At 32.8% G+C, this 72089-nt stretch overlaps 2 protein-coding genes across 2 annotated transcripts; both read left to right on the forward strand.

Annotated features, from left to right (window-relative positions):
• The first annotated feature begins 561 nt into the window (after positions 1-561).
• Positions 562-50068, forward strand: LOC134248799 (putative inhibitor of apoptosis). Its single transcript, XM_062731179.1, has 6 exons — positions 562-758; positions 883-1055; positions 49011-49098; positions 49200-49340; positions 49496-49609; positions 49788-50068. The coding sequence occupies exons 1-6, from the start codon at positions 593-595 to the stop codon at positions 49976-49978; spliced, it is 873 nt and encodes a 290-aa protein (XP_062587163.1). The 5' UTR covers positions 562-592; the 3' UTR covers positions 49979-50068.
• Positions 50069-69707: 19639 nt separating this feature from the next.
• LOC134248798 (baculoviral IAP repeat-containing protein 7-A-like) lies at positions 69708-71163 on the forward strand. Its single transcript, XM_062731178.1, has 4 exons — positions 69708-69867; positions 70251-70399; positions 70676-70787; positions 71006-71163. The coding sequence occupies exons 1-4, from the start codon at positions 69732-69734 to the stop codon at positions 71161-71163; spliced, it is 555 nt and encodes a 184-aa protein (XP_062587162.1). The 5' UTR covers positions 69708-69731.
• Positions 71164-72089: the final 926 nt, after the last annotated feature.

A 72089-nucleotide genomic window follows, 5' to 3' on the forward strand; every position in this document is an offset into this window, starting at 1 on the left:
CTCACACAACATTACTATTTAAAAAGGATCTCTGAGTTTTCTTTTGATGTGGAAAGTAACAAAGAACGACACGATTTTTAGTCTTCTTTTTGTTCGTAGCTCATAAATTTTAGAAATCTTTCAAATACCTTTTTGTGTTAAATTAAATAATACACATTTATATACCTCTCAAAAAACTTTAAAGGTATATTTTATTTTAATTTTTTTTTCACGTTAAATCTTTTGATATGAAACTTACATATAGATATGGAACATATGCTTGTTTAAAACTGAAGTTAACGATCCATCTCTGAGATACAACTGTAGACTGTTTCTGTTAACAATATTTTTTCTCAGCTTTTATTGGAGCTGGCATAATATCAGATGAGTCTTACACCAAAGAGGTTGTAGTATTGATTATCACATATACACCTGTACTACAATGTATTGGCTATATATAGAAGACTTGAATTTAACATGTATTACCAGTTACTATATATAGAAGAAAGATTTTCCCCGCTCATATTAATCGCTTGCGTGCACTTTAAATATACACTGAAAAAGTGTATATAAATATATTTCGGACCACTGACGCTAATTTTTCTCATCTAAAATGACTGGGAACGTCGTCCGACAGAGTAATATCGGCCTGGTGAAAAGAAGGATCCCTGCTAAACATTCTGAATACAGGGATCTTCAGGCGAGGATCCAAACATTTATATCATGGCCGATAAAAGTTCAGGCTAAAACACTCGCAGAAGCGGGATTCTTTTCAATCCGTAAGCCATTCCTAAAATCCTCTCAACTATGCACAATCAAGAAAAATAATTAAATAGATTTTTCCCAACAGATTATTATTCACGATTTTAACGATATTAAGATTTCTTAATCTACTTTTTTCAGAGGTAGAAGACTCGGTGCGTTGTTTCCAGTGTGGGGTGGGGTTGAGAAACTGGGACCCCGAAGATGACCCCTGGGTGGAGCATGCAAGATGGAAGCCAAGTTGTCCATTTGTAGTCAACAATACCTCCGCTGAATTCATCGCACAAGTTCAAGAGGCTGTACGGAGAGAGGAGGTAATTATTGGAAGTACAAAATATAAGAAATATTAAAATGAAATTCAATATTTAAAGTAAAAACAAACCAAATAGAAAATAGATAGATAAATTTATTAAAACAAAAAATAAGAAGATACATTGTACATAAATAAATTCTAAATAAATAAAAATATTATTAAAAAAATAATAATAATAAATGTTTCGGGTTTTTTTCGTTTTCTCTTGTATTAATTTCTTTTTTTTTAAATATATTTATATATTCGAATTATTGTAATTGGTTAACCTGTTCATGAGAAATTACTTGTACTTATATATTTCTGTTTTTATTCAAACAGAGGATGGAAAAACCTTACAGGGTCCCTCATTTTGGAGGAAATATTTAGATTAGAAGATAAAGGATGTTCAACTAGCAGTGAAAGTTTCAAATCCAAATCCAAGCAACTCTCCAAAGGTTTGTGGATTTTTTTAATATATATTTTAAAAATGTCTGTCAAGAAGAATCCAAAGAGTATTCAATTTTCCCAATAACAATTAATAAGATTACTGTTATTTAATTAATCTTTCATGGTGGAGAAAAACATATATTTAATGTAAATTGTATCTTAGAATGTATTTTTTTAAAATAAATTTCAGACGAAATGAAAAAGGAAAACGAATCTATGCGAGATGCACACACATGTAAGATTTGCTGCGATAAAACGGTTGCAATAGTTTTCCTTCCTTGTGGTCATCTTGTTTGTTGTGCTCAATGTGCTCCAGCCCTAAAGAAGTGTCCAGTATGTCGCCAACAGGTCAAAGGGTCAACAAGGGTCACATTTGGAACTTGAACAAGATCTTGCATGATTAACCTGAATAGCAACTTTGGAAGAAAGGTGAAGTTAAAGTGAACCCTGCGTTCTGGGAAAATGTCACAAAGTTGGATGTTTAATAAGCTGCATTTGATAACCAATCTGGGCATTCACGCATATGTTTTGTAGTACCTATAAAAAATATGCAAACGGTTTTGATTCGTGGTCTTCATGACTTTATAAAGTAATAGGCACGCTTAATTTTTAGGACGGGGTATTCATTTATTTATGTATATAAATTATGATGTGTTATTAAATCTTATATACTCAATTTATGAAACAGAATATTAAAGAAAAGTTCTTTGTAGTTTTATGTGCATTAAATAGAATTTTTCGTGCATTAATTATTTGAATTTTGCTTTTTTTATTTTTTAAATCATAATTTTTGCGATGAAACAAAGTTTTCAATATGTTTATGAATTGGTGTATAAAAAATGGAGATAACCTACTGTATTCAAGGCCAAAAGTTCATAAACAATGCAGTTTAAATAGGAGTAGAGCAAGCACGCACCTCAATAATCAGAAGTAAGATCGGGTACCGTGGAGGAGTGAGCATCTCCTGCAGAAAAATTCGTCAATTCAGTGTTTAAATATTATGCTTATTATTCGGTAATAACCAATATTTGCCCCCCAAATTAAACTTTGATGGAGATATATTTTATTAAGTTCTTAAACAGGGGAGTATATTCTGACTTCAAAGCACTGAATATGTTCATAAGTAATGACGCCATATGTACGTAATGACGTCACAAACATGACGTAAATTTCAGTTTTTTAGGAATTTTACAGAAAAATGTACATATTTTGTCGATATTTTGAGTAAAAGTCACCGAGCGCATGTGTGTTCAGGATCAGTATTTTGATATTTCGTGTAGAATGATAATATCAATGAAATATGTCAATATTGTTCCTGAACAAACCTGCGCTCTATAAATTTTAAAGCTAAAATTGTTGAAATTTTGTCCATTTTGTCCTCTTTCTGAAAAAGGATATAAAATCGGACTAGTTTGTGACGTCATAAAAACAAAAATTGTGAATACACTTTTTTGACACTATAATATTTAAGAAATAAGGTATCATTTTTAAACATCTATCGGGATATAAATACGGGTTGGTCACGAGATTAAATTCCATAAAGCCCAAAGGGTTTTATGATGAATTTAATCTCGTACCAACCCGTATTTATAGCCCGATAGATGTTTTAAAATGATACCTTATTACTTATATTTACATTTGTGACTTATTCATACTTTATATTTGCCTGATTGTGACTTTGAACGTGTGAAATGCGTTATTTTTCAAACCCAACGGCATGTATGCAATCCACTGAACGCGCGTCGATCCTTTATGACGTCACAGAGAAATTACGTCGAACGTTTATCCATACGCACATCTATGACCTCTTGACCCCGTACCTGTATTTATACAGTTATAGATACGCATTGCTTTCAGTAGTGTTATATAAAGAAAAACATTTGCAAATGTAAATATTTTCTGTTAATTTATATTTCTCATATAATTTATTGAATTAAGCATATTTGAGGAAGTTTTCAAAATTTGACTTTTGTGGGGACAAATATATGCAATATACCGCATGTAGTTCTTTGCTGACAAGATCATTGTATCGACCATAGAACCTACGAAATGATATTGCACATTCTATTGCACATTCTAAATTTGTCACTTACATGTATTAACTAGAATTAAAGATTTTGTTCTTCGTGGTCTTGAGAGCAATGAAAAATAGCGACTGATATTCTTAAGCTTTACTTTTCTTATTTTTGATATACAGGATTTTATAGAGTGTTTCTTAAAAATAAGAGTGCTATTTAGTGCTATTTACTTTTAAGATTGACTTTTGAGAAAAAAAAATACTGATAAAATTAAATATTGAAGCAAAAATGAACAACAGAAATAATTCAATAATTATAATACTTCAATTAAAAATCGTTGGTTAATATTACTATTTTATACAAGGTTTATCTGGGTCCTCTCATCAGTTTATCTTACCTCATTTTTTTGACAATGCGATAAAGATTTTTCTTGTCTTTTCTTTCCTATCGTTTCGATTTTTATTACTTAAAAATCTTGCGTCGACCATATGAATATAAGAAAAAAAAAATAAAATCAAATATTTTTGAAGTTATATCTGTAAGTGTTGAAGTACTTTGTATTTGAGCATTAAACTGTTATATCTTACAAGTTAACATAAATAATCGCTTTGTTTTATTCACAGTCATTGTTTTATCAACTCTTTTACACGCATATTCTATTTTCTATAAATGGAGGCAAACATGTTTCGTAGTTAGAATATTATGAAAGACGCTATAGACAACTCTAAGAAAATTATTTCCAAAATCATGCATGATTCCGCAGCTGGCTTCTCCTCAGTTGTAATGTAAAACAATGTTCTTTTATCAGTTGGATGTTTACAACTTTAAACTTACAGCATTTGAATTACTGAAAATGAAGGCAATTGTCATAAATCTATTTTTATTTTGTTCGATAGAAATATAGCAAAACAGAAATACATATCAAAAGCTATTAAGCTTTGAAACACTTGAAATTCTAAACAACAACTTGTTATTCGTCTCTCTCTCTCTCTCTCTCTCTCTCTCTCTCTCTCTCTCTCTCTCTCTCTCTCTCTCTCTCTCTCTCTCTCTCTCTCTCTCTCTCTCTCTCTCTCTCTCTCGTGTATTATTCTTTATTTCACGTATTTAATTCCAACCACTGTGACTTTTTATTACATTATTTATATATATCTATAAAGTAGTTCTATTCTTGAAATTGGGTGCAACAATACCTGTATACATAATCAGTAAGCTAGTCAAAATTACATAATTCACGAAGAACTCTTCAATTATCTTTTGTACTTGAAAACATTTAAAGATTACGTAATTCAGGCAAAGTTTTGCTTTTAAGAAATAATGATGTGCAGCATGCCAGGAACAAGCCTTTAATAACGCTTTATATTTATGATTATGAGTGGATTTTTGTTTACTCAGTTTGACACAACATTGAATTTCGTCAAACTCTATAAAATTACGCAATATAAATATTTGAATATGCTTGAAACTAAAGAACGCAGATATTGAAAAGATGTGTGTTGTTCAGGTTTCTTTGAATTACTTAATCTTTTACAGTAAGGCAAATTTGTGCGAGATAGGTAAAGATAAAAAAAACAGTGAATAAATATCCTGCACAATACTTAAATAGAGAAATTTATTAGCATTTCTTAATATTTAAATGCAAAGAATGTGTTTTGATTCTGAGGAGCTTAATTACTAACGAGATAACTTTAACTTTTCAATTATCATCTTTCCTTCCCTTACTTATGCTGCAATATACTTTCATCGACTGCATGCAAGGTTTATATCTCTCAGTTGATCCAATACGCAATCAACAATTTTAAAAATGATAAATATTATTAAAAAATAAGCTGCAAGAATATTAACAGTGTTGTTTAAAGTCATCATTTCATAATTATATAACTTCCATGGTTGATACAATGACCTTATCAGCAAATACAATTTTATCTTTTACTCAAAAACTGACTGGCATATTTTCATTAGTGTTAAGAGACATTCTCTGTCATGACTTTGAATTTTATACAGGAGCTGTAGAACGCACAGTCTTATCATTTTCTCCAAAATCTACATGATAAATGTCTTTGAAACCCAAAACTAAAATCAAACAAAAAAGTTGCAATGTATTACAATTACCATAGCAACATGTCTTGAAGTTTGTAGAAAGGTCTCTTTTAACATGTTGAGAGCCCCATAATGGACATTTGGGGCAAAGCAAACAAATTATAATCACTGTTTCCAAAAGTTATAGGCCTGGTATATTAAATAAAGGGCAAACACTTTTGGTAAATCAACAATTACATACAAAATTAAAAAAAAATAATTCGAAATTATAACATTATTCAATGAATGTTATATAATCAAAACGTAAAAAGAAAAAAAAAGTATAATGGAAAACTTATTACATAATAGGGAAAAGGGCCTTGAAGCATACACGCAGGACAAATTATAATATTTCATATTGGGTTGAAATGGTCGGCATGGATTTTATACCACAAAAAGCCTTCACATTTTCACTCTGCATCTAGATTAACCTTTTATAAAAAAAAAGCTCTTTTTTTCTCTAAATAACCGATGATCAACTCTTAAAAGTTTTGGAGAAATCATTATTTTTCATGTAAAAAAATCAAAACAAATTTTCTAAAATTGAGCTACGGAAATAAGCTTTTAAAAATATACCCCGGTATACTTAAAATCTGAAAAAAAAATATTTTTATGATTGTTATAAATGAATATCTAACATGAGTTTTAATTTTTAATATCATCCAATCTCTAGCTGGATGCAAGAAGCTGGCATAGAAATACTAATATTGAAATAATGTTTAAAAAACGAATACTTTATCTTTTTAGTAACTATAGGAAAAGTTTTGTACATCAAATTTTACCAATTTATAACAATAAACTTGTGTCACATATGTTTTTGATTAAATGGCAAGTGAATTTCTAAAACAGCTAAAAAAGACTCTTAATCACTGTAACTTTGTTTCCATGGTTACATCGCAAAGAAGCAATTATTCAAAATATTTCTTATGTTGCTGGTGTTGCAAGGTCCTAAGAATGCAAATTATTCAATTTTGAATATTCATTTTATCCTCAAGACAGAGGCATTCTCCAAATTTTACAGTTTTTGTCTGTTTTCATTGTGTTACCATAACAATAATAAAGTCATTTATAGAATGATATTGCTTATACCTTTCTACTTTAGATCAAATATTTTCATTGTTTTTCTAAAGTTGTTGATCGAGTTTGATGATGTTTTACCTATCATTAGTGAAAACTGAGCGTTTTCAGAATATGTCCGCCTTTTAAGTGTATTCCAGATGTGTCTATTGTTATAATTTACTAAGAGGTTTATCTAAAGCAGTTCATTTGCAGCATAAGTGGCAACAAGGACCCATGTTTTTGGTAAGAATGGTTTATTTGCTTTTCCCAGTGTTCATTCAGGTTCAATATTGTAAGTTCCAGTTACCATTAAATTGAAGACAGATTGAGCAAGACTGGACCGGACCCATAGAAATATCTATCAGGAGCCAAGAAGGAGGAATGATTCCATAGCAGGAACAAAGAGTTTACTTACTTCTCCTAGGTAACTGATTCCTTACTTTTGCTTTCCAGGGTTTTGTCCAGTTCGCAATTCGTTTGATTTGTTGACTAAATTTATGAAATTGATCATTTAAATCTTTATATATTTCATTGCCACCCTTACGGGAATCTATGTATTCTGTGCTTTGATCTTATACCAAGAGTCAAAAATCATGTTTTCTTTTTACGATAATTATATCATTAAAACAAAGAATTTATGAGACAAATGAAGAAAGCGCAGTTTTGACAACTTTTAAAAATTGCTAAATCCAAGTGCCGGAAAAACAAGGTAAGCATATACTACTTAGTTATAATCTTTATTTTAAACAATGTCAAAGTCATGCGTCATTTTAGCAAGAAACTTGTAAATAACATGGAATTGGAGCAAGAAAAGTGAAGAACAAATTCTATGCAAATGAAATTCTATGCAAATGAAATTCTATGCAAATGAAAATGAAGGTTTTGCATTTGATTGATTGTCGGGCGTCTAAGTAAACATTTGACTGGAATTCTTGTTCGCAGTTGAATTCACCTTGCCGTTTCTCTTACGCTAAGTGCTAATACCTCATCGTGCATTCTTCAAAATGCGTTATTTTGTCTGCATGTCTCTATTTCTAGCATGCATAAATGTTCATGTTGAGTGCAAGTTTACTTTCATGAAATATTAGCAAGATGGAGAAATGGACGAATCGAACGACATCTCATTGCTCTTAACGATATCACATCTAGTTGCTAAATTCTGTAATTTTTTAGACCTAATTATCCTCAAGTATTGACACAATTTGCATGTGTCATTCTAAAATTCTTCTTTGGTGAATTTAACCTCTCTTTCCATCACAATGTCTCTTAAAAAAATCCCTGAATAACTCGAGGTAAAAAAAAAACCAATGCGCAAAATGACTGACAACGCTTTAACATTTCTAAATGAGAATTGATATTGATTGGTTCCCATGGTTTGGTAGGCACAACAATCTTTGTCTTTGACAACAATCTAGAACGGCAATATTCTTCACAAAAGAAATAAAAGAATAATAGACCTGCATAGTTATATAGACAGAAGAAACTTTCATATGAATAAAGATATAGATTTTGTCCAAAGTAAGCAGTTTTAAGCAAGGTGCACGTGCCAATTTAAAATGACTCAGTAGATAAAAGTGTTTAAAAATAATTAAACCGCAAATTTTGTGGACACTTCAATTGTTTCTTTTACTTAAAAAATGTGTACCGACACTGACGAAATTGTATGGGATATAACATTGACAGTTTTCAGATTTTTATCGGAAAAAATTTGTACCAAAACATTAGCAAAAAATTTTGAATTTGTGATTAGATGTTACATTGGATTTGCATTCGATGCAATTGAATATGGAATACTTACACAAACAGCAAATAATATTAATTACGAAGTATTCCAATGGCTATTCATAGGAGTGGGTATATTTGTGTTTCTTATCACAGTTTTCTGTTGCTGTTCCAACAAGGTGTATCTTCTACTAATTCAGTTTATTTTCAAAGTCCTCTCGGTTTTGATTGCAATATTCATTTTTACAACAAACACGGAGTTCAGCTGGAATGTCATTGAAACTATGTTTAACGAAATTGAAAATGCTGAAGACTTTTTCCGTGCAGCATTAACCTTTGTGGCCTTTGCAGATATTGTGATTGTCGCATTAGGAGTTGGATTTGTGATTTTACATATGGGATGTGACATTGCCTGTAATGAAGGAAGATATATAGATTAGCTTTGTCAAAAAAGCGGAACGACATGCAACACAGCATGTTGTATTCCAACAAACGAGGTACATGATGCCGAGAATCCGCGTCAGGACGTAGAGGAACATATGTGAATAACATGCTAATATCAAATTAAATAAAGCAAAACACCGTGAAAAAGCAAAATTTACTTGTTCTATAGTTAAGATAGTCTATGTATAATTTTTTTTTTTTCAAAATAAAGTTAATTATAGGAGTTTTGTCTTTTATTTGTTTTTAAGGAATGTAAAGTCAAATCCAGAAGTAGAAAACAACTTCAATTGCTCTCCAAAGAGCATTTATTATCTCATACAACTGTAGTATCTGTGCGACTGTCCCGTGGTACGACGTACTGTCGGTATTACGTCAGATGGCGGGATAGTTGCACTCTCTCTTTTCTACACGTGGATGCCGAGGAGAGAGGGCGTATCTGGGACAGCAGTGGAGCGGGAGTCGACCCGGGCCAGAACCCACTGTGTTTGTATTTGTATATATGTTCTATGTTAATAAATATATTGTAAAACATTTCCCCTTGTACGGATACTTTACAACTGAAACCGGAAGCGACTATTTCAGTACACCAATCTGTTCATTTTTATATCCTTCTAAATTCTGAAGATTTATCCCTATAAATTACTTTCAGAAAAATTGTGCTGGTTATAGGCATCCGGGGCATAAGAAAGATTGCTAGTGCAATATTCTCGACATATATTCTTTATTTAAGCTAGTTTCCTTGGATAAAAAAAAATCATTTTCCCCATACATATATAGTGTATGAAAAGTCCAATTTTCGCTACATATTTATATATCCATTAAATAAATCGAGATTCACAAGACTCGAATAAAAGTTTTAACTGAAAACGATGTTTGCCTTTTCAGACAGTTACGAAGATAAGTAAAATATACGGCCTATATAAAACTTTGATCAACCATTGTGGCTACACTCTACCCCCAAGGATCATGATTTGAACAAACTTGAATCTACACCACCTGAGGATGTTTGCCTTTTACATAAATATGACAAATCATGGCTTTGATTTCTTGAGAAGAAATTTTAAAAGATTATCCCCATGCGTCTGGGCCAAGTTTGAATAAAATTGACCGAGTGGTTCTTGAGAAGAAGATGGAAATGCAAAAAGTTTACAACGATGACAACAACGAAGACAGACAACGGACAAATTTTGATAATAAAAGTTAACTTGAGCCTTCGGCTAAAACAATTAGAAAACAAGAAAACATTGATGTAACCATCAATTGTCGCCCGGGAAATATATAAAGTAAACAATGAAAATAAGTCTTGACCACCAAACCGCTTCGATGTGTGTAAAAAGGCATGCGTCTTATTGATGGAGACGATAGTCGCAAATATTTTTAAAAACTTGTAATCGGATAAAAATCAATCAAAAACGATGCCATTTTAAACTTGATCAATTCCTCAAGTAAATGTTGGCTGCATAAGAAATAAATTGACGTTAGACACACGCATCAATTATATTTAAAAATGTATTAATTTTCAATTTTTGAATATAAAACACGAACTGTGCAGAGTATGTTTTTATCCGAGAAGTAAAATTCGATGTTCTAAAAAAAGGGACATGTCGTTGTTTCGATAGTAAATGATAAGTAACTTTATACAATAAATATGAAAAATATATATATTTTTACAGATTCACTTTATGGAAGTAAATATATTATGTATCTCTTAATTTATAAACTGAAAGAACATTCTGATTAACAATCTTTTCAATGTTTAGAAAACCAACTACTCCCACCCCAATCCCCATACACCAACACTTAAACTTATATGTATAGAGCAGCCCGGTCCTCCGGGCTGCAACAAGACGTGTTTGTGAAACACCGATGCCTAGGTATGTCAGATAATGGCAAGGGTTTTCTTCTTTCAAATGCATGATAATCTCAAAGGGTCAAGATCATATGACCAAAAGTGTTGGTACACAAAGGGCGATCTTTTCACAATGAATACCTATGTGATGTATGAAAGCCCTAGCTCAAATTGTTCAAAAGTTATGGCCAAGGTTAAAGTGTGGTATTTGTTTGTTAAAGCAGGCCAAAGTTCAATGTCAAAAGGTCAAATTAGGTGGTACCCAAGGAAAAGTCATGTCATAAGAAATACACCCTTGAAATATGAAAGCCATAGCCCCGCCCACTCAATAGTTATGGGTTAGGTAAAAGTTGACAACAAACAGGCAAACAAAGACAAAGAAATAAACAGACAAATAGACAAGACAAAAACATTATAACCCCCGGATCTTATATGATACGTAGCATGAAAAATGAAATGATCACTTAAGCAGATATTTTCTCTTTACTCTAGGATTAAATAATTCAATAAAGTAGTCCTCCTTTACTACTCTTTCTTAGTTCGGGTCCCGAATTTGTTGTATGTATACTCTTATGCATGCGTTCAGGTTGTTTGTTTGTACCTATCCTTATTTTTCCTATAAAGTATACATCACAGGTTGGACAAGTCATGCAATTGTAGTAGATGTATATTTTAATAAATAATTTAATAAATGATAATGAAATAAAATAAATTATAAATATAAATAAAATAAACTAAATAAATTATTAAATAAGTTATAAATGATAGTTTTCCATTAAAGTTTATTCTTTCCATTCTTTACTAATTTGGGTATTTAGTGATATAGTTATACGCCCCTTTGGATCCACACCTGTACATATACTTTTACATGTCAGACCACACACACATCTATTGGTCAGTTTTTGAAATCCTTAGTTTTCATTGGTGGAATGTTTAGTCTTTGTGGGGCAGTGAGTTTTGTTCAGATTAGACTCTAAAATTATGATTTTGTATAGAAAAGACCTAGTTTACTTTGTTGCTGAGATTTTCTATTTGAAAAGACCTTAGACCTTTTGACAGTTCCAGAAATGTAAGTTTTTACTTGTTTTATGCCATTACATATGTTTTCTATAATATTATGTTAAAAATGTGGAAAACAAGATATTTTACTTTTAAATGTTAACATATTGAGTTATCTGTCTATTTATTCAGATATTGATAAATCTGATGAAGTTTTCACATAGATCAATTTGTATATAAACCTACCCAGATAGCAGGATGTTATTGGACCTTTGTTGGGCCAACAATGCTCCTTATGTTGGGCCACCGTATGCATTCAACATTGGGCCATCGGTAATTTGCTCATCGGCCCTTAATCAAACCAACTTGTTGGCTTATTGTTGGGCCAATGTAACAGTTAATATTGGGCCACTGTTGAGACAATGTATTCTTTCAATATTGGACAAACGTCATTTTTGTACAGTTGGGCCATTGTAAGCAATTAATGTTGGGCCAACGGTAATTTGCTCATCGGCCCTTAATCAAACCAACTTGTTGGCTTATTGTTGGGCCAATGTAACAGTTAATATTGGGCCACTGTTGGGCCAATGTATTTTTTCAATGTTGGGCAAACGTCATTTTTGTACAGTTGGGCCATTGTAAGCAATTAATATTGGGCCAACGGTAATTTGCTCATCGGCCCTTAATCAGACCAACTTGTTGGCTTATTGTTGGACTAACGAACGGATATTATTGAACCATTGTTGGGCCACTTATTTTTTCAATATTAGGCAAACACCGTTTTTGGTCCAATGTTGGTTTGTATCTTATTGGGTCTCCATCAGGACAACTCATTTTTCTTCACTGGTTGGCTATTTGTCCTCAAAATTGAATAACAAACTATATATAATAAGGTTATACTAGTTTTGTAGTACAATTTAATGGTAAAAGCCCTTTAATACTATATAATATTTATGCTAGATTAATAGTTTAATACATATTCACAATATCTCTAGGAATTACCATCAACAAGTATTGCATTGTAAGTTTGCTCTAGCATCACTGAAAATATCATGCTTCTGTGTTCAGTACTTTTTGAGAAAACTGCCGGACAAAGTGACCCTCTAAAAATCACTAAATGGCAGAAAACTCCGAACCGGAAGTGACGTCATCAAAATAAAAAAATATATATCTAGATTTGTTGATGTTCTATCAGACCTGAAAGTTTCGTGAAAATCGATCGACCCGTTCTCGAGAACTCGCGCGCACAAAATCGGTAAGTAAAAAAAACAATAATAAAAATAGTGGAAAAGAAACCTAAGAATAACAGTAAGGTCTTCCGCTGAAGACGGAAGACCTTAATAACATTATAACATACTAATATTTCATTGCTCAGTACATGAAGAAAACATTAATAAGGAACAGAAAGGTTGATGCTCACTTGATGCGAAACATGTAGGGTTACATGATGGTATACTCCCTCTATGATGTAAATTTATGCACAAGTTCAGTAAATTGCAGGTATCAATAAGCACGTCTAAATAATAAACAAACCCATCCTGTTCTCAAAATAATACTAAAATGAATCCCGCAATTTTGTTTACTTACACAAAAAAATGTTTCTGGCATTTGCATCGTGTTTGTTACCAGCAAACAGACACAGAAAAGGAGAGAACTACAGGTATGTCACAGTATATAACAGAAAAAAGTTAGGCACTGCCACGTTCAATATGATCCCTCTCCTAAGTCTCCTCTTTTCTCTCCAGAGTCTCCTCCTTCCCTTGTTTTCTTCTCTGTCCGTTTCTTCCTCCCTTATCCCTGTCCTTGGCATACCTTAGCCATTCTTTGATTGTGTTCTCAATGTCTTTTTAGAATCTCCTGTAGCACTAAAATTGTAGTATTTAGTACTTAATACATTTGTTACTTTTCTCAGTAAAGAGTTAACATACGATTACATTTACAAGTATATCACTATATTTTTAAGCTTTCAATTGAGGAATAACCGTCTTTTTTGTTTCATGGTGTGATTAAGCGATTAGCTTGCGTGATAAAGGCATTTATGCATAAAATTTCTACGCTTGATCATCATCATCACACTCATTCAATGTTGCCCCATATAAATCATTATTCAAAGTAAAATACATGTTTAGAAAATTTGTCGGTACACTGAACACATTTTAAATGAAAGAACCCAATTTATGTTTAGTACTGAATAAACTTTGTTTTAACTTCAACATGTTCAATATTTTTAACATGTTTGATCATGTGCTCAAATTTAAGTGTATATAAGTAAAATGAGTGGTAGACTTCGGAAATTTATAATACTAATTTCAATCAGATTTGTTAATATACAGATTTGTAACAATCAAATGTTTATACACATTGACCCAATGTTGGTCCAATGTATCGGGCCAACATTGGGCCAATGAGCAAAATGACACTGGGCCAACGTCATTTGCCAACATTGGCCCAATGTTTTTCTTGACGTTGGGCCAAGATTGGCCCAATGTCGCATTCAATTGGACAATGTTGTCGCAACGTTGGGCCAATATCTGTAGCAATAACACTCTAAATTGGGCAAACGTTGGCACAACATATCGGGCCAACATTGGGCCGATAAGCAAACTTACATTGGGCCAATGTCATTTGCCAACATTGGCCCAATATAACCGATAACACTGTCCCACTGTTGGCCCAGTGTTAGCATGCTATCTGGGACAGTGTTGACTCAACTGCACCTGGTCTCCGCACTGATTTACACAGATTTGTACACGATATCGTTTAAACTATAAACGTTAATTAAGCTGTGTCGAAGCAAACATATTATAAATACTTACAAAGTGGATGAAGATATGCAAGGCATCAGTCTCATTATGCTCGTGTCAGATTAAAAATGGCGCGGATATTACAAGTAGCCCGGATGTTACCTACCCATGATGCTCAGCCAGATTTATGGTATATTGGGCCATCTTGGGGCCGATGCCAATCTCCCAACAATATTTTCTCTCACGATAATAGTTTTATGATGTAACGCCAACAGTTAGCCCAACATTGGCCCCATTATACATAACCAACTATCAATATTCCATGTTGGACCATTGTTGGCCTAATAAAGGTAACCCAACAGCGATAATACAAACATAATGTAAGATTGGAACAGCGATGTTCTGCTATCTGGGATTCACATCCTGTTCCTGAGAACTTTTAACTAACATGTATTCAGTCTTCTCTTAATTCTCATGAATACCACGCTCATGAAAAAAATCATAATTTTAAGCGTTTTATTACAAATGAATAAGCATGCGCACAATTCAAAAAAATAGAATAAAACACTCTTTGGTGCTGTGATCACTTATGTTCAAAGTTAAAATGTTGAAAATATCATATCTAAACAAAAGCAATCATCCAATGAAAATTCAGAATGTGCATCTAAATTTATACTTGGAACCAAAGTTGTCCAACGTAAAGCTCAGCAGCTTATTATAAAATTGACACCATCATTTAGTTGGCAGTATAATAATTGGACGAACGTTGGCCCAATATAAATATCCCATCTTTGAAACACCTAAACAAAATAACACTCTCGCTAATATCGGGCCAACGTTGGGCCAACATTCTATTACCAACTTGATAAGACATTTTCTTTAAGGGTGTATTACAAACATTGGGCCAACGTTGGGCCAACATACTACTTCCAACTTGATAAGACACTTTCTTTAAGGGTGTATTACAATCATTGGGCCAACGTTGGGCCATCATACTACTACCAACTTGATAAGACACTTTCTGTAAGGGTGTATTACAAACATTGGGCCAACCTTGGGCCAACATAAAAGACGTTAATTGTAATCTAACACTACCAACTTTATTTGACACATTCTTTATGGGTGTACTACAAACATCGGGCCAACGTTGGGCCAACATACAACTACCAATTTGAAAAGACACTTTCTTTAAGGTTGTATTATATACATTGGGCCAACGTTGGGCCAACGTCAGCATCCTTCCTTCCTTGGAAAATAAAGTGAATGGAAATTGCTTACGTTGGACCAACGTTGGGCCAACATAGGAATTCTGTCATGGTCGAGAAGGTTGACATGGTAGCATTGGTCCAACGTTGACCCAACGTAGTTCCCCCAACTCCAACCATACAACCTTTTACCAGTGTTGGCCCAACATAGTCATGCTATCTGGGTAGATATACTTTGAAGTGAAGATTTTGGTAATCAAGATAATTTAAATATCTATTGATGATTAGAAAGATATTAGTAAAGAACAAATCCTGATTTTACATATATTGTACATAGGTATTTCCATAAATAAAGAATATGTAAAGTCGCATTGGAGAAAGTTCAATTCCATAAATTGGTATGTCTATCTGTAAACATGTATATATATTTTTATGATTTGCAAAGAAACATAAAAGAAAGATAACTCTTTACAAGATTGTAAAGCGTATTTGAGTTCCAAGAGTTAACTCCCTTATTTCATGTATAAAGAATATTCTTCATGTGTTATCATAGTGAATGATGATAATTAATTGTAAAAGGGAAGACAGATAATTTGTTATATTTTTATATTATATAACTTTGTGAAATCCGGTAATCTGATTGGTCAATACGAAGTAATTATTTTTTAATAACGACCGCTGAAAGCGAATAATGACTCGCACGAGCTGCCTCGTTTTCACTTTCGCTTTAGACAAACATGGAAGTTCGCAAGTTTGCAAGTTGTAGGTGAGAAAAATTTAAAAGATATAGTGAAGAACTCTGAGGCTGAGAATACAAAACAATTTACAAGGATTTCTATGAACATTTTTTGGGAATACTTTGCACATACCATTTCATAGTTGAATTCAATATTTCCACTCGGCGAGCAGAGTTTTGACGCTGTTTACGCGATTACGGAGACTAAAGAAATAAAGACAAGCATGCCATGTATGATTGTATCTTATCGTAGAAGACAGGTATTTATATTTTGTCATTGCATATAATATCCTCTGCAAGTGCGATTCTCAATCTGGGGGAGGGGGTACTCTGTGTTAGTTATTCGGAGATAGATATCTTGCGTTATTATCATGCTATGGGTTTATTTATTCCTTTGAGTAGGCCCTAACATTCAATAAATTCTGAAACATCTACATTCAAGTTACTTATGGTTAATACTATCTCTGTAAACATTAGGAAGATATACATTGTATTAATATTAAAATATGGAGAAATATTATTTATATAATATAATAAATATGGACTCAACGCACGGTCAATATGCATTTATAATGACCCAGGGTGACAGATATTAACCTCAGATACATGGAGTATATCGACCTCGGGCTAGCGCCCTCGGTCGATATACTCCATGTATCTTCGGTCATTATCTGTCACCCTGGGTCATTATAAATGCATATTGACCTACCTTGAGTCCATATTTGTATAATGATCAGAATATTTAATTGAAATACTATTTGTACATATTTTATGACGCTATTCGTATATTGCAGGACAATTCTATTACTCCATTATATTCATTCCATATCATCGATAATCGGCTAAAGATGTCAACATAATAAACGTATAAATTCACAACTGGTGTTTTCTATTATTGCCGGGAATACCCGCTACACAATAAATAGCATTTTCTGACTAACAATTCATATTGGCAATTGGTTTTGATTTTTAAGAGGCCATGCCAATAAGCATCGAAATATGGCCTCTTATCAACATTTAAGAGATATTCGATGCCTACGTCGAAATATCTGCAAGTTCCACAGCATGGTTCACGGCGCATTCTAACGACTCGTATTGTCTTGCTCTGGTTAAGATTTTCTGTAGATAGGGTGCATTTCTCCTGCAGTCGATGATTTGTGACTCCTTCATACCATCGTTTAAATTCGTAAATTATTTTTAGATGGGAAAAATCTTGCAGTTCTCAGAATATTGTGGATGCATTGCGCATCACAATAAAAGAAACATTTCTTTTTTTTGACAATCATATTCTTAAGGCGAGTGTTCATTAGTCGAAAAATGGGAAAGCTTTTTATACTTTTTCAATTCTGGCATTTATCAGGTTCTCCGGATATTAATGTTGTTTTTGGAGATATAATTTAAATGCTTTCAATTTTTACGACGTAACAGTCCCTATTGTGCTCACGCGTCTTGCCATGTTGTATGGAATATTTCGTTCGCTATTTTGATATTACGTATATTGTTATTTTGTTATATCAGAGGGCCGGGGAGAATGTGACCATTCAGTAGCTTGTAAACAAGATTCTTCGATCTCAGGACGATAGAAAAAAAGACCAAATACTGTTGATATGTTTTCATTTACTCAGGTTAAATACAGAAATGAAATCGAGGAGAGGAAAATAAAACGTAATACTATATACTACCTTATTTTTTTAACATACATTTTATTTCAAAAACTTGCCTATGCTTTTGGCAAATTGTAGATGTTGCAGGCGTAACCAAAATATTTTACCAAAATCAAAAGCCGAAAAACTTACGACTTTTTAACTTTATACACAACCTTTCCCTGCAATAAAGTAAAGTGAGACTTTTTTATATTATTGACAGATGCTTTATTAATAAATAGCTTGTTATTGATCATTTGCAAAATGTTTTTGTTAAAAAACAGCCTGATTGTACACACAAGTACTCTGAAGTTAACATCACAAAGATGCTTGAGTTTCACATAAAAATATTTATGGGATTATAGAAAAGATTCTCCAACTTTTAGAATTCCCATTGGTACCAACTGCACCACGTTATTAGCAGACCTTTTTTGTATTCATATGAAGAAGAATTGTCCAAAATCGTATACTAAAAAGGAAAAAGACTTGGTGTGGGTTTAAAACTCGATATTTAGATATATCGATAACGTATTGTCACTTTAAAGTGGAATATCCATTCTCCTGTCGATACGATGTATGCCGGTGGGCTTGAGATAAATAAATAATACATAGTTTGACAAATATTTTTCATATTTGGATAGTTTACTTTTTTTACTTGAAAAAGACGTTAATGGTAATCTAACAACCCACCTATATGATAAACATGCTGACTTTAACTTTTATATCGTCAACTTCCCTTACTTATGCAGCTATAAATGTATAAGAGTCTGGGTACCTTCCAAAAACCATCAAAGAGGCGATAGAAAATATCATTTCACAAGTTGGAGGTAAGTTTACTTTGTCATTTATCTACTTAATTCACATCCTCTGACACTTGAAAATAAAAAATCATAATGTTTACGAAAAAATCTTGTAATTATATACTTTTATATCTATTTAAATTACAGGATGGAAAAATCTAAAAGGGTCCCTAATTGTGGAGAAAATTTCAGACTGGAGGATAAAAGATGTTTCACTTTCAGTAAAAATGTCAAATACAAATCTAAACAGCTCTATAATGGCTTGCGGATTGTTTTATGTATTTTCATTACGTCTGTCAGGAAAGATGCAAAGAGTGTTCCATCGTCGAAATAACAAATAATTAAATTAATGTTAAAAAATAAATCTTCTCTTTACTAGAGAAAAAATAATATATCTTTGTTGTGTCCAGTGTGCTCCAGCCCCGAAGAAGTGTCCATTGTGTTTGAACGGTATCTTGATTATCTGCTGAACTTTAAAAAAAATCAACGTTGGAAGCAAGTTTAAGTGATATGTCACTGTGCATTCAGGGAAAAGTGACGAAGTTGCATTTTCAATCAACTGCATTTGATATTTTTTTTTGTACATCAATTCTGGACATTCACGTATGCTTCATAATACCTATAAAATATGTGGCTGGTTTTGATTCTTTGTCTTCATGACTTTATTGATTAATATGCACCTTGATTTGTAAGACTGGTCGTTTATGTATTCAGGTATATAAATAATGTGTTATCAAATTTTAAATGCTCAATTTTTGAATGAATGAGTGATTTGTTTCAGGATTGTATTATGCATTATTGTATCTATTAAATAGATTTTTGTTGCATTATTATTTAGATTTTTTATTTTAAAATGTCGCGATGATCAAAAGTTTCAATATGTTTATGAATTGGTGTATAACACACATTTAAACGATAGATTTTTGTAAAATACTGAAGCCCCCTCCCCCAAATCATTGGAATTTTATTAAGTCCAAGAGGCATACATGTAACTCTATCCAAAATTGCCTGATCATACCCTAAAACAGAACTTTTCCTAAATATTTTTAGGATAAATCTTTATGCCAAATTTCATTTCAATACGCGAAGAAAATGAATGGAAACTTCAAATTACTGGAATTTTTCTAAGTCCAAGGGGCAAAACTGCAAAGAAAATGAACGGAAACTGATGGTGGACCGACAGACAGACCGACCGACAGGCAACAGCAGAGCAATATGCCCTCCCTTATTTTAAAGGGGGAAGGGGCGTAAAAAGAAATGCATATATGTTAAACAGAATTTAGGATGTTTTAAAATAAAAATTCTGATTAATGTTCATGTTTTAAGTTTATGGTTGTAAAATCAGTGGAAGTTAGTAAATAATTTTTTTAAAGTTCAAGACCTTTACTCTTTTTTATTTTCAAGGGAAAAGGTATTGAAGAGTGTTTCTTAAAATAAAAAATAAAAGTTAAATTTATTTTTTATAAAAGTAGATACTCTCAAAAAAGTCAAACAATTGAGAAAAAGCCAATAAAATTATATATGTCAGCAAAGATTAACAATTAAAAAAAAATTATGATTTAATAATAATACTCGGACAATTAAAAAGGATAAGTTGATTACTACCATGTACAAGGTTTCTCAGGTCCATCCAGTCAGTTCATCTTTCCTCGTGTTTTGGAAGCTCATTTGGGTTTTTCTATTTTCTTTCTTATTTGTTTTCTTTCATTCTTTCTTTTTTTGAAAATTTTGTGTGGACAATAAGAATATTAAAAATGAATACTTTTAAAGATTTTTTTAAAATTTATATGTATATTCTATATTCCTATCAATGAATATTTTTTTCTCACCATAGGCAACTCTTTAAAAATTATTTAAATAAAAATGGCATCATTCTTGCTTCTCCTCAAAAGTTGTATTGTAAAATAATGTAATCTAATGAGCTTAATATTTGATACATTTCAACATAGAAATTACTGAAAATGCATAATTGCATTCCTTTGTTTTATTTTGTTCGATAAATATAGCACGAAAAAGGAAAACACAACAATAGCTTTGAGGTCAAATAAAATTTTAAACAATACCTTATTATTCTTATATATCTGTGTAATATTTAGTAACTGCATTAAATTGAAACAAAAAATAGCAGTTCCTTTCCTTAGATTGGCTGGCAACGATATTTGAATGGAGAATCAGTTTACACAGTAAGCAAGTCAAATAAAATTCACGAAGAGGGATATTTTTAATCATTTTTTAGCGCTTGAGACATTTAATGATTATGTAATTCAAGCAAATCATGGCTCTCAAGAAATAATGACATGCAGAATGTCAGGTACAAATTTAATAACAGTTTAAATTTCTAGTTATGTGTGGGTTTTTTTTTGTTTGACACAAAATTGATTTTTGTAAACTAGAACATTGGAAAATCCACATTTTTTCCCCAAAGAAAATGCAATGTAAAAGATTTTTTTAAACTGTGGAACTTTATTGAATTATGCAACAGAAATATTTGTATATGCTTGAAAATGAAGAAGGCAGATATTGAAAGGATGTGCCCTGTTCAGAATTATTTTTTAAAGTCCTCAATTTGTAAGAAACATGTGAAGATAACTAACAATTTACAATATCTTACGATCAAAAAAAAAAAAAAAAAAAAAAAAAACCTGCACACTATTTAAACAGTGAATCTTAACCAATATCTCTTACTCTTGCCAGTATCTCTTACTGTTTAAACGCAAAGAATGTGTTTCGATTCTGACGATTTGGTGTTTGATATTACTTTGACGGTTTTTAGGTATTTATTAGAAAAATACTGTACCACAAAACTAGCCAAAAATTTTGATTTTGTAATAAGATGTTACGTTGGATTTGCATTCGATGCAATTGAATATGGGATACTTACACAGACAGCTGATAATATTGAATACGGCGTCTTTGAATGGTTATTCAAAGCAGTGGGAATATTTGTATTCATTATAACAGTTTGTTGTTGCTGTTGTAACAAGATGTATCTTTTTCTAATTCAGTTTATATTCAAAGTTCTCTCAGTGACGATTGCAATATTCATATTTACAGCTAACACGGAGTTGAGCTGGAATGCCATCGAAACTATGTTTAACGAAATAGAAAGTGCAGAAGACTTTTTCCGTGCAGCATTATCCTTTGTGGCCTTTGCAGATATTGCGATTGTCGCTTTAGCTGTGGGATATTTGGCTATACATATGGGATGTGACATTCTCTGTAATGAAGGAAGATATTTTGATAAGCTTTGTCAGAAAAGTCAAACGACGTGTACCACGACATGTTGTATTCGCACAGTGAAAGCTTATGACGCAGAAAATCCTAAACCCGAACAGGACATAGAACAACATATGTGAATTGCTTGCATAAGCACCATGTGACTCATTTCAAGTTTACTATGGTGACGCTGTAAATTTAATATAGATTTATACTTTTTACGTATTACAATTTTTTTAGAACAATAATCATGTTAGTAGATTTGTTAAGCCAAAGCACGATAAAGTCACACGAAAATTCAAAGTTCTTCTCTTGCTTTGCAAAATGTATTTTTAAAAAAAAGTTTAGCTTTATCTTTGAAAAAAAACCCTTTACATTTAGACTGATCATTTGAATTCTCTGTACTTTTTAAATTAATATCTCTTTTCCATCGATGTACTTGTCTCCAGAAATTTTAACTATATTGAATAAATTAAAAATAAGATAAAAGCATGCAGACAGGTGTGTTTCATTTTTTGTATTGACGACCACTAATTTTTATCATAATCATATTCATTGGATGTATTCGACGAAGTTGGCCCATATCTTTGCACTTTATATTGAATAGTAATAAAACATAACGCTTAGATTTATAATTATTTAATTCCGCAGGATAAACGCAGGATACAAAGAGTAGAGGATTTTTGTCATCACTGACTATTGTTTTATTCTTTACACTGTCATTAGGAATTTGCGAAATTGTTTTCTGAAAAGAAAATCTTTTTGATGACACACTACTTCTCTGAAGGTAATATATAAAGAGTGTCCGAGGGACAATATATATGCATCTTTTGGAGGCGAGGTCTTTCAACAATCTTTCAGAATAACATGGGTATTATATACGATTCCTTTTCACAAGTTTTACAGAGTTATCTCGCTTTATCACACGGCGGTGTAATAAAACAAAACGCCATTACGATTTATAGTGTATTTTAGTGACAGTAAGGAATAAACGGGTGATAAATACATTGTTTTTTTGTTTTCCACAGTCTGACATGTTTTATACAATAAAATGTAGTTAGTAAATTTCTAACAAGTCATATACACGTGTGTTTTTTTAAATCAAGTTTTTAATTTATTATTATTAGTGAACAGCCCGTAGTTATCCGAAACCTTTTTTTTTATTTGACGTTTTGTATATAATTTTATATACCATGTGCTGGTTTAGCAAATAAAAATTAAATAAAAATAATTAACAATGACAAAGAAATTGAGACAAAAATTAAAATTATATATATGTTGTGATTAACATTTTAAAAAAAAATGTCAGTCGAGAAAATCTAATTGACCGTCGTGTTATTAATTAATCTAATTTTACTTCATGGAAATTAATTTATTTAACAATCTATATAGTGTTATACTAATAAAAAAAAAAATAAATTAATACGATGTTTTGTTCTTTTTCTGATTTTAATTACAATTCACATACATATATAGGCTATACATGTACATGAACAGCCCGCCTGCCGAGAAAATCGTTTTACGCATTAAAAAAAATCATGACTTACACTTTCATGTATTATATTTACATGTATAAATTTGAGAACGAAAAAAATTAAACAAATTCTTATTATTATATTAGTGTGCTGCAATATTAAACACGATCGTTTTATGAAATGATTCCACGCATGTGAAATCACTTAGGAAAAATAAAACTTTAAAAAAAAAATAAAAAGAGGGAAGTTTAGCCTTGCGTGAGCATTAAACTGACTTGTTGCATTCTCTTCTAAATCAGTCCTTGTTTTATGAAAAACATCTTCAACCTTTTTTTTTAAATAAAAAATTGAATTAATTATAAATAATACACAGGTATTAATACGAGGGCTGTTCGGAAATTATTGAGACAATTACATTTACTCCTTAAAGGACGGAGATAATTTTATGAAAATTCATCAACATTTTATGAAGAACAAATAAAACACTTATGCAAAATTTCTAATTCCTATGATAAGTAGATCAGTTTCGGTGAAATAATAAACATGCATATGTTTATCGACCCGGAGCAGCATCGCTACGTCATTTAACGCCACGTCAGCTGGAGATGGTTTCGCATGTGAAACGATCGGGAAGCGTTTAATACTCTTCCTTCTTTGTTAATTTACATATAACATTAAACAAAACTCAAACAGTGCCTTTTCTTAAACTATTCTTTAAGATATGTACGCTGTTGCTTACCCAGTGTAAAATTTTCATTTGTGGGAAAGGATGACTTAGCATCATTCAGTGCCGATTTATGCAACGCGGGTCAACGTTATTAATACCGTAAACGATGTTCATATCGTCCGTAATAACTGATTGTCGTCCGGAACTTTTAATTGTACTCTTGCTGAATTAATTGTAAAAAAAGATGTCTACCAATAAAATAACAAACCCTAACACATTTTTTTTCTCGTTGTTATTGTTTTAGTAGGTCGTTCAGAGAGAGAGAGAGAGAGAGAGAGAGAGAGGTGTTCTCACTGAAAAAATATATTGATGAATTTCTGCATTGAGTATGACCGAATTATGACTAATCAGCACCTTCATGCGTCAAGTCACGTGATCTAAACATCGGGGGGGGGGGGGGGGCGTCCATCAAAATGTTTTGCACTTTTTTAGAGTTTTAATTTCCAGTATACGCAGAAAATAGTGAAATAATTAAAGTATGATGAAAATAAACAAAGCAAGTGAACATTTGTCAAAACAAAAGAACAATAACTGTGAAATCTGAAAACATGAGCTTCTTGAAGGGGATAAAGCATTATATTATATATGTCGAAAAAGTTTTTTATTCAAATGTCGTATGGGGGCCAACTGGGGTTTTATTGTGTGAAATCAGATATGCAGTGTATTTTACAGCAAATTAAATTATATCTGTACATACAAAATTTGGGGAAAATCTTACATAACTAAAACAAAATGTAGGTACATTTATAAATATTTATAAAAGTGCCGAATCTTTAGAATTTAGGCAAATTATAAAATAAAAAAATATTTTTGATTCAAAAGAATATATGAAGTAATACTATATTGTACATTATATGTAAGAAACACAAAATTTTACAGTCTTGATACCAGAGGGAGCAGGCGCGGATCCAGAAATTTTTTCCAGGGAGGGTCCACCCCACTCAAAAAAAAAAATCCAATCCCAGAAATTTCTTGACAAACTTAAGTCAAAAACTTAGCAAGCTTTATGTTACGAGCCCCAGGTATCTTTAGGGAACCGTCTCAAAATGCAGGTACATTTATTATAGTACTGTATTGGGAAGTGCCAATTTTTAGCACTTTAAGGCAAATTATACAAATACTATAATAGACTTTTTGTTCAAACTATGGTATATGACCAGTAATAATATATTATACATTATATTTAAGAAACACAAAATTCTTGTTACCAAAGGGAGCATCTCAAAATCCCAAAAATTAACGAATTTGTCTGTTTTCTACAAAAATTCCACAAAATATGACGGTCACAGAGGAAATTATATGTAAGCATAATAAACATAATGGAGACATTCTCAAATTTCTGTGTTTTAGATTGCAAGAGCGTATGTTCATTATTTTTTCTTTAATAAATTTTTATTACCCATTTCTTTACGAGCTTCAGTTTGTCAAAAACACACTAAAACGATGTCAACATGCCTATCAGATGCAAAATCGGTTAAAAAATTAATACGTAAACTTGTAATTACATTTTCTAAACCATAAGTTTTTTTTTTAATATTGTTGAATTTTACTTATCAAGTAGAAAAATTGCTTTAAAACATCACATACGCTTCACTTTACTGTGATGCGCGAAAAATGGCTCCATAAAAACCACAGTAGGCCCACTTTGATTTATTTCTACGATAGACTCTGTTAAGGATAACAATTTTTTTCATCTCTATTAGAACTGATATAATGTCAAATGAATTTAACTGTCGTTAAAATAATTTAATTAATGAGAAACTCGAACTTGCTCCTCACGTCATCAATAATAAAAGACATCAACATCTGCTTCTGTATAGTATAGCAACGAATGAAAACATTGGAAAAGTAATGTTGGGTGTTGATAAAAATGACGAAAGTGATAACACTCCTTAGTCTCAGTAATTACTTGACATTTAATTCGATGCACGTTAAAAATAAAATTGGATAGAGAAAGAAAAAAAAGAGAGATGGGGAAAGGGGCAAGGCAGCTATTAATTCCAGAACTTTCTTACAGGCATTCAGAAAATTTATTATTGAGAAAAAGAACGCACAATTGATTTGCTCTATTGGCACAGGTTAAAATCACGTCATAGTAAAAAAAAATCAATAAAATATAAAGGCATTCAACATTTTTAATTGTTCTCAAAAATAAACTGAACCACAGTTGAAGCATTTAACAGTTGTACATGTACCTATTGTGCGTATTTTAAAATTTGGCACTGCTGAGGGAATACAGTATAAAAGATTTATAACAAGTCTTTCGAATTCCTTTAGTATTACTTATTGGAGAATGGCGTTTATTATACATCAAGTGAATTAGTGAAATAATGGATTTTGCAATTGATTCAACGTAAATTCACTGTACATGTATATGAAACTTGTAAATGTATATCTATCATCGTTTTCTGTATATCTCGAAGTGAAAGTATGCCGAGGAAACGGAAACAAAAAGCGGGACAGAAGAATAGGACAGAAGACATCAACTCAATAGAGAAATCTGGTATTCAGTTCGGAATCAAGTCAACGACTTTACAGTTGATACTGTCTTCTGGATATGATAGCTTTGACGCAATTTCCTCAATAATTGAAGAAGATATTCAGCAGTTTTCTATTTCTATGGGTCAGAGGTCCTTGGTCAGAAGATGGGTTGAAAGCATTAAACGATCGCAACTTGACGAAAATTCAGGGATTCATGCGTTGTCGGAATCGGATAAAACATCACAAAAAATTGTTCAGACGGATGAATCAGGTAACCAAATATTAGAAATATTAGAGTGCTGCCTGTTGTTCCTTGTGACTTGGAAAGAACTAATTAAGCAAAATATCAGATAATTATAAAAAGGATGATATCAAATAACGAATGTTTTATTTGATCATGGTGGTCAGCAGCTTTTATATAAACATTTTAATTCACCTGATCATTCTATTTTATCAATGAAAGTTAGAATTCTGGAAAAGATTTATCACCACACAAATAGTCCATCTTTGAGTACACCTTTCCGTATGACAACGTAAGAAGTATATATAAATGCATTTTTCCCTATGGATGTAATGACAATGTCGATAGTGTAGGAAATCTAACAAGCCCACAGTGTAATAATGTAAATGTGATGGGACTTTTTAACAATACTCAGAGACGTAAGCGTAGTCATGGACATCGTTCGTACAATAAACCTGCAATACACGACGTCTCTTTTGATTCATTACTACCTTATGTAAATCAACAGTTAGGTCTACATCATATTGGAACCAAACTTTACTCTGTCCCTTTGAAACTCTTATATATTTTCTTGAAAAGACCAAGGAACATCCAAATTTAGATTCCTCGACACCTGAATATAGGCTCGGTTCTGTGATTATGGATATTGCACATCATAGGCTTTTTAAACCCGCACGTTTCACGGAAGAAAATGCAGCTAAAACAATCCGTCTTTTCCTTAAACTTCACTATGCCAATAAAGGAATTGACGCGGTAAATATTAGTAATATTCTTAATCACAAAAGGGTCCAGTCTTATATTCCACCATATTTCAAGTTAAAGACTACGCCTTGTATTTCCTACAAATATACATCGACCATTGCTTCCAAACTTTTCAATTACAAAAATACTTTACATGGCCTGGATATCGACTATCTGAAAAATAATCCCCTTTCGTGTTCATGTTCTTCTTCGCCCTATAACTATAGTCCTGTTGGACGCGTTATTACAGGTGACGTAAATATAGTTCGTAATGAGGACCTTAGATCACTTATTTTAAAAGGTCCTAAATATAGTGAATTGAATCCTTCAACTGGCGTCAGAATTTCATAAATATTATGGATTCTGTTGAAAATTACGCCAGACGATGGGCTAGATATGAAAAAGAAGACATTGACACCTTGTCAGAATGGATTAAATGTATCAGATCCATGTTAAAGTCACGTATTAAAAGATTGAGGGGCAAAATGAAAACCATCTATCCTTCTGTGTTCAATAAACCAGAAGTGAAAAAAGAATTAGATAGATTACACGATCAGTACGTACTGGTTCCTGCCGACAAAGCAGGTAACAACATTGTCTTCGTTTGTAAGGCTCATTATATTAATTGCATTTTAGAAGAACTTGGATTTAATTCTACGAGTGGTAATCCTACTTATACATATACTACTCTTTCTAAGGAAGAAATTCTTCAAAATCACCTGTCAGTTTTGAATACTTTTAATATTCCACAGAGCCAAAATGAATTTGAACTACCTTATATGTATTGGATTCCGAAACTTCATAAGAATCCTTACAAACAAAGATACATTGCAGGTTCCAGTAAATGTTTAACCAAGCCTCTTTCGTTACTTCTCACTAAAATATTGACAGTAGTGAAGGAAAAACTTCAAGAGTACTGTACAACTATATATTCAAGAAGTGGTGTAAATCAGATGTGGATACTTAAAAATTCTAAAGAACTTTTAGACAATTTGAAATCACAAGACTTTACAAAAATCAACAGCATAAAAACTTACGACTTTTCAACTTTATACACAACAATTCCGCACGACAAATTAAAATCCAGGCTTTTTGATATCATTGACAGCTGCTTCTTCAACAAAAATGGAACTCGTAAGTTTACTTACCTCGTCATTGGTCATTTGAAAAATTATTTTGTTAAAACAGATTCTGATTGTACACATAAGTACTCTGAAGTTGACATCAAGAAGATGCTTGAGTTTCTGATTGACAATATCTATGTGGTTTTTGGAGACCAGGTATTCCAACAATCTATTGGAATTACCATGGGTACAAATTGCGCTCCGTTATTAGCAGACTTATTTTTATATTCATATGAAGCAGAATTTATGCAAAATCTTTTGCGTGAAAAGAAAAAAACACTTGCTGTGGCCTTCAACTCGACATTTAGATATATCGACGACGTATTGTCAATTAATAATGATAATTTCCATTCCTACGTCGACACGATATATCCTGGTGAGCTTGAGATAAAAGATACCACAGAGTCCAACACATCTGCTTCATACTTGGATATTTTACTTGAAAAAGACACAAATGGTAATCTAACAACCAAGCTATATGATAAACGTGATGACTTTAACTTTTCTATCGTCAACTTCCCTTACTTATGCAGCAATATACCTTCATCACCTGCATACGGAGTATTTATATCTCAGTTGATTCGATACGCAAGAGCATGCTCTACGTATGAACAATTTCTTAAACGAGGTAAATTATTGACAAGCAAGTTGATGAAACAAGAATATCAAATTATTTGATATTATTAATGTTATCATTTCGTAAATTTTTTTGTAATCTGACCTTGTCAGCAAATACAATTTATCATTGAATAAAAATGTTAATGTGATGTTTTTAAACCAATTGTTAGTCCATTATTTATACACTGAATTGACTCAACTATTTTGTAAACAATTTCATAAATTATTTGATAATAGCATATGTACATGTGTTATTGTTTTTATAAAGTTTTAGTGAATGATATTGATGAACTTCACCTATGATGTTTCAAAGCACACATGATTTTATATACTTGTTTTGTATATTTAATTTAATGGCAAAAAATGAATAAAATACTTATTCGTTATTTCCATAGTTTTATTTCAATCAAAGTTGAAGAGAAATTGATTGATTGGATGACAAAAAAAGAAATGAAATAAAATTGAATTTTTTAAAATAGTTTTATAATTTATCGAAAAATAATTCCAATGTCAAATAATAACGTATATATAAATGCATTTATTTTCAGGGGTAGCCCGAGTGGAAAAGTGGTAAGATAATTAATTTGCTCTAGAGTTGTGAAATGAATTGCTCTTTATGTAGCGGGTTGAATTATTAATCATTGAAATAGCAGAAATATTAAGAGTATTATTTTCAGTATTCCTTTTTAACTAGCACAAAAGTCACTATGTTTTTCCGTCCAACATGTTTTGCATGGTAGTGAAGATCATACATACACATATTAAAGAATGGTATTGCACATCAAAAAATCATGTATATCATATCTATATATTTTCTTGAAAAAGCATCAATGATACCGTACCAATTAAACTTTATGATTAAGGTGATGACACCAATTTTTCCATAGTCAGAAAAAAGTAAAATTTTTGTAGCAACTTCATTTTCTAATGAGTGACACATATTGTATATCAACACAAATGTTACTGCAAATACATGACAGGTGTAAATCAAATATTTGAATATCAGAGGGGGGGATAGCATCAAAAGATAAATATATCATTTACTTGTTATGTCAATTTCACATTGATTCAAGAGGAGCTATTGGAAAAGAGATTAAGAAACAGGAATATCAAATTTCATTTACATATGACGTTGTTACAAACATGATGTTTTCTTTGAAAAACTTTATATCATGTCACAAGAATTTGTTATTAAAATGATCACCAGAAGATGTTATCTTTCAGTATTGAAAATAAATGAGAGGAAAATTTTAGTAACATTTCAAATATTAACATTTTTTTCAAAACACATGTATACATTTTCCATTAAAGTATGTCTTACACAACGCGTTATCATGTACATTTAGAGTTATAAATTTGATCGGGCCGTAAAACTTCGAAAGAAAATAATTTTACACGCAAAAATATTTTCTTGCAATTTCTTGTACAATACTTTAAGTAAAATAGATCGATCCTTTGACATACGAAGACAATGTATGATGTTTGAAAAAAAGGCATGAGGCAATGCTGAATTTCATATCCCAACGGAGTTCACATGGTTTAGGACTCACAAAACTTTTTGACAACTGTGTCTGTCGACCTAGCGCTATCGTACTGTCAAAATATGAATTTGAGAATTCAATACAACAGGAATTTTAAATTAAAATAATTCTGACGAATTCCAAATCAATATGCTTAGCGCTTCCCAGTACTTTCAGTACTTTGATTTCTATCGTCAATTTCCCCTAACCTTGTGTAGCAATTTATTCTTATCGCGTAAATACAGGGCTTTATCCGCTCATATCAAAATACAATAGCAATGTATAAATATTTTCCAGGGATGAAAACAAATTTTAAAAAATCAATGCCAGCAATTTTTGCTAAAAATGTAATATAAACTCAATTCAATAAAATAAAACCTAGTTTTTTTGGTAAGGGGGGGCAAAATGGTAAAAACGTATAAATTTATACCATTGACTTGTTATGTCATTTTCACATTGATTAACGTTTTTATTGAAAGAGGGGTCCACGTTTTTTGTTCGCAGTTGCTTTTTGGTATATACATCATGACAAGGAAACACAGCAAAAAATTCAATTCAACAACACAAAACCTATTTCTTGAGGGGGGGGGGGGGGGGGGGGGTGAAATTAAGTTTCGGTTGTGGAGAGGAAAATTTCTACTTTGATTTATTTGTCTTGATTTCTTAGAAAATTACATAGCTAATTATGTACAGTAACCATCTTGCTTTATCTCCTTATGTCTATATACATGTATTTAATACTGTTTATAATATTTAGCTGATGACTCGGAGTCTGAAGAACAGGATCATCAGCAAAGCAGATCCTTCTTCAAATCTCAATCCAGGTAAATTTTAAATACTCTACAAACGAATTTATATACTATCTCTGAAATGTATTGTGCATTAATACAATTAAGGAAATTAATAAACCTTATTTGTTTTGAATAATTTTTCAATAAACAAGAAGATCCGGTAATGCATTTTTGAAAAAAAAAAAACGCTGAGCACTCTTACTTTTCATATATTTGCTATAAACGTAAGACATTAGTAGTCCATAAAAAAGAAACATTTTCAAGTTTTTCGACGACAGACCGAAGTTGGTGATGCAAATCGCAAATAACTTAAGTAATAAATTCATTAGTTGTGTTAATAAATATAGTAGAGATATGAATTTTTTTGCATTTGTATTGAAATAGTCAATAATTTTGAATCATAAGAATTATTTGATAAAATTTTCGTACATAGGTGATGAATTTGAAGAATTTTTATTTAGGACGTACGGCATTTCATTAGCATTTGGAACATTTGAAATCATGATATTTTTACCAATATCAACAACAAAAAACTTGTGACTTTTAAACTCTTTCAACAACCATTCCTAAACTAATTTAAAGTTCAGGCTTTCTGACATCTGCTTAAGGTATACAACCCTAATAGAGATAAATTCAATGAAATTGAAAACATAACAGATATGTGGGCATTGAATATTCAGTTTATTTAGCCATACTTCCCATTTTTTTTTTAGTTTTTAGTGGGATGTGTCCTAATTCATGACCCTGAATTTTGGTGATGCAAATCGCTTTTTTAATTAATAAAAAAAAATCTATTAAAAAAAATTTAAAGGTAAAAAAATTATTTTCAATTGTCATTTTATTTTTAATGTTTCAATGCATCTTTCCACCACAGGATTTATTGATATTCAAATTATTTGAATTTTTATTTTGAAAAAAAAAACGCTTTTCCACATAGACTTCAATGCAATCTTTGTTAATTAGCTACTGCTTAATTAATGACAATTTGGAAAATTTATACCAAAATCAACAACCAAAAACTTATGACTTTTAAACTCTTTAAACAACCATTCCTAAACTACGTAATTTAAAGTTCAGGCTTTTTGACATCTGCTTAAAATGAAACTCGTAATTTACTTATTTGTCACTCGTCATTTACAAAATCATGTTGTTAAAACATTCTAATGGTTAACACACGAATACTCTGAAGTTGACATTAAAAAGATGCTCGAGTTTCTGATTGAGAATATCTATGTTGTTTTTGGAGGTCTTACAATAATCCTTTGGAATTCCTATGGGTATCAATGACACCCAGTTAATAGCAGACCTTTTTTTATATGAAGCAGGATTTGTTCAAAATCTTTTACATGAAAAGAAAAAAGCAATTACTGTTGCCTACAACTCGTAATTTAAAATAGATATTTCCATTCCTATGACGATACGATATAACCTAGTGAGCTTTAAATAAAAGAAACCACAGTTATTTTGATACAAAAGAGCATGTACTACATATGAAGAACAATTTCAAAATCGAGCTAATAATTAACAAACTAGTTGATGAAACAAAAGTATTAGTATTCTCGTTTGCAGTCATCGTTTCCTAAATTACGTATATGACCGATACAATAACATTGGCAGCAAATAAAATTTATCATTATCATTTAATCAAATGCTGACTTTTTCATATGAATTAGTAGGCCATTATGTACACACTGAGTTGTCCACGTATTTACCCGTTATTTACCGATCATGACATTGAGCACACGGGGCGTGAAGAAGCACCTAACCCCTCTCCTCCGATGTTTTTAGGTCTTTGTTTTCTCAGCCCCCATTTTGTAATGTTAAAGGTTATTTTGACCTTGAAATTTGTTGTTTATTTCAGTATATTTCATTCATCACAAATTGAAAATCCCAATGTGAAGTCATGACTACGGGTTATTAAAAATTATTCTATAGTCAAACCCACGGGATAAAGGGTGATCATGGGATAAAAGGGCATTATCACATTATCAGGAAATAGTAGTATATCAATGGGCCGTATTTTGGCCGTCTTGTTTCATATACATGTAAATTGTAAGGCCTCCAGCTTCAGGTAATTCCATCTAAATTTGTTCGGAAATAACGTAATAGTTATGTATGATGCACAATAATTCAACTTAATCGTTTCAGATCGGCCAGAGACTTAAGGCTTGTAAACTCTGCTAATTTTCTGTCAGAAAATAACATGAATGACAGTATGCTACAAGAATGTTCACCTGCTCATCATGACTCGAACTCAGGTACAAGAAAACGGTTTTTAGTAATTTTGATGTATGTATATTTATCTATTGAACGATTGATTTATCCTTAAAATTTCCAATCAACCTGAAAATATTATAGAAATTATATTTCATAATCTAAGCATTTCTTTTTCCAAATGTAGTAAATGTATCATAAATTTACTTATCATTCCACTTCAATAGCATTGAATTCGACATCTGCAGCAGTCGGGTTTTATAGATCAACGCAAATTAAAGATACTTCAAATTGCGTTATAGCTGACAAAGTCAAAATCATAAAAAATGAGATAGCTACACAACAGAATTACAATGAAAATTTTAAAGGTGAGAAAAAATCGAAATCTGATAATGAAAGCCACTTATGTCTAATTTAATTATAAATATGAATAGGATAAACCATTCCTTGTATTTAATATGAAATTGAAAAAAAAAACAGCATAATGTTTAAAGATTACGGAGAAAGAGTAGTCTACCAAATTTTATGTTTAACTGATTGAAGAGCTTGTTCGCCTTTATATTTTAAAAGTAATAGTGTCTAATATTTTTACTGTGTTGATTTTTTTTGGTGAGTACGAAAGTGCATTGGTATTTATATATCCATGTGCATGGCTTTTTTCTCTTTTTATAGCTCAAGTAAAAACAATTTTAAAACACCAGTCTAAAGAGATTTTCCTAGAAACAAGTGCTTTTCAAGATGCACTGGACGTTCTAGAGGACGCACACCAGTTAATTATTACCGGTAGACCTGGATATGGCAAGACCACAATGGGTCTTCAACTGCTTTTAAAAAAGAATGAATATGAACCAATTATCGTTAAAAGTCCTAGTATGTGGGACGAACTAGTAAATCCATCCAAAAAGCAAATAATATTTATAGATGACATTTTTGGATCATATACATACGAACATGACAGATGTCAAGAGTGGTCGAGGTATTTCAAGGACATTAAAACAACTGTTGAAGAGGGTAAAGGAGAAATACTACTAATTATTGCTTGTAGAAATTATATTATTCAAGAAGCTTGTCATAGAACGAAAGGAAAAGAACTTCTCAAACAGCATTTTACAATAGATTTGTCAAAGCGAGAGCTAACAGAATTCGAAAAAAGGAAAATGATAGACCTTTACGATGAAAAGTATTCATTACAGATGAATAAGAAATGTATAGATGATATCATTCAGTATTCAGAGGATTGCGAATATGGTTTTCCATATTGTTTAAAACTATTCAGTACATCATATTCAATTCGCAGTATGGGTCCTGTATTTTTTGAGAATCCAATTGAATTCTTATATGAGGAAATTTGCCATTTTGAGCGGAACGACAAATTTAAGTACTGTACTTTTGTAATGGTGACATTGTTTGGATTTTTGCCAAAATCAAAACTAGATGACTCGTTAGAGAGAACCGAAAAGCAAAAATTAGCTTTGAGAGTTTCTGGACTATCAGACAACACTCCTTTTAAGTGTATTTTGGAAGTGCTTCAGGATTTAGATGGAATCTATTTTGAAACTTTTAGTGGAAATACGTTGTCTCCACACAATTTTTTAAAACATACTGGTTTCACCTTTATACACGAGACGTTAGCTGAAACAACTAGATATGCAATCACCGAGAGCAACCCGCGCTTAGCAATCGAGATTTCCCACTATCATATATTTTATCAAGAACTCGATTAGAAAGTTTCAATATTTCCCAAAGAGCTTTATTGTATAACCGCATTCCCAAAGAACTTTATAGCAATCTTTGCAACAGGTTATTGGATCAAATTGAGAAGCAATCAGATGACGTATCTCGAATTCTCAATCACGAATGCTGGAATGATAAGTTTTTCGTTGGCAAAATCTGCGACTATGCTTCCACAAGATCTAGTCTCAAGAGCTTTCAGGAATTGTTGTTGGTGAAAGGTACTTTAAATTTAGGTCTAAGTGTATTTTTTTGGTCTGCGTGGAATAAAAAGGAGACAATACTTAATATCTTTTGTGATACGATTCAAAAACATTATTTAGTTGATAAGTATTCTTGGTTGAAAACAGAAGTTTCAGATACTTTTATTGCGGCTTGTTATGTGGGTCTCTCTGAATCTTCACTAAAACATTTAATTTCAATTGGGGCAGATGTTAATGCAAAATTTTCGGAAAGATTTCGTGATTTTTAGGACATATATTTCAGTGATATTTTGGATGATGTATTCGCTGCCAACATTGTTAGATACACGTTCACTCCAATAATTTACAAACACCAAACAAATACATTTCGTTTTCTTCGTCGTAATGGAGCAAATCTACACGTAAACGTGTTTAAAAACAAATCAATTCTTCATGTTGTTGCTGAAGAAGACGCATCAGACATTCTTCTAGAAATTGTGAAAGACAAACATTTGAATTCATTTCCAACAGCTGAAATAACCCCATATCACTTGTCTAAATCAGTAAAAGTTCTAGATATTTTACTACAATTTTATCCACAATTCCTCGGTAGAACGTGTTTTGGTGGCAAAACATTTCTGCACACTTTATCCAAATATGAGATTGGAAAAGATAGTCATATGAATGTATCAATAGCAAAATGGATATGTTTAAACGCACAACACTTGCTGAATCATAGAACAGAAAAGGGTTTAACTGTTCTGCATTACCTTGTAAAATCTCGCATTAATGATAAAACAGTGTCTGAGTGTCTTGAACTCTTCATTTCCTATGGAGCACAGGTAAATGCAGTAACCAAAAACCGCAGAACAGCACTTCACTCAGTCGCTAGATGTAGAGTACGAAGAGTCTTAACCACTTCAATTCTAATAAAATATGGATGCAAATTATTGGAAGAAGACAATAGAGGTTGCACTGCACTTTTCTACGCAATGTACATGAACAATGGGGTAGCATCTGTTCTTGTGGAATACAATGCCAAAGTTAATTGTAAAGACAGATCAGGAACACCTATGTTTATTAATGTACTCCAGCAAATCTGCTATTCATATGATGAAGAAGAAGCCCAAGTAGACGGTATTCAATATTTAGATAAAACATTCTTATCACAGCTTATCTCCTATGGAATTTCTATAAATGAAAGGGATCCTAAAACTGGAGATAGTGTTCTTCATATCCTTTTGAATAAAGCACGTGGCAATAACATCATAGAAACACTTCATTTCCTCCTTCAATGTGGTGCTGACCCTAATATTGCAAATAAGGAAGGCGAAACACCCACAGTTTTAGCTGCTTGCACAAACATTCCCCTGTTAGAGTTATTTCTTTCTTACAATGGAAACCTGTTTGTTTCGAAAAATGATGGTGAAACAGTTTTACATTTGGCAATGGAAAAATGTTCGGAAGATTACTGCATGACACTAATAGAGTATCTTGAAAATATCGATGCATTACAATCGTTGAACACACTTGATATCAAAGATACACTTCCAATTATGAAAGCTGTTCAAAAATGCTTTGCAAAAGTGGCGACACTTTTGCATGAAAAATGTACACTGTGCTCAGATCTTCAAGGAAAAATTAGAAACTTATATTTCTTTCTTTTTGAAGGTTCAAATATAAACGCAAAATCTGTCATTTATTTTCTGAAAGAGTTTAAAGGGTTTCATTGCGACATAAATCTTAGAAATGATAATGGAATAACCCCTTTTATGCTTTTTTTGAAAAATTGTCCATGCATTGAAATACTGGAAATACTTAATTTCAGAAACATTGATTGGAGTGTCCGCGATAACAAAGACAGAAACATTTTTGTATTCCTAATATCATCGAAAGCGAGCCAGAATGATAAAATCAGAATGATAAAAAGCATATTTTCTCTTACAAATGGTGTTTTGTCTGACCAACTTGTTGAAGACAAGGTTCTTCAAACTACGATTGAGGAAGGATGTTTTGATGTCTTGAAATTCATTCTTGCTTGGAGGAAGGATGTACCAATAAGTTTACTAATGCGGATGTTATCTTCCGATATTGCTGATTCAGATCTTATGGTAATTATTCGATCTGATATTTCTCAATGTTCTGCAACCGACATGAACGAGGCGTTGATTGTTGCCATGACGTCTGGCAGGAAATGTAATATCTTAGAATGTCTCTTGGAAAAGAAAGCCAAGATTTCCCTTTTTAGTAGAAACGATGAAGTGGATAGTTTTGTGTTTGGTCTTATAAATTCTAGCTTGAAAGACGAAAAACTAGAAAATATTTTCCTGTTTCTCCTTCAGAACAAAGCAGTCTTAACATTGGTAAATAAACATGGACAGAATTGCTTACAAGCAGCTATTTGTCATTCATGTACAAAAGAATTTCAGCTAAGGATTGGACTCATCCCACTTTTACTTGAAAATAAAATAAACGTTAATCATAGAGATAAAGAAGGAAATACAGCTCTGTTCAGTTGTACAATGTGTTGTCGATCCGATGAACACAAACTCCAGATTACAAAGCTACTACTTTTTTATGGAGCAGACATTAATTTAACTAATACCGATAACCAGAATGCATTACTTGCTGGCCTAAAATTGAAATGCATCGAGGAGAAAATGTTTAACTTTATGACTTCACAGGAAAACCTACTGGAAAATGATCTAGAACATATTGATGTAATGGATTATGTATATATTCGCGCAAAAGCATTCTTGGAAGACTCAATCACTCGAAGTTTTATAGAAGATTCTCTGAAATTAACGAGTATATTTTGCCTTCTTAAAAAGGAACCAAACGCATATGTCCTCAGTGGTCATACTCTTCTTCATTTAGCGATTTTGAAGGGCCGATCTCCATTAGTCAGTTACTGTTTAGAATTGTTAAAATCTGACGTAAATTTTAAAACATTAGATGGCAGATCTCCACTACACTTAGTCGTATCCAATTCCTTAATACACAGTGAAAGTGATGTTTTGAAATATACCTTACCTGAGTTTTACTGTAAGGAAAATAAAATTTGCTTGGATGGATTTTCTCGAATACATGATTCCGGACTAGAAATACTGATGTATCTTCTACAATCGGGAGCAGATCCAAGTATTACAAATAAGGAAGGAGATACACCACTTCATATTGCGGCGAAATCTGGTTTATCACAAGCTTCTCTATCAATAAAAGCCCTCATAAAATATGGAGCACATGTTAATGCCCGAAATGATAAAGGCATCACACCGTTGATGTACGCAGTAGAAAATTGTTCTCTCGACAGATGTATTAAAGTAAACATTCTGCTCGAAGGAGGTGCAGATATATTTGCAAGAGATAATGACTCCAATGTGGTACTTTGTTACAGTAATAAATATGTAAAAGAATTATTCAAAAAGGCATTTCTTAGTAAAATGGGTGTCCCTGGAATATTAAACGAAAAGCAGGCATATGTGTTTGAATTCTTCACCGATGTCCTTCAAAGAGCTTTTCGTAACATTGCAAAATCTAGTGGGTTATATTCAGAAGTTTTATCCGACTCCGATTAATGACTTTTGAAATTGGAGTAGTCTTAAATAATGATTTATGTCATTTAAAAGAAAAAATCAAATAAATTTAAATCTATTTTAATATGAACGTTTTTTCTTTAAATTCTGCTTTAGAGCGTTATAAAAGTCTATTTGTATACAGTTATAGTGAAATTTAAGGAAAACCATAGTCACCACGCCAATGATAAACACCTTCTGGATTTTCAAAAGAGCATGTGCATATTGTCGATCACTTTAGTGAAAAAAGTCTTTCTTGATAGACTCAACAACGGCTCAAAGCCAATTTTCTTTCACGAATCTTGTAATTCATTCAAAAAAAATTTCCCTCATCTTATGATTTGTTACGCAAATCAACATTTAACATTTCATCGATGACAAAAATAACGGCTGCACATTGTATATTAATTTTTTTTTTGTTCAAAAAACATATTATCATGTTTATCACACTCTTTTTTATGGTATCTATGCTATAAACTACGAAAAACATTCTGAGATAAGTGAAGTTTTGCATTACGTCACAACCTATGATGACAGCTGCGCTCAATGTAAATAGTACACGCCTCCTAACTGCAAGCTTTACGACTTTCTTCTAATCCCTGATTGGTTTCTCGTGCAACAGACTATTTCTGCGTCAATGTTGATAATTAAAGTTGACCAATCACACAGCGGCGTCTGCATTGTTAAGGCTGGATGCCTCTGTCGAATAAAATCGTGACGTAATGCAAAACTTACACTTTACTGCAATATTGTAACGCTATAAGATTATTCAATGTTCCAAATTTTTATCATTTAAAATTTCTTTTAAACGCTTCAATGTTTATTAAACATATATTTACATGAAAATATTTCCTTTTATCTCATACGTGTGGACGATACTAACCATGATATAAAGTTATACTTGTTGCTTTATCAAAAGCACTTAACTCCAGATTTGACACAATTCCTTTCATGCTCGATCCAGAGCTGTCTGCCTCTACGCTTCAGTTTGTGTATGTGAGCTCGTAACGGTAACGACAACTCTTGATAAAAAATTGTCTTAAGATTATAATATTTTAAACTTTTGATTTGTGTAAAACATTGTGTCTTTTAAATGAATGAGGATGAACAGAAATTTTGCTGACGGCAAGAAAAAGACCGGTCGTTTACCTCAACAAGTGTCACTTTCATAACTTTATCCGTAAAACCAACTGCATGACCACTGTGAAGACGTTGTTACCCCCCCCCCCCCCAATCATTTAAAGAGGCCGAGTCTAATTATTTCTGCCCTAGGGATTTTGATAATTTTTGATAATTAATTTGTACTGCTACATTTATGTTTTAGGATTAAAAATCAAATGTTTACCACCCCGATTTCTTAGGGGGCAATCTTAAAGTTGTCAAATTTTACTATTGGACTCTATTGGAATTGTTGGAGAATCGCCAAATTATCACATCTTTTCCATATCTTTTGTATTTCCGCCCTAGGTATTTCTTTAAGTAGATGAAAGTTAATGTAAAAAGTCACCAAACTGTGAAATTTCAAAAATGTTCACCATCTAGGTTGGTCTAGGTAGTAATTACTAAGTCTATTTGGTTCGAAGCCCAATTCCCCTAAAATTGCCATACTGATGTATAAATACATATCTTTGCAGATGAATTATCGGCGCCTACAATTGTTTTGATAAAAATAGCAATTTTTAGATTGCTAGTATGTTTCTTGGGAAGTTCTGTCATGAGTTTTTAGTATAATGTCCATGGACGTCTTGAACATACAACCGAGTTTTGCGTCATTCTTCAGCGTCATGCACTGCTTACAAAATCCGAAAACAGTGACGTTGCTAGAGCCATTTCAACGTTCTTTTTACACTTATTGTCGTAAAATTACATTTTCAGATCAGTGTGAGTTACAGATAATATTAATTTTGTATCAAAATCAAAATAATTTTCCAATATGTAATGGGACACAAATGACTGCATGGAATTAAAAAGTTGCACAAAGTGATGCGCACTCGAATTAGAATCGGCCTCGTTAAATGAGAAAATCTAGAACTAGCAGTTACGTTATTGGTGCAAAATTCCTTTGAAAGTCGTTAGACCATGCAGAAGGTCTAGCCATATTGCTTTCCTACATTGCACTACTATAATACATTGTATTGCTTGTCGGGGATATTATTCAACATGTATGCATCCCCACCCCACCCCTAACTGAATCCGCTTCCTACGAGCTTATTAATTTACGGGTGTTGCTAAAACGCGGAACGGAAAACGGAACGGAAAACGGAACGGAACGGAAAACGGAAAGTATTATTTTGGATTAAATCACTAAAAATACATAAATCTAATCATAAACGATATATATTATACATATTTAATTCCCCACTATTAAATACAAGTTGATTTATTCATGACCAGTCTCTTATTTACGAAAATCGCTGATATAGCATGCAGTGACCTAGAGTCGAATTTGAAAACGGGGGAAGGGGGGGGGGATAAACTTGCTTGAAAAGTATTTGACGAGCAAAAAACAAAAAAATGACAACTGTTTGTTTCGGGAGGGGGGGGTAAGTCCCAAGTCCAACATCTTTCAGTAGTATGTTTTTACACTAACTTACTACATTATATTGATTACATAAACAAAACTACGTTAACAACGCAAGGGTGTCAATGAACATTTCTATAGTAAAAAGGTTATGACTGGAAAAAGTTGGGGGGGGGGGGGGTATTTGATATCTAGATGTCGAACCATGGAAAGAGAAATAGTGTAAAAAAAATTATGAAGATTACGTTTAAGGCAAACCTTTCCGGCAAGCTTGAATAAACACCTTTTATGTAACACTGGTGGTTAAAATTTAATAAATTGAGTCGCTTTCTATAAACTTAAGTATTTAAATTCTGGATAAATAAATTTTGAAAACTTTCCTGTGGTAGATTTAAGGTAGGTCCGTACTTTCAGAATTTTCTGTCAAACTGTTTATTTTTTGATTTGAAAATCTAGAATAAGTCATAATCTAACTAAAACACCCATAAAAAACTTATCTTTGCAGGTTAATTTTCATGCAACATGTATCGGAGTATATACCTCTAAAATATCAATAGCCAAAATTCAACATATAGAAGTGTAACATCATATTTTATTTAACTATGTACCCAAGCACATCAAATTATTGTTAAAACTTAGAAAAATCATAAATATTCATTTGTCAAGAAAATATTTGAAATTTCTATTTGAAAACACTAAAAAAATTATGTTGATTCTGTCAAAATCTTTCAGAGAAAAAGCTCAAAATATCTTTATTTTAAATATTCCTCAAAATCTTGTATGTTTATATGCTATTTTTTCTTTAAAATTATTTAGAATTATACCTATGGTTAGCAAAAAAAAAAAAAAAAAAAAAACATACTTTATTATGGTTGACCAGAAAAATTTTACAAAACAGCCTTTTGAACACCTATAGCTTCATTTTTGAAATATCTATTTTTTCATTTGTTCTTTGTAAAACTTATTAAAAAAGTAAATTTAAAAAGATGATATAGGCTAAAAATCAAAGATAAATAGATCTCAAGTTAGTTTGTTTAAAAAAAATTGAAAAGCTTTAGGTCCATAAAGGCAATTAAGAATTCTCTGTCTGTGTATGTACTAAATTACATATAGATCCTATGGACATATAAATAATGTACATTAAATGCTTTTTGTGCACAATGACACTATAATAAACAAATATTTACTTGCTACATTATTTTCAATCATCAAAAAAAGATTTTATTTCAATAGACAAGGATAATCAAAATTTTATATTGGTGTGTAAAATTAAAACCGGATCCGTAAAAGTGTGGACCTGCCTTAATGAAGCATCTTTACATTCAATGAAGTTAAAGTTTGTTTGTATGCGATGTTTGCGTGTTGGGGATGGCGTGAGTTTGAATTTCAATCTCATCGGAAAGGTCTGAGAAGTTGCAAAAGGTCCGCTCCCCTTTTTGTGTCCAAAATATATACAAGTTTTAAATTTAAATTTAAATTTAAATTGATTTTTTAATGTGGCTCTGGTCCCCTACCCATACCCAAACTGTCCCTGCCCCTTTCAAGATTCCTGGATTTGCTACTGCTTGCATAATCTGAATGACAAAACTAGTTATTTTTGTCTTTACAAACATTGGCGTCGGAAGGGGGGGGGGTTAAGTGGAAGAGAAAAAAAATTCCAACGTACAAAAAAACTTGACAAGCCAAAAAAGGAAAATATGTCCTTTGCCCAAACACGAAAATCCTCTTTCGTGGGGAGGGGGGGGGGGGGTCGAACTTCTTTCAAATTGTTTCCAGACACTACCACTTAACCTTCCTTGGCTTAATCTGCGACGTTCCTGTTGAAAGTGGGGAGGGAGGGGGTGGGCTAAGCCTTATGTACGCTCCAATATCCATTGCCTATACCATTGCTACCTTTGCCCAAAAAAGTGGGTGTGTGACTGGGGGTGGGTGGGGGAGCCCCCCTCCCCCCGTTCCAATGCCTTTGACAAATATATGCATTTACATACTAGTACTTTTTTCCTTCTCCCTATTTCAAAAAATATCTCTTTTAGAAATGAACTTTCTTTTAAAAAAGAATTTGTTTGAAACGCTCAGATGAATACTCAGGACTTTGAGTCTAGTTAGCATGTATTTTATAGATCTTTCGCTTGTACACCAGTTCTGAGCGGAGGGTGTGTATGATTCATGAATATATATAATAGTTTAAAAAAAATTTAATTAAGTATGACTTCTGCATCAAGAATATTGCTTTTATATCTTATTTATATATCGAATATATGTTATTTGTTTGACATAAATTTTCCGTTTTCCGTTCCGTTCCGTTTTCCGTTCCGCGTTTTAGCAACACCCATTAATTTACTGGTGTCCCACTGTTAGAGCATGAGTTTAAAATTTGGCAAATATTTAAACTTTTCCCCTGGAAAGGCATTGATTTCGTTTGTAGTCAGACCGAAGAAAGAAATTCGAAATTATTTTAAAAAATTAAAAAGTTTTTTACACCAAAATGTAAGACATATAATGACTTCTTTCATATAATCATAAACCAAGCTATATGATAAATGTGATGACTTTAACTTTTCTATCGTCAACAACCTTTACTTATGAAGCAATATACCTTCATCACCTGCATACGGAGTGTATATATCTCAGTTGATTCGATACGCAAGAGCATGCTCTTTGTATGAACAATTTCTAACACGAGGTAAATTACTGCCAAACAAGTTGATTAAACAAGAATATCAGCAGTCTCGTTTGAACTCATTATTTCGTAAGTGCTATGGTCGATACAATGACCTTGTCGTCAAATACAATTTATCATTGAGTCAAATGCTGACTGACGTTTATCATATCAATTGTTAGTTAATTATTAATACATTGAATTGACGTCGAATTTTTCCGTTATTTCACGATCATGACAATGAGCACACGGCAGGTGTGACCGGTCAGCAGGGGATGCTCACTCCTCTATGGCACCTGATCCCTCTCATATTTTGGAGGTCCATGTTTGATCTGCTCCTATTTTGTATTGTTTTATGGACTTTGATATTGAATACTGTTCGTTATCTCCATATCCTTCTTTATCATAAATCTTACTAGATCTCATTGCTGTATCAAGAAACACCCCCTTTAGATTTTTGCAAAGCAGTGCACATTGAGGAATTTTGTGATGAGGTGGGGCATTGAAGTAGTCCGTTTTGTGTTCTAACGTTGAACACCTACATAAAAAGTGACTGTGATTTAATAATTTGTGTCATGTGCGTTGTGTCCTTTCTCCTCTTATTGTCAGCATCTTACGTTTTCGGATTTTAACATATTTACCTAAAACTATCATTCCTATATCAACATTTCACAGATATATTCCAACTTAATCTGTGACAAACTTCATCTGACATTTTGTATATCACTACCTTATAATTTGCTGTAGTATCTGAATTTGGTAGATAACCCATGCAATTGACTTTATATTTTCAATAATAAATTATTCGTATGGGCTTAAAAATCTAGGACAGTGTCTGCAAAATGCCGGAAATCCAAACCGCCCAAAAGCAGACCCGCCTGGAAACATGTTCTAGTACGCCGGATCCAACCAGACGACATGTAAGTTATTATCGATTGGGATGCTTATGCTACGTGATTGTTTTCATATTGAATATGGCACCGTAAAAACGAAATATTTCGCTTAATTTCATGCTACTATATTTATATTCTATTCATAAAAGACTTTTCAAATCTAAAATTTATTACCGATTTATTATTCTTAATTTTTTAAGCAATTCATAGATGCCGCAGGTCTAACTGATTCCACTAAATATGGTTCGGTGAGGACCCTGACAAAGTATATCATCATCAACTGTAAAATAAAATACACACGAAATGTGATTTTTGATTGAGGATATGAAGAAAACATATTGCGACCTGCATCGAAACAGTTTGCCATTTATTTGAATTGTGAATTTGATCGAATTGACTATCTGTAAAAGTTACACAATTGTCAAAAATACAATTAATAATATTGTTGCTATTGCTACACAAAAGTAGATATTGATAACGTTATTGTTATAATTTAAAAACATTCACAACACCAGCAGTATAATTGAAATCGATATTGCAGAACGTGGCAAGATTGTAACTGTCCAGGAGGTTATAAAGTACATTCTCAGATCTCAGGGTTATAGGATTGAATGACCAAACACTGTAGAAATATATAGTTCGTACAAAATGTCATTCATGTACTCTTGGTTTTACTTAGTAAGAAATGTCAGTAGCATTTCAAATCATTTATATTAATCTTATATTTTTTTTCCAACGCAAAGTGTTCAAATCAATTAAGGATGCTCTAAACACTGCACACTAAAGAACTCCAATAATAGGGTAGTTTTATGCAGTTATAGTGATCTGCCTTTAGAAGTAGGACTTTAAAAATTGTTACTACAGTTAATCACACGATTTGTATTTAATTAATTTTAAAAGTATTTTCAGCATTATATAAGACCTAGAATAAGTAATGGAATTCATTATTTTTATAAATTTTCCTAATGTTAGTAAACAGCAGTGATTTCTGCTCACAAATAGTACAATGTCTTTGAACTTATTCCTGCAGAAATAAGGCAGGTACCCTATGTTATAAATGAATGAAAAAGTTTCAATATGCACAGCTTTATAATTATGGTAATTTTTTTCTCCAAGTCCAAAAAGCAGTTTTGTTGGTGTTTAGAGCTTCCTTAAGCAGAAAGTGTTCAGTAAATAAAAGTTTTTTTTTTTTTTCGAGTACATGTAATCACTATGTTTTATATTTTAGTCAAATAAGACTCAATTACATCTATCAAATAGATTTAAATGAATTGCAGAATTTCTTTTTTTTTGGTCATCAATACGTTGGAGGTTTTAGTCAGTGTCAAAAAAAAGTCTCAAACAGCATTTGTTTTTTAAAAAGAATTCTGAATTCTTCTGTCATAGAAAGTCACAACTGAAAAACATTAAGAGGCTAATGGGCCTTACAGGTCACATGAACATCCCGTATCACAATTCCAACCATTAGATTTGGTTCATATATTAAACTAAAGGCCACGACATTCACAATATTGAAAGAGGTACAATTGCTCATCAGAACTATACACTTAGCATGGTTACTTTAGTTACATAATAATACCCATAGGCAGAGTAGGGGAACAAAATAATTCATTTCAACTATTCTGCAGTATTCAACAATAATCAATAGTGCACTCCCAGAACCTTGGTTCCACATATCTTACAATTCTGGAAAAGGTACTCTTTCAGCATATGATTAGAGCCCCTCTCTATAGTACCCCTGATGAAGGGGCCATGAAATTCACAATTGTGGAAGAAGAATTGTTGCTCATCATAGCTATATATATATATATATATATATATATATATATATATATATATATATATATATATATATATATATATATATATATATATATATATATATATATATGCTACATGTATATATATATATATATATATATATATATGCTACATGTATATACATGTAGGTAGTTCATCTGCTTGATACTTAGTACCAGATCTAGAGGAGAAGATTTTCAAAGACTCAGTTTCACTTTCTAATTTATATAGCATCACCCAAGCACCACAAATCCCTGACCCGTTCTCATTATATCATTACTATAAATGTACATGTAGTTAGTTTGTTTAATACCCAGAAGCAGAGAAGAGTTTCAAAGAATTTATGTATTTTCACTATATAATCAATAGAGCCCCGCCCTAATACCAGATCCCCTGACCCTAAAATTCACAGTTTTTTTTAAAGAAGCACCCTTCCTCATCATAACTACGTATATACTTAGTTTGTTTTTAAATACCAAGAAGCAGAGCAGATTTTCAAAATCATAATATGCAAGATATTAATAGTTTTTTCACTTACAATGAATGCATGATGGAATGATCAAATCTTAAATTTTTAATTGATTGAGAGACTTACGCGTAGATATGGAATATATTATCACCCACGTAGGCTAGTATAAGTAATGAATTTTGAGATCTATTTTGGACATATTTTCTGTTTATAGGTTAGCCGTATTTTTCCTTCTTTTATTAGAGCTGACTTAATATCAGATAAGTCTTACACGAAATAATATAAAAATGGTCGTAGAAAAATTATCATACATATATCTGTACTATTACATGTATCTAAATACTGAGTATAAGAGACTAGTTACTATATTTAGAAGAAAAGTTTTCCCCACTTATATTTATCGCTTGCGTGCACTTTAAATGTCCACTGACAAAGTGTATATAAATATATTTTGCACCACTGACGTTAGTTTTTCTCATCCAAAATGGCTGGGAACGTCGTCCGACAGAGTAATATCGGCCAGTTGAAAAGAAGGATCCCTGCTAAACATTCTGAACACAGGGATCTTCAGGCGAGGATCCAAACATTTACATCATGGCCAATAAAAGTTCAGGCCAAAAAACTCGCAGAGGCGGGATTCTTTTCAATCCGTAAGCCATCACTAAGATCTACTGAAATATGCACATTCAGAACAAAAAAAAATATAAGAAAAGTTTGTTTCCACTACAGGTTATTCTTCTCTTGATTTTTTAAAATCTGTTTATTTCAGAGGTAGAAGACTCAGTGCGCTGTTTTCAGTGTGGGGTGGGGTTGAGAAACTGGGATCCCGAAGATGACCCTTGGGTGGAGCATGCAAGATGGAGGCCAAGTTGTCCATTTGTAGTTAACAATACTTCTGCTGAATTCATCGCAAAAGTTCAAGAGGCTGTACGGAGGGAGGAGGTAATTATAATGGAAGTATAAAGATATGAAATATTAAAATGAAATTCAATATTTAAAGTAAAACAAACATGATAGATAATAGGTAGATAAATTTATTAAAAAATAAAAGGATACATTGTACATAAATAAATTCTAAATAAATAAATGTTATTAAAATATAATAATAAATGTTTCGGGTTTTTTTTTTCGTTTTCTTTTGTATTAATATCTATTTAAAATATATTTCAATATTCGAATTATTGTAATTGGATAATTTTTAAAGAAAAAAAAATTGCATTATTAAATGAAAATAAGAGTTCTATTCTATTTTTTAAGGCTGACACAGTGAATGAACATTCCAACATAATGCAAGTGACCGATCGTGATATTGAACAAGACTGTCCACCCTGTAGAACAATAAAACGTAAGTTAGAATTAATAAAAATGGAGATTTTAAAATCAATTTGAATATTTTTTTTCTTATAAAAAATATATAATTAATTAAAAATCATTTTCTATTTTTAGAGAAAGATTTATATGAATACCCAGAGTCTACTTACGAGAAAAACCCACTTCTGACAGATGCAGCACAAAGTGTGTTAGAGTTTGGGTACCTTCCAAAAACCATCAAAGGAGCGATAGAAAATATCATTCCACGTGTTGGAGGTGAGTTCATTTTTTCATTTATCTAATTAAATCATTACATTCTCTATCTGGCACTTGAAACTTTTAACATTATAACTAATAAAAAAGTAATAATGTTATTGAGAAATTGCTTGTACTTATATACGTAAGTATTTCTGTTTTTATTTATATTACAGGATGGAAAAACCTTACAGGGTCCCTCATTATGGAGGAAATTTTTAGATTAGAAGATACAAGATGTTTATCCTACAGTGAAAACGTCAAATCCAAATCCAGACAGCTCTCCAACGGTTTGTAGATTATTTTATATATATTTTGATAATGTCTGTCAAGAAAAATCAAAAGAGAATTCAATTTTCACAATAACAATTAATAAGATTACTGTTTTTTAATCAATCTTCTGTGGTGGAAAAACATATATATAATGTAAATTGTATCTTATAATGTATTTTTTTTTTAAAATTTCAGACGAAATGAAAAAGGAAAACGAATCTATGCGTGATGCACACACATGTAAGATATGCTGCGATAAAACAGTTGCCATAGTTTTCCTTCCTTGTGATCATCTTTGTTGTGCCCAGTGTGCTCCAGCCCTAAAGAAGTGTCCAGTGTGTCGCCAGCAGGTCAAAGGATCAACAAGGGTCACATTTGGGACTTGAACGAGACCTTGATTATCTGCTGAACTTAAAAAAAATCAAAATTGGAGGCAAAATGAAGCGATATGTTATTGTGCAATCTGCGAAAAACTCACAAAGTTTTCATCGACTGCATTTGATAATCATACTGAACAATCAATTTCTGGCATTCATGTATATGCGTAAAGAGATACAATGTACCTAATAAAACTTTGCAGCTGATTTTGATTTTATTGATTAATATGCATGAATGATTTTTAAGACAGGTCATTGTGTGATTTTTTTTTCTAAAATATAAATAATTATGTGTTATCAAATTTCAATTCACGAAACAACTGATGGTTTGTTATATATGTTTTTTTGCAGTTTTATGTGCATGAAATAAAGTTTCTTTTGTATAACTATTTTGTGTTTTTTTTTCGTTTTTGCGATGAAACAACATTTTTTAAATACTGAATTGGTGTATATCGCACATTTTATATTTTTATGCATAAATATTCTGACTCATGTGTGTCAAGTCTAAATGTTTTCATAAAAGATAAGATATTTTTAGAAAAGAAAGTTTTGTTTATTTATTCCTTAATAGACCTAAATTTGCTTTTAGGTCTATGGTTAGTATGACAATATACAATTTCCTGTACTCATGATGAAGGGGACATTTTAAATAAAATGATGACTCTTCAACCTCCATCTGACAACAAAAACAAAATCTATTCTCCCAGGAAATATGTGTAAATCTTCCCTTCTCAATCATTAATAAATGTGCGCTTAATTTATATTTTTTTATCCATTGAATATACTTGGATTGAATTGGTTTCATTAAATAGAATTGCACAGTTTATTTGTTAAATATCTATACACCAAACATTTTGAAGACGAGGAAAAAAGGCATCACATTCTTTTTTGTTATACTGATTCTGATGATTAAGATTATTAAGGTCTTCCGTTTCCAACGGAAGACCTTCTACTGATTCTGAAGATTAAGATTATTCTTATTATGTCGCCCCGAACGAAGTCGGGGACGACATATTGATATTGTACGCATGTTTTTTTTATCCAGGCTGTTTCTCGGAGATGGCTGGGGCAATCTTCCTGAAACTTTCCTCAAAGGACGATCACTGGTTGTAGTTGTGCAGTGAGGTCGTTCAGTTCCAATATGTCTACCGTTGCCATGGAAACCTGTAAAAAGCGACGAATTTTGTCCGAGAGTGTTCTCTCTGGTCCCTTAAACGTTCGTCATGAAACTCTTTTTATTTTAATGATAAATATCTGTAGTTGTGCGCCTTGCATTTAAAATTTTCAAATAATCGATTATTGCCATGGAAACCAGGGGAATGTTAAAATTCTTTAATTTCGATTTTCTCAATAACTACTCAAGCAATCGTTTTGAAACTTTCAATGTTAATTCCTTGCAATGTGTCAAAGTGATTTTTACTTTTAAAATAATTGTAATGAGTCGCTCACAGTTGTCATAGAAACGAAACAGAAAAAAGGTTAAGATGTACACATGTGTTCTCCAAGGTCTAGGTCAAAGGGTCAAAGTTCTTTTGTCCAATAAAAGTTCTTTTCACAAGGATTACATATTTGAAATACGAAAGCCCTAGCCCTTACCGTTCAAACGTAAGATACTATGTTCAAGACGACCCCCCCCCCCCCTTTTGAAGCGCACTGCCAGTTAGAATACACATATCTAACATATACAACTTACAAGTAACGTTTTAAAAGTTTCATTAATAAAATTCAGTTCTCCTGATGTGATTTCATAGTTTGCCAACCTTCATTCTTCTTCTGTCTTCTCTCTAGATGTTATAATTATTTTATTTTATCTATATATAAAATAACGATTGTCAACTGCATTTATTAGCATTTCGCATTTTTTTTTGTATATCTATTACTTGTATATTATTAATTTCATTAGATAGTGCAAGTATAAATTAGAAAATTGGTACGTTATTTCCATAGTTTTTATTCATTCATAAATCCTAGGATCCGCTCCTACAGGTGCGCTAAGCCTTGATCACTACTGTAAACAACACATTCATCTCGCCGAAAATGTTCACGATTCCGCTAAACTGAGAAAGTTTACACATGATTTATCATCTCATAAGAAACATCAGCCCTGTACAATGCAGAAATGCTCGAATTGAAGGTGGCATGTCAGATTCGTTTTCCGGCAGAACCTCTAAAAATGAAAGTGAAATTTCAGAGTTCTCACTGGCGTTATTATACACAAAATAATTCGGCTGATCTTCTTAAAAAATTACATTTGCCAAGCTTTATTGGTAGGAAAGATACTGCCAATTAACAAGTATGAGGCTCAGTTCAGTACATCTGCCCAATTTCTTTTATGCAAGTCTGCAAATTTAGGAACTTGTAATTTTTTCCTGCACTACTTTCTTCTCCTACCGATTCTAAAAATAAAATGGGATGTACCCAATTAAGGTCTTCCGTTTCCAACGGAAAGGACTGATACGATTCGATGGTTGTCCAAGCTTAGCTAATGGACCATTGTTTTAGTGATGATAAAAATGAAAGTCTTGTCCAGTACGGGGCGACATATGCTATTGCTTGCAATAGCAGACTTTCTAGTTATTCTTTTTTTTGTTTTCTTCCTAGACGCCAACGTTGAGGCCTCATATCTCACTCAATTCTCAATGGATTTTGCTCAAATTTTAAGACATTATAGACGGTAATAAACTCTCTCAGAATGCTGTCGATAATTTCAAAAAGTCACTTCCGGTTTTGAGTTATTTCCCTTTAAACGAAAAATTATAGGCTTTCATTTCCAGACAAAGGCTCAGAAACCACTAGATCTGGAGCAGAAATTTTACTGGTTTTAGATAACAAAAAGATTGAAGTTGTGCACATCGGTTTTTGTTTTTCGATTTCTCTATTCAAAATGGCGTTATACAGGGGTCAAAAAATAGAACGCCTAAAAGAGCGAAAATTTACACATGTTTTCCTTTTTATCTTGAAAACTAAAAATATTTTGTTAAGACATGTTGAACAAAAGTTGTTAATAAACGCAAGGGCTTTCATATCATACTATTCAAAAGGGGCTGGCCCCTATGATTAGGGATTTAGGGAGCTTGAATTTTTTTGCTATATAACTCAAAAACGGTAAATATTTCGATCTGGATTATACGAACAAAATTGTTCTTTGACACCTTTTAAATCTGATGAAAATGTTTTGTGTTCGATTATAGCGGGGGTATTGCGTAATACGTAGTTGAAAGCAGGCCAGGTAAACAGGTAGCGTTATTCATTCGGAAAGGAAATCAGACCTCTTCATGTGCATAATTTACACAAACTTCATATCAGTAATAAACCCTATGGTAATTAATTTTAATTTTTTTCTAAATAGGACTTTATACGTGCTTTACGGTTCACTATTAAATTATTTATAACGATTAGTCTTTCTTTTTTATTTATTATTAATTAGTTTTATAGTGAACACGTCTTCATAAACGGAATATATTAAATCTATCTTTCTACATTAATTATTATAACAATTATAAGTTATTTTAACTCTATGCATCGAATAATTCACGATCATTAGTTGTATACATTTGGCGATCTCCAAGATCGCCTAGATGTTTGTAACAGTTATGTAATCCAACACCCGAATCCCACGCTGTCGATCGAGGTCACTAGTGTACCAGCCACCTGTCGTAAACAATGCAAGTGTCTGTGATCGTGTTTAAAATCCATTGTGTACAGAGACCTATCAATTTATAGAAAATCATGTTTTTAATTTATCGAATCAATAAAAATACTTCACCGATCTTTCATTTAATCGTAATTCGAAACACTGGTGCATAAATCATTTTGAATTGTGATCGCTTTCTTTGGCCTGTTCACGCAAAAATTATTTCTCTATTCCGTGTAAATGTATTTTATTTAAATTGTAATTGAAAAGGGGCTTCGGCAAATAATTATAATTAGTGATGGAAGTCTTGTGATACGTAATGTACTATTATGTACGTTTTATTTTTACCATCACTCTTTTGTTTCTCCATTATTTTTTTTTTTATATTAATAAACTTTGAACGTTAAAAAAATACTTTAAAATATACTATTATTCACGTATTTGTAATAAACAATTTACATCCAGCTTTGTTGCTTTGTGTCTAAAATTTTGTAGCCCAGTCCTAATTTACAAGCACGCAGATAGCAGCGGGTATGTCGATTTGAATATCAGTTGTGTACTCCAATAGTTACAAATGGAAAATTGGGTTTGAAATCATCATGATCATGTCGACTCCTTTCATATCATTCAATTTCACTCTATTTCAGCTTGTTTTAATCAATCGTAATCGCTTGTGCATTTATTCATTTCAAGTTTTATGCTTTTTGATAGCCGAAAAAAAAAACACAAGCTTTACACCATTTTCCCCTGTATTCATCGAAGTGGTAATTGTTTTATGAATCTTAAACTACATGTACGCATGCATGATAATTGTAAGTGGATTTAACGTTTCTAATTCACAGGGGGAAATCCAACATGAAATTAAGCACTTTTGAGTTTGCAGTTATTTGCTACTAAACTTAAAATGATATTGTACAGAATGGTATACTATTTCGTCCAATAAACAGAATATTTTATATGCCTGTACATGTACAATGTCAGTACGAACTTAATTGATGCAAAGCATCAAATTGGCTGCAAAGCAAAAAAATTCTTTCACATGCAGGAAAGCACGTCAAGATATTCAAAGCTGAAATAGTTTTTCAATTCTATTTCAGGCTGTTTTCAAAGGAAAATAAAAAATAATTTTACCGCATTTGCTCATAAATAGATTTATCGATGTTAAAAAAATCATGTTCATTGATGTATAAGAAGAATTTATTGTCATCAAAATGAAGGTGTAGGCCTGTCCGAGCCTCGATACCCTGGATCTTGATTACGTGATTATGCTCATGGTTTCTGCAGAGCAGGCTATGCTGCAAACCGCAGTGCAAACTTAAAAAAAATATATCTTCATGATCTTTGTGTCATTTGTAGATGTAGAGCAAATTCAAAACAATTTTTACTAGAAGTTGAAAAACTCCTCATTTTTTTTATTCACCATGCACTTTAACCACATCATCATTATCCGGAAAATCAAGAGATTTCTTTTCAAATCTTACACACTCTCAGGCTGGGGAGATATTAATGACAATGAAATTGAAATATATTTCAACATTTAATATTAAGTTTAAGCAAGTTTTTAAAATATTTTACGCATGATTTTTACTTGTTATAATTTACGAATTATTTTATTGAAGTAATAAAAAAACGTCTCATTTCCCCATGTGCACTCTCTAACACAATCACATAAAGATTGGCCGCTACCGCAGCCGATAATAATTACATGTTTTATATGTATGAACTTTTACATAGAAGAGCGGCTAAACATATACATCCAGAGCTTTCAGAATACGATTTTACAAAATTAGAAAATTCGTTATTGCCTATTTATCATTAAATATAAATTAAATTCTTTCCTTAATTATTGAATTCCTATGTATTTAAATAGGTACTTAAATTATCGATTCGCTCTGATATTTGGTTGTATAATGATTACAATGTATATAAACGTCCATCTGGTCAGTCATTGTTGCTTGACGACGTCTTGTTTTCTCCTCTCACATTGGTAGCGCGTATGAACAGCGGTATGAACACAAGCTTGTAAACAAAATAAACGGCAATTCACAAAAAAAGGAAAACCAGAAGAAAAAAGTGTCTGTGAGGGTGAAAAACACAACTCATTAATTTGTTTTTGAACGACCCCATACGTTTTTTTTCTTTCTCCCATGCATTTCGACTATACGGAAAAAAAAGATCACTAGAACCTTTGGTTATATTAAAAGAAAGGTGTTGGACCTTCAAACGGCACTATATCCGAACAGCTATTATACAGCCTATCAAATATATCACGGCGTCAATAAAAGAATTATTTAGATATTTCAAAAAATACTAATTTCATTCTAAGAAAAGCCACGCAGCTGTATACAGACATTCCAAAATAATGTTTCATGGACCGAAAGGTTGTTAAATTCCTCTCATCACTATAAGTACCCCATCCCTTAAAATGAATACAATGTCTTCCTTCTAAGCAGAGAATATCAGTCGGTTGATTTGTTTTTGTACATGCATATATACATGTAGTTTAGGGGTTGAATTCCGAGACTGAAAGTTACGACCTATTTTTATGTAAACCAATAATCATACATGACATGTAATGCCCTGCCATAAATATGGCCAAGGCATTTGGTGTTTGTCGGACGTCTTCCATCCTTCCTACTTTCTGTCCTTCCTTCTCTCCTTCTGTCACACTTTGCCTTTAGCTCAGTTCAAAGCTCAGTTTCAAACAAACTATCCAAGAAATTTTTGTCAATCTTTATATACTGATAGTAATTAATTAGAGTTATGCAATTGCATTAACATTTTTTTAAACTTGACTTTATATACATGTATATACCTCACTTTTCTTAAATTAGTGTTTAGCTCAGTTTTAAACATACCATTCAAAATGGTGTTATCAAACTTCACATGTTGATGCATACTGATGAGAGCTATTTAATGGCATCACCATTTTTGAACTTGGCCTTTCTTTTGACCTTGACCTAACTCTATTTATCTCAATTTTAGCTCTAACGAGATTTAGTTATTGCTTAGCACAAGGTCATTTGGAAAGATCAAGGTCACACGTACTAGTATTCCTTTACAGTCTTTTTCCTAGCGAAACATTGTAAGTTGCTTCTCTTACAAGGTTTTTTACTTGTATATCTTTAGTATGTGGCTTTTGACCTCGACTCAAGGTTACGTCTTCTAGTCCGTAGCTCCAACGGAAGACCTATTCGTTGCTTTGCAACGAGCTCGGCTCTAGTTCTTATTATTCTTTTTTTTTGTTTTCTTCCTAGACGCCAACTTTGACGCTTCATATCTTCCTCATTCCTGAACGGATTTTGTTCAAATTTTCAGGGCTTTTAGACTTTTCAAAACCCTTTTCGAATACTGTTTCAAAATTCGGAAATTACCTTCTCTTAAGGAGTTATTGCCCTTTGATTAAATTTTTCATACCTCCGATTTTCAGACAAAGGCCCAGAAAAAGTAATAATTGGAGCACAAAACCCTTTGAAATTGAGGAGAGGAAGCATTGAAGTTGTGCACATCGGTTTTTGTTTTTTGATTTTTGCATTAAAAATGGCGCTAGAGAGGGGTCAAAATCTAGAACGCGTAAAACAGCAAAAAATTCGACATATTTTCCTTTATATCTTAAAAACTAAAAATATTTTGTTAAGACATGTAGAACAAAAGTTGTGCATAATTGCAAGGGATTTCATAAAATACTATTCAAAAGGGGCTGGCCCCTAAAATTAGGGATCTAGGGCGCTTGAAATTTTTTGATTTATAACTCAAAAACGGTAAATATTTCGATCTGGATCATACGGTCAAAATTTTTCTTTTACACCTTTTTGATCTGATGAAAATGTTGTTTTGTTCGATTATACAGGGGGTATTGCGTAATACGTAGTAGAAAGCATGCCAGGTAAACAGGTAGCGTTTTCCAATCGGAAAGGAAATTCATGTGTTTAACTTACCCCCCGTTCACACATAGACGCCGCTTCTACTACGATCAAAGTGTGGTCAAAAGCGTGGCTGATCGTGACAAATCGCAGGAGGAACGTCGTGGGGTCGTCAGAAGCGTAGTATGATCGCAATAGAGTCTTCATAATCGGAGAGCTCTACGCTCTCACCACGCTTATTTTGAACATGTTCAAAACAAGCGTAGCGGGATCGTGGCCAACAAGAATCGGGGTGAAGTCGTAAAAAGAGCGTAGTGGAAGTGCCGTAATCGTACAAGCAGCGCGGGAGCATCGTAGAGAGATCTTTATGATCGTAGTAAAAGCGCCGTGAGAGCGTAGCAACTTACCAAGCACGCTCATACAACGCTCCCTCTACGTTCGTACTACGTTCTCACTACGATCTCTTTACGTTCCTGAAGATCCTACGAAGACCTACAATGACCTTACAGTGAATACGATATAAATCATATCACGCGGTATGATATGCGCGCGCAATCATCATCTGTTAACTACATGTAAAGGGTGACACTATACTTGATGATCATTTACAATTGAGCATTTTCACATCTTGTTACAGTTATAATAATCGGATTTATGCAGTGAATACGATATAAATCCATTTTCACAGTGCTGCTTTGCGCGCGCAATATACGCGCAGAGCAAATATTTTCAAATACACGTCTGCTGCTTTATTGGAGAAATATTTTCAAATTCTTGCAAATACATGCCCAAGCGCAAGTCGTCCGCAACTGTGGTTACATCCGCAAAAAAGTCCACCAGAAAAGAAAAATCTGCAACCAAATCCGACCAAAAAGAGGGGGAAAATGACAACAGTACTATCCACCGCATGGAAGAGGACATTAACGAGCCTGTTAGCTCAATAGGTAAGTCTGACTACTTACCTACGCCTATTGTTAGTATCACTGATGCATTGGGTTGCACGATCCCCTCCAAAACACGCGAAAAAATACAAAATGGGGAGTATTTAGATCTGGGCGTCCTGTTAGAAACGTCGGAAGAAAGGGACAAGAAAAATAAGATAAACTAGTAGATGGGGAACTGGTCTTGCAAAAAGGAAAAAGTAGCAAAATCACCGATATCGGGAAATGGACAGACGCGTTCCTTGTATTTACTAGCATTTACGTCGAAGCTCACCCCGATCAATCACTTGGCTTACTTAAATATATGCACACGGTTAGACTGGGTTCTTATAGATCTCCCACCGGCTGGAAATTGTACGACGAGCAATTTAGGCTTAAGAAGGCAAGAAATAGTTCTATGGCATGGGGGCAAATCGACAATGAACTTTGGATGTTATACGTAACTTCTTCGATTACCATTCCCCAAAAAACAGTTGAACCGTCAAAAGGCATGTGTTTTGATTTTAACTACAAGGGCGCATGTAGTAAACCCTATTGTATTTACGCACATCGTTGTATCAGGTGTGCATCTGACCACCCAATGTCCACTTGCCCTCGTAACCCATCCCCTCGCTTCCCCATGCAAAAGCAGCCTTTTCGTTTTCAATCACCAAATCAGCAACCACGCCCAGGGCAAACCCCAAACTATAGATTTCGCTACCCCCAGGGGGCTAACGCACCTCGGTCATTCTCCAGTAGACATTAATCAACTTTCAATATTGATACAGTCATACCCAAACCAGGATGTAGGCAATGAGTTGTTAAATGGGTTTAAATTTGGATTTTCCCTTCAGTATATAGGCCCACGCACTCACTTGGAGTGTAAAAATTTAATTTCGGCAAACCAGCATCCGAACGAAATCCAGAATATATTGCAAAGTGAAATTGATATGGGTCGCATGGCCGGCCCTTTCTACAATATACCACTTCCGAATCTAAGGGTGTCTCCAATAGGCGTCGTGCCAAAATCTAGCGGGGGGTGGCGTTTAATTACTCATCTGTCATACCCACATAACAATAGCGTTAACGACTTCATTGATAAAGAACTTTCATCTGTGCACTACTCATCATTCGATAACGCTATCGAAATGATAAGTCAGCTCGGAAAAGGCGCTTTATTGGGCAAAATGGACATAAAAAGTGCATTTAGACTTTTACCAATTCAACCAGATGATTTTTGTTTACTTGGCTTCAAATTTGAGGGTAAATACTACATTGACAAATGTTTGCCATTTGGCTGTTCTATATCATGCGCTACATTCGAGAAATTCGCGTCCTTTTTGGAATGGACCGTCAGGTCACAATCTGCTTGCCCACATGTTACGCACTATCTTGACGACTTCTTGTTTGCTGGTTCAGCGAAATCCGACGCTTGCTCAAGACTCATGAGGCAATTTGGGGAGTTATGTAAAGCACTGGGAATTCCTCTTGCCATCGATAAAACTGTCGGCCCCGTCACAAAATTAACTTATCTGGGTCTGGAAATTGACACATGTCTCGGGCAAGTCCGTATTCCCAACGACAAACTAATTAAACTTAGGATTTCGTTGACAGAAATGGCAAATAAATCTAAAGTCACTTTGAAGGAGATGCAATCTCTCGTTGGCCAATTAAACTTTTGCACCAAAGCAGTGCGATCTTCCCGCGCCTTTAATCGCCGTTTTTACGACGCGATGATTGGCGTACAAAGGCAGCATCATTTTATCCGCATAACAAAATCCATCAAAGACGATTTGCTCATGTGGCTCAATTTTTTGAACCACTTCAATGGCATATGCTATTTAAATGATGTTGATTGGTTAAGCAGTGATATTCTTCAATTGTATACAGACAGTGCTGGGGGTAAGAACCTAGGGTGCGGGGCATATTTAAACGGTAAATGGGCCCACTTCGCTTGGCCCTCAACATGGGGGGATACGGAAATTTTGAGAGATGTTACCTTTTTAGAGCTTGTTCCAATAGTTATGGCAATGACATTGTGGGGACACTACTTCAGATCAAAAAATGTTATATTAAGAGTAGATAACGCAGCCCTTGTATACATCTTGAACAAACAGACGTCAAAATCTAAAAGAGTAATGCACTTTGTTCGCTATTTAGTATACCTATCAATGAAATATAATTTTAGATTTAAAGCAGAACATATCCCTGGTTTATATAATAATATTGCTGATGCTTTGTCTCGTCGACAGTGGACCAAATTCCTGGAACTAGCCCCAAAGGCAGATGTAAAGTCAACTCCTATTCCACCGGTATTTCACTCACTGATATCAGGAGTGAAACCGTTAGATTAATCGACATGGCCACCTCAGAAAACACTAAAGCGGCATACAACAACGGCCTCGATTTATTTTTTAAGTTCAGGTCCGAGTTCCATCTCCGTAATTCTTGGCCTCCATCGCTCGAGGAATTGACAAACTTCGTTGCTTTCCTTTCCGTCAAAGGTTACGCTGTGAGCACTGTCAAAACATATCTAGCAGCTATATCATATAAGATTAAGATTTCCACCTCAGAATTACCAGACTATACTTCACATTTTATTGTTCGGAAAATGGTAGAAGGAATGAAGAGAGAAAGACACTCCAAAGACTCACGTTTACCAAAAACGATTCAGCTCCTCCATAAATTAATTAATATATTACCAGTTGTGTGCACATCGAGTTATGAGGCGAGCCTCTTTTCTGCGGCGTTTTCCTTGGCCTTTTTTGGTTTTCTTCGAGTCGGGGAATTTACAGTAGGCTCTAGAAATTCAAATGTAGCATTACTTATTAACGATCTCGTTATGAATGAGCCTTCATCCTACTTAGAAGTTAACCTTAGGAGGTCAAAGACAGACCAGTACGGCAAAGGCACACAATTAATTATTCCCGCTATCAGCGGTCCTTATTGTCCGTTATTACTAATGCGCAAGTATTTACAGCAAAGACCAAACATTTCTGGTCAATTATTTTGTCATTTCGGCGGTAAACCGCTAACTAGATATCAATTTAATTCCGTCTTAAGTAAATGCCTCGCGCGTCTCAGTTTATCTAGATGCAACTATAAATCACACTCCTTTAGAATTGGAGCAGCTACATACTTTCATTCTCAGGGTGTTGATGACGAAACGATCAAAATGTTAGGAAGGTGGAAGTCAGATTGTTATCGCCTATATATTAGAATCCCGGCAGTCAAATAGAATGACAGCTTGAAAATCTATCCCTCTTTTCGTTGCAGAACATTATCAAGATATTTGGATCATCGGGTCATCATTAATTTCATGGGCCTTCCTAGCTGCGATTGAATTAGGTTTCACATCTGACCTTAATTTTGACAAGCATAAAATATTGTGGCAAGGTCGAAGAGGAATGCGCTGGAATGGTGTCTTTAAACTTTTAAAACATTTACTTACGTTCATTGATCCACCAAAATTTTTGGTATTACATTGTGGAGCAAACGACCTTGGCCGTATGAAGACCATTGAATTAATAGTTGCAATAAAACGTGATTTGAAAAAAATTCAAATGATACTTCCGCACACTAAGATAATTTGGTCGCAAATGTTAACAAGGATTGCCTGGAAATGTGAAGGGAGACCCGATATCGAAAAAAGTAGGGCGCGAGTAAATAGCGCAATTGCAAAACATATTTTATATCATCACAATGGAGGGTACATTAAGCAGTCAAATATCCATCATAGTCCCGACAATTACCGCCCCGACGGGGTACACCTCTCTACGCCTGGTAATAAGCTGTTCCTTGAAAATTTTAAAAGTGGACTCTCAACTATTATAAACTCGCAAAATAATGTGTATTCAATATGATATGTATCGGTGCGGTCAAGGCTGGATATTTGAGTAGGGTGTTAAGCTACCCCCACATTGGTGGCGGCGTGCATAGTTAATGAGTATCTATGCACGTTTGGCAGATTTAGCTTAACACATATCATCTTGACTTGCGCCGCTGTTAACAGGGCGCAACTCGAACATGATTGCGTGGATAATTCTGGAATGGAATACAAGGAACTTGTACATAATTTACATTGAACATTGATTGATTTATTTGAATATTGATTTGCTTAACATGAACATACAATACATTGATCTGAATGAACTGAATATTGATTTGTTGAATATTGTTTGAACATTGATTGATCTAATTGAATATTATTGATCGAATTGAACATTCATTGATTGAATTGAACATTAATTGATCGTATTGAACATTGATTGATGAATATTGATTGATGCATAAGGCTGACGCAACTGCAGGAACTTTGAAGCTAAACGTCAGTCTTATCCTGTAAAACTTTGACATGTGTACAGTTAATATTGATTGATTGATTTATTGATTGATTGATTGATTGATTGTTTGTTTGTTTGCTTTTATTGGAGGTGTGCCAAAAACCAATTGGGTCGGCACCCACTGTACACGTGTATTTTTCATAAATTGATTTGAACCAGCCGTGGCCATTAAATGCCAAACTTAAGAAATAAATAATTAGGAAACGTTAAATTCACTGTTGTTTTTATGTGGAGTCTGTGATAATCGGATTTATGCAGTGAATACGATATAAATCCATTTATCACAGCGCCCCACGCGGTATGATGCGCGCGCAATATACGCGCAGAGCATGGGAGCAGTCAATTATTAACTACCCTCAAAGATACACGTCTTAATTTGAGTGCTGCTTTATTGGAGAAATATTTTCAAATACCCTCCCTTCCCAATCCCTAATTTCTTGAATTCGTTTTCTGTGTGTCGAGTTTTTTCTTTTCAGGAAAGATACTGAAGGTTTGGAGCCACGACTTATTCTAAGACGTTGCCTAGCCATGTCCGACTTCCCCTTTTTACGACAGAGTTACATGCCAGTGTGATGGACAGTGCCAAGGACCAGGAGGAGGAGTTTCACTTATCCAATCATAATGACACTCGCCGCTGTAAACAGGGCGTAGTTGTTGTTTATGATTATCATCAATCTTCTACACAGCAGCATCGTCACGGCTGGCCCTATCTGCACCCAGTATTGTATGCTACGTATATAACATTGACAAGAAACATATTGACGCAAGCGTCAAAAATCGGCCGCAAACCAATTAATTCTTCCTTTGATAGTAATTCGAAACTGAAAGTTGCGTGATCTGTTTTTAAAATTTCTTATATTTATCTGTTAAAATATCATAGTGACATGAAATACTTGCATGCGACATTGCCGATTTTCTTCATGCATAATCCATGTACAATATTATATGAGTAAGCAAACTGCCCTTAGACCTCTTAGTTCGCACAAACGAACTCTAGTGGAAGTTTGATGTTTAAGTAATTATTACATAAAAGTACAAAACTAAAGTTTAAACATAGCTATAGTTTTACTTTAATTTAAACGGAACAAATATGAAATATGTGGGACTCTCTTAAAGGATGTTAACAACCCCTCCCCCCCCCCCCACCAAATCCATCTAGATCCACCACTACATTTCTTCTCTTTGAGTCTCTTTGTTTTGGTGTTCAGATGTGGCGGGAAAATGCTTGGCACAATGTAAAAACGCGCTTTATCCTAGTCTCATGGACAAAATTGTCGTACGATTCTGTGCTTTTAAGAAATCAATATTTCATCAAATTTTTGAAAAATTTCCATAGGAAATGTATAAAGATACAAGGCATTTTCAAATAAGTACAGCAAATCCTGTCTAGGCTGTTTAAAAAGAGAAAGTAAAATTGTTGATATACAACGTGGTCTTTGTTTTAGACTATGCCTACATAAGACGCTTCGTGCTAATTTTCTCCGCACTTCAGTAATGTCAGAGTTTGTCAATCAGGATTGGATGAAATATTTACCCAATAATTTATAATTTTTTTATTTTATGATTATTGTGCTTTTCGTTAAACATTTAGAATATCTTTGTTTAATATTCTATATGAATGTTATTAAATATTTCTAACTCCGCAGAAACGCACGGCGACTTAAAACTTTCATATCAACTAACCGACCGCCTCCTGGCGGCCGGGAATAAGAGCCAATTTCTGAAAGGCGGATTTAGCTTAACACATATCATCTTGACTTGCGCCGCTGTTAACAGGGCGCAACTCGAACATGATTGCGTGGATAATTCTGGAATGGAATACAAGGAACTTGTACATAATTTACATTGAACATTGATTGATTTATTTGAATATTGATTGGCTTAACATGAGCATACAATACATTGATCTGAATGAACTGAATATTGATTTGTTGAATATTGTTTGAACATTGATTGATCTAATTGAATATTATTGATCGAATTGAACATTCATTGATTGAATTGAACATTAATTGATCGTAATGAACATTGATTGATGAATATTGATTGATGCATAAGGCTGACGCAACTGCAGGAACTTTTGAAGCTAAACGTCAGTCTTATCCTGTAAAACTTTGACATGTGTACAGTTAATATTGATTGATTGATTTATTGATTGATTGATTGATTGATTGATTGATTGTTTGTTTGTTTGTTTTTATTGGAGGTGTGCCAAAAACCAATTGGGTCGGCACCCACTGTACACGTGTATTTTTCATAAATTGATTTGAACCAGCCGTGGCCATTAAATGCCAAACTTAAGAAATAAATAATTAGGAAACGTTAAATTCACTGTTGTTTTTATGTGGAGTCTGTGATAATTGAAAATGCCTTAACTATGTGGTAAAAACTGCGTTTGCAAAATATGTACCATCGTTAAAATTATACTACAAAAATCTGCAGTTTCAAGATATATTTACATCATCACCAAAATCGTACTAGAAGCGTAATGCAATCGTATTATGATCGGCACCACCGTAGCGACATCGCGGTACAGTCATCTAGGTCTGTGTAGCGTCGTAGTATGGTCTTCAATGTCGTAGTGGCAGCGTAGCGTAAACGCACTAAACACGGCTGCTTGTCGGCAACGGTCTGCGTAACATCGTAGTAAAAGCTTGTTAACAGCGCGTTTGACGTAGGGACATCGTAGTACGGTCGTAACGAAGACCATAATTCGCCAAATTGCTCTATTTAGACGCCGATCGGCTGATCGGGAGTCGTAGCTCTGTGTGAACGGGGGGTTAAACAGACTTGCCATCAATTATATACCCAACGATATTTAATGTTAATTTTCTTTTAAATAAGGTTTTAAACGTGCTTTATGATTCACTATTAAATTATCTATTACAACTAGTCTTTCTTTTCTTCTTTTTTAGTTACTAGTTTAATAGTGTTCAAAAGCGGAGAATATTAAATCTATCTTTATACGTTTATTATTACAACAAACTAATTAAGTAATTTTAAACTGTATGCATTGAATAATTGACATCATTAGCTGTATGCATATTATGATCTCCAAGTTCCGCGTCAGCTCGATGTTTTCAGTTATGTAACATAATCATGATAACGCGCGATTCCCACGAGGTCACCAGTGTACTAGCCACCTGTGGTATAAACAAAACAAGTATTTGTGATCGTGTTTAAAATCTATCTTGTACAAAGAACTATTCATTAATGGGACATTATGTTTTTAATTATATCAAATAAATAAGATTACTTTAACGATCTTTTATATAATCTTATTCCAAACACTGGTTGCATAAAATCATTTTGAATTTTAATCGCTTTCTTTGGCCTGCTCACGCAACAATTGAAATCATGTTAACTCTTTCATTTTATTTAATTTCACTCTATTTTACGCTTGTTTTAATCAGTCGTAATCGCTTGTGTATTTATTCATTTAAAGTTCCATGCCTTTTAATAGCCGAATAAACAATTAATAGCTGGGTTTAATTGCAACAATTTATTTTTCTGTTTTTATCGAGGTGGTAATTGTTTTATGAATCTTAAACTACACGTACACATGCATGATAATTGTAAGTGTGGGTGAAGTTTCTAATTCACGGGAAAAAAATCATCGCGTAGATCGCAATAATGCGTATTTGAACGATCAGCATACCAATTTGCATACGTAGTTTTCATTCATCGTCCCAGCAGTTCCATTCGGAAAATTATAAATGTGAATTAAGATAAATATATATGAGACTTTTTCCCATTCAAATTCATTTCGATGAACGAACGATTTTATATAGCAGTACAAGACTTGAGTGTTCTCTATAATACCGCCATCTTAAAATGCCTTAGATTTTTTTTTTAATACAGTCTCTGTTATTTTTTAAATATTCGTTAGCTCCATATGTAACTTTACTTTTCATTTTGATGATACATTGCGTAAGGACTAGCGATCTGCAGTTACTTTACTTGAACCATTATTGATTTAATAAATCCGTTTTCAATGACAAAATTTTCTCATACACATTTTTCCCTATCACAGATTATTTCCCACATGGTTATACCAACTTTAAACTTTTAAAAAGAATCTTCCGGATCATATGGATAGAATTATAGTCAATGAATGGATTAAACATCGATAGGTTCATGTAACTCTGGCACGTCTAAACTTCATAAGCGACTTCTGTGCTGCGCAATGACTATTTATATTACAGGTTTGATAGTAAAGTTGAAAAAATAATTTAAGATTTTAAAGCAATGAATCAAACTTAATTTGTTTTTATAATTAATTCAAAACCCGTAAATTATTTTGTTAAGTATAGCATGTATAGTGTGCTATCATTTAATTTTCATTTGTTCCGTGATTAAATATCGGTAGCAGGTTATACATGTAAGAAGTAATAAACCTGCATCGTATTTCCAGAACTGAAAATTTAAGAACTTTTATTACAATCTGCAGGTACTGAATATTACAAATTTATCATTATTACATGTAATTACTACATTTTCACGACTTAATTTTAATTGTTAAAATCATAAGCGACAGCATAATCAAACCATTTGTATCGTTTACCGTATATACATCATGTACATGTAATTGAGTATTTTCTTTAAAATAATGAACTTGTATCTTACGCTCATTATTTTTCTTGGTTAAAAAAAAAACATGAATGAGAGAGAGAGAGAGACTCGCCTTGCTCATATACATACATGTATTTATCAGATAGTTCTTGTATCAAATATATTATCTAATTTATTCTATTAAACGTAATCTCCGTTTCCTATTTTAATTAAATTTATTTATAAATATTATTCAACTTCAAGCACAATATGTAGTACTAAAATGAAGTCCATGCACGGGTGCTGTTGCACATCCGGAATTTTCTTTAATTCTTTAATCTTTAATCCATGCGCTTCCTCCTTCTCGGAAAAAATGTAAATAAATTGAACGGCGTGTATAAACCCATGTTGTTTCGGCCTAACGTGTTTTTGATCAAGATCAGCAACCTTGGGGGGATATAAAATGAAGATAATGTAGAAAAAGATTAGCTAAATTAGGAGGGGGTCTTTAAAAAAAATATTCTCACGAACTTCTGGGCAAGAATGAGAAACCATACTTACGAAAGCTTCCTGATACACATGTAATAAAGATTACTATTTTTCAAATCATGACCGAAATAGGTATTCAAAATTTAAAATAGGAAGATGTACCACCGCAAACAAAGTAATTGTGTATTTTGGGGGTGGGGTGGGAGTAGATGGGTTAGGAATAACATTGTCTTTTTCACTGTCCAGCTGTCCTTCTGCCTCTCAAGGTTTTCCCAGGCCAGGCTTTAAATTTATGTAGAATCTGGGAGCTCATACTACTCCATACAAAGATTTGCAATGGCTCTAGGGTGTGTCATGGCATTGGTTCAAGGCAATTTTACGGCAAATTTAAGGTCACTAGAGAAAGAGTAAATGTTTTGTCCGAGCCATTTATATATGTAATCGAGAATATCTGGAAGCTCATACTTGATACAGAGATTTCTTGTGAGAAAAAGGTTTTGTATAATATTTTGACTCAGAAAATAGTATAAATTCAATCTGGCCTTTGATCGACTGCTTATGGTCCTCCGTTTTCAGATGACTAAAGATAATGCCATTTTAACAAATTAAGGGCCACTTACAGAAAAAGCTGTAAAATGCCTGTCAGGTTTATGAATTTCTAATAAAAAAAAATTGTTTGAGATTGAGGGTTTGTCTTGACACAGATTTAAGGTAATTCTGTATAGAGATCAGGGTCACCTATAGAAAAAATATTTTCTTTTCCACACTACGAATTAATAAATAAAAATCATTGGAGGCTCGTACTTGAAACATAGATTATCTATAATTAGAAGATGTGTCATGACCTTGATGAAGGCAAATCAAAGTCACTGACAGTGACAGAGAAAAAATGTTTAACCATAACTTTGTAATTCATTCACAAGAGGCTCATCCTTAGAATAGAGGTTGTTCTTGTAAGAAAGTGAAGTGACCTTGACCCAAGGTCGGCACTTCTTGTCCACAGCTCCAACGGAAGACCTACTCGTTGCTTTGCAACGAGCTCGGCTCTAGTTAAAATATATATAATTCTGTTTGTAGTACTTTGAAAATACCAAGCGTCTCCAAATTCTAAGGTATTTTAATTTAATTATTATACTTTGTATAAGAACTTGTATCAATTTTTTTAACAAGTTAAGAAACATTAATTTAATAATAATAATTTTATTTAAAAGGGCATTTTCATTACTTCTATTTACAAGGTTAACTAATCTTTAATCAGTTAGAAGTTTAACAATTCAAAAATTGAATGCAAGAAATAAGTGTCATAAATAAGTAAATTCGTTCGATAAATATAGCATCAATAAGGAAAACACCACAGAAGCTTATAATAAAAAAATGGGAAAATTTCTGTGTCTATAAATAACATACAGTATTGCTCAATCATACATTACTCTACAGACACGCCTGTCCTAGTACATGAGATAACCAACTGACTTACTGAATATCGCTAGATTTACATGTTCCTTGGTATGTATATGTTTATCAATTTTGTTACAACGCAAAACTACATCTAATTTAAAGCATTTCCATAAAGTTTAACGATGAACATTATTTTATGAATTAATGGCTTGATTTGTTTTCTTATGTGGTGTTTCATTTGTTAACCATACTTTAACATTCATTAGAATGAGAGAAAGGACGAAATATTTACACCACTTATATATGAATTGAAATTAAAAAAAAAACAAATTTTATTTCGTAAGGTATTTAAATGTCGGTACATATAAAATACGGGTGTGTTTCGCTTGAAATATATTTATGGACGAGGAAGGGAAATTCCTATTTTAAAAATAGACATTACGGGTATATTAAATCTTTGAAACGTGAAATCATATATATATATATATGTTTTTAAGATAACGATGGTGCATGGAGGAGTCACAAAAATAACCATTATATATATCATAATGTTTTTGCAGGTAAATGTCAGCAGTTAAACAAAAGAAAACTCCATTATATCGTTATTACGAGACTTATGAAAAGAGATTCCAGACCTTTAAAAACTGGCCAGGGATAGCAAATCCTCGCCTCCTGGCCCTCGCTGGGTTCTTTTCTACAGGTAAATTGTAGGCCCACCTTTCTACGTGTAATGGGAAGAAAGCATGATTTTATTTGATCATCATGACTTTTTCAGAAATTTAAAGGGTCTCATTTTGATCGATACGTCGCATTTAGAAGAAATGAAATTCACCTTTTATAGGTGTTCAATTAACACAAATTTCGTTAAATTCTGTTTTTCTGTTCAAGATTAGATAAACACATCTTACATGTAATTTCATTGAATAATACGTAGGTTATAAAAAACAAGAAAAAGCAAATTATATGCTTGCTCTATTTGATAAACGAAAAGAGAGAGTAACTCACTTAAATTTTACAGGATAAAATTATCCTGAGTAATGTCTCCTGGTCATACCTATATCTACATTTATCTTACTAATACAGACACTGCTGATCAGGTTCGATGCTTCTCTTGTGGAATTGGCATCAAATGCTGGGATAGCTCTTGTGACCCATGGTCTGAACATCTAAGATGGAGACCGAAGTGCGAATATCTTAAAACAGGCTATCCTGCATACAGCAACGAGAAATTGGTAAGGACTTTTAAGTACTAATTATAATATCATTGATGTCAAACAATGTTTGGGGAATTTCCCTTTAGTTTTCGACCAAAAAAAAAAGATGAAAAAGCTTTCACTGATGTCGATGATGAAATATTTCTGAAATTATATCTATGAGTACATCTGACATCTGACAAATAATTGCCGGGCCCATAACTTAACTTTAATTCAAACACAATTCCCAAAATATCTACTTGCAATGCCTCTATATTAAGCAGCTTTTCCTATAATAGAGTATATAAATTTCAGAGAATAGGATATTCGTCATTTGAGAAAAGATTGATGTCTTTCACTGCCTCCTGGCCTGGAACAGAATTTCAGGATCCAGTACAAATGGCTAATGCTGGATTTTTCTACCTCGGTAGGAAAAAAAAAACATAATTACAAAAATTTGTAAAAACATTTTTATATCAAAACTTTATTCGATTTTTCCAATAATTAAAAAAAAAAATTCATTCCGTTGGCCAAAAATTAACTTTTTCTTTTAAATTGGGTTGATGAAAAATTCACTTTAGTAATTTAGTCATAGAAGAGAGTGACTTCAAAAAAATATATGGATTTGTGTAACATCCTTTTAAGGTTATGGTGATCACGTGCAGTGTTACTGCTGCAATATACACGTGCATTCCTGGGAGAAGCAGGATATTCCCATACGGGAACACGAACGATGGAAACCGACCTGTGGGCACCTTAGAGAGAGACTGCTACTGGAGAGCAAGCGCGAGAAGGCAAGTTAAAAACTGCTCAAATAGATTTCCTTCTTATCTAACGTATCATTAATGTAAGATTTAATATTTGATAGTTTCAATCATTAGCAAAAAATAGAATATATAAAACATATTTTTTTCATTTTTTTGTAATTCAGGAACTACAGCACTCGAAAAATCGAATTTTGAAACCGCGTGGAGAGGCATATCAAGCCAAAAAATATAATGATACAGATGACTTTGAAGGTTTGTTTACATATTCATACAAAATATACATTAATCAAAATTCATTTTTGAATAATTTTCATGAGTATATCTTGGTATGATTTTAATGCTTTCGAAAATAATTTTTAATGTTAAATAATTCACTATTAATTTTAGATAATATTTTTTTCTAAATTCTGTACATAACAGCAGATTGTCCTGCTCCTGGAGTGACCAATATTTATGACCTTGGGAATGCGGTCACGATAAGAACTGAGGAAGAAAATTCAGCACAAAACTTACATGCCGTCCAGCTAACCCGCTACCCTAAGTACTCCTTGTCGACAAAAAAGACATTCGGTGAGAAACAATCAAAAAAGATAAATTTTGAGTAAAGTAGTATATTTACTTTAAAAAAAACTTTTGTCTTTTACAGGACTGGTGATAAACATTTTTTATTTGCCTTTCTTACTTTAATTTGTCTTTTTCAGGTGGTAAGCAGTATTTGCCAGTCAGCACCAGTATTACAGGTAGTACGAATTCGTTTGCTGACACACATGTATAGTGACCTACTGTAATATTGCATTAGGAACTTCTAGAATATTGTAAAAAATACACTTTACGTGGTGCTGTGCATCCAGGATAAGAATTCCTTCTAAAGGCATTCATTATAGAAATGAAAAATTATTTTGTAAACATTTATAGAATATTTCGCTCACGGATTAAATTCCGCATGAGGAAATTCGTGTTTT

The sequence above is a fragment of the Saccostrea cucullata genome, unplaced genomic scaffold, assembly GCF_032062105.1.
Source record: "Saccostrea cucullata isolate Sc308-1 unplaced genomic scaffold, CSIRO_AGI_Scuc_v1 ctg4675, whole genome shotgun sequence".
Taxonomy (NCBI): Eukaryota; Metazoa; Mollusca; class Bivalvia; order Ostreida; family Ostreidae; genus Saccostrea; species Saccostrea cuccullata.

Excerpts from the sequence above, each read along its gene's own strand:
- LOC134248798 (XM_062731178.1), top strand. The coding sequence starts at position 69,732 with ATGTCAGCAGTTAAACAAAAGAAAACTCCATTATATCGTTATTACGAG. Across the intron at positions 69,868-70,250 it reads CGCTGGGTTCTTTTCTACAG|ACACTGCTGATCAGGTTCGA; the intron begins GTAAATTGTAGG and ends TTACTAATACAG. Across the intron at positions 70,788-71,005 it reads TGCTGGATTTTTCTACCTCG|GTTATGGTGATCACGTGCAG; the intron begins GTAGGAAAAAAA and ends CATCCTTTTAAG.
- LOC134248799 (XM_062731179.1), top strand. The coding sequence starts at position 593 with ATGACTGGGAACGTCGTCCGACAGAGTAATATCGGCCTGGTGAAAAGA. Across the intron at positions 759-882 it reads AGCGGGATTCTTTTCAATCC|AGGTAGAAGACTCGGTGCGT; the intron begins GTAAGCCATTCC and ends TACTTTTTTCAG. Across the intron at positions 49,341-49,495 it reads TATCATTCCACGTGTTGGAG|GATGGAAAAACCTTACAGGG; the intron begins GTGAGTTCATTT and ends TTTATATTACAG.